The sequence below is a fragment of the Hordeum vulgare genome, chromosome 6H, assembly GCF_904849725.1.
Source record: "Hordeum vulgare subsp. vulgare chromosome 6H, MorexV3_pseudomolecules_assembly, whole genome shotgun sequence".
NCBI classification, from domain to species: Eukaryota; Viridiplantae; Streptophyta; class Magnoliopsida; order Poales; family Poaceae; genus Hordeum; species Hordeum vulgare.
In genome coordinates this window covers 37669905-37741993 of record NC_058523.1, presented here as the reverse complement: position 1 = coordinate 37741993, position 72089 = coordinate 37669905, and the positions used below count along the sequence as shown (strand labels likewise).

Genomic DNA, 72089 nt, shown 5'->3' with positions numbered 1-72089 from the left:
ACATTTTTAAATCTTGATTAATTTTGAATGCCTGACTTCTTTACTTTTATTTTCCAAAGTTGATTTTTGAATTCTTGTTTTCCTTGAATTTAGATATTCTTTGATTGAAAAAAAATTCAAATAGGTGAATATTTACAAATTTGCATGTAATATTTAAAATTCAAAAAATGTTAGAATACACTTTCTTTCTTGGTAAGAAATGGATGAGTTAACCTTTTGTTTCAGAAAATGAAGCAAATGGAAATTATGTCAGAGTTACATGTCTACCTAGTCTAGTTCCATGCATATTTTTGATACATAATTCATCTCACTCAGTTGCTAGTTCACCCTCGACACACAACTTACTCAACTCTTAACATTCATATCATTGCATATATATCCTCGACATGCAATGTCCATTCTCAACAGGAAACTTGCCCGACCCAGTTTTATGTCCATCATCGACACACAGCTTGCCCTGGCCCTTTCCTAATTCAGTCTCATGTCCACCATCAACAAACAACTTGCCCCGGCCCCCTCCAAATTGAGTTGCATGTCCACCATTGACATATAGCTTGCCCTGGCCACTCAACCCAGTTTCAAATCCATCATCGACTCGCAACTCAGACCATAGTTTGTTATCCTCCTAGCTGCAAGTCCATCCATCGACTCGCAACTAGGGTCCCGTAGTTTTGTTTATTTGTCCCAGTTGTAAGTCCACAAATGAATCACAACTCCGATTGTAGTTGTACGTACCCAGATGCAAGTTCACCTTCAAGTCACAATTGTGCTTGTAGTTGTCATAGTTGCAAGTCCACCCTCGAAGCACAATTGGAACTGTATTTTTTATCATCCTAGTTGACTCGTAAATGTGGTCCCATAGTATTTTCCTCGTTGCAAGTCCACCCTCAATACGCAACTAGGATTATAGTTACAGTTTCCCTGATTGCAAGTTCATCGTCGACTCGCAGCTAGGGCGTATAGTTGTAGTTGCCACAACTGTAACTCCACCCTCCAGTCGCAAGTGGGCATGTAGTTTGTTCTCATCCTAGTTGTAATCCCACCATCGACTCGCAGATGGGATCGTATTTGTTTGTAGCCTCAATTCCAAGTGCATGGTCAACTCCCAATTGGCCCCGTAGTTGTTTCGTCGTCCCATTTAAAACTCAACCCCCGGCTCCCAACTAGAGTCCCATAGTTGTTTGTTATCATAGTTGCAACTCCACCCTCGACTCACAACTGGGGTCCCATAGTGTTTGTCTCAGTGGCAAGTCACTCTCGATTCGCAACTGAGATTGTAGTTGTAGGTGCCCTAGTTTCGAGTCCATCCTCTACTCAGAGTGGAGCTTGTAGTTGTAGTTGCCCCAGTTGCAAGTTCACTCTTGACTCGCAACTAGGGCTTGTAGTTGTAGTTATCCATTTGCAAGTCCACCCTCGATTAGAAATTATGCACGTAGTTTTTTTCATCCTCGTTGCAATCCGACCAACGACTCGCAATTAGGCGTGTATCAGTTCTAACTCCATGTTCGACTCGTAATTGGCCCCGTATTTCTTTTGTCGTCCCATTTGACTCCACGCCCGACTCCTAACTAGGTCCCAATCATTGTTTGTTGTTATAGTTGCAAGTACACCCTCGACTCGCAACTAGAACAGTAGTTTAATCTCCTTGTGAGTCCACCCTTGATTCGCAACTGCGGTCCCATAGTGTTCATCCTAGTTGCAAGTCCATCCTCGACTCTTAACTGATATTGTAGTTTTAGGTGCCCCAATCGCAGGTCCATCCTCGAATCACAACTAGGCTTGTAGTTGTAGTTTTTCTCAGTTGCAATTTGACCCTCGACTCGTAATCGAGGCTTCTAGTTGTAGTTGACTTAGTTGTATGTCCATCATCGACTCGTAACCGGGCCCGTAGCGTCTTTTCATCCCAGTTACAGGCTCACCATCGAGTCACAACTAGGCTCTTATTTGTTGGTGCCTGACTTGCAAGTCCACGTTCGAATTTCAACATGCCCCATAGGTGTAAGTGTCCCAATTGTGTCTGACTCGCAACTCGTCGTGTAGTTGTTTTGTAGTCCCATTTTCAACTCAGCTCCAGACTCGGAACTGGGCCCCGTAGTTGTTTCTTGTCATGGTTGCAAGTCCACCCTCGACTCCCAACTGGAACCATAGTTTGTTCTCCTCCCAGTTGCATGTTCACCCCCGAATCACAACTAGGGTCCCACAATATTTTCTCAGATGCAAGTCCACCCTCGACTCCCAACTAGGATTGTAGTTGTAGGTGCCCGAGTTGCAAGTCCATCATTGACTCACAACTAGTCGTTTAGTTTTTGTTGCCACAGCTACAACTCCTCCCTTGACTCGCAACGGGGCCCGTAGTTTATTATTTCATCCTAGTTGTAATCCCACCATCAACTTGTAATTGGGCATGTTGTGTGCTTGTCGTCCCAGCTACAACTCCACCCTTGGCATGAAACCGGGGTCACATTTTTTTTGGGTTGCAAGCCCAAGATCGACTCACAACTCGACGTGTAATTGTTGCTGCCTTAGGTGTAATCCTACCCCTCGACTCATAACTAGCCCCTACCTTTGTTTCTTGCCCCTCGGTACGCAAATAGGGGGGGGGCATTTTTGTTCGAGTTGAAACTCCATTTCCAGCATGCAACTAGGGGGATAATTGTTTTTCTTGTCCTAGTTGCAGGTCCACAATCGACACACGACTAGGGCCCAACCCATTTTACCCGAGTTGCAAGTCGAACTACACCCATTAAGTGCAATTGGGAGCCGTCTTGTTTTGTCCCAGTTGTATGTCCACCCTCATAATGCAACTGAGGCTCGATCCATTTTTTTCCTAGTTGCGAACCCACCCCCGACATTTGTGTCAGTTGCAGGTCCACTATCAACATGCAAATAGGGGGCAATCATTTTCCCCCAAGTTGCAACTCCAACCCCCGACATGTAATTGGGGTGTCCACTTTTTTTCTTGTCCTAGTTGCAAGTCCACAAATACCAAACAATTAGGGACCCATTTTTGTCCTAATTGGAAGTTCAACTACACCCCTCACATGTACTTGGAGGTTGTATTTAAAAAATATCAATTGCAAGCACATCCTCGATACACAACTTATCGTGTGTTACATTCTTCTAAAAGTGTGTTATATCGACTAGGGGGTGAATAGGCGTTTCTTACAAATTCGTCAGTGAGGAATTTCTAAATGAAAAAATACAGGGAGCGGATAAATACTCAAGTGCATGCATAACATGGCAGTAGCAAATTCATCATGATGAAACAAAATATACACACAGCACAAGTAGTGCGTAGTCAGGATAAGCAGGTTTAAGACAAGGTGACTGAAGAATGTGGGTTGAGAAAATTGAGGAACTCTTCAGTTAAAGTCTTCAAACACTAATGATCAATTTCATCAACAAGTATACGAGGAATTGGAAGAGTTGAGGAAATAGAACTAGTTGCTCGGTGAAGACAATTATTTGGTCTAACAGTTCCAACGGTTGTGACAGTCGTACGTGTGGTTTGGAGCAGCTTAGTAGTTAAACTAAAGGACACACGGTCCCACTACACACAGTCCTACCGTATTCTCTTTGAGCTAGAGTCACACAAAATTCGCCCAATCACTCATCGTAAGTCTTCAAGGTAGACTTTCAAAACTTCACAAACTCGGTCACGTGGTGATCCATAATTTCCTCTTGGATGCTCTAGGCCATGACTCCCAACCTCTAGAAGATGTGCAGTCTACAAAGGTAAAAAGCGACGGTTCCACACATGTTTTGGGTTTTTCCTCACAACTGATTCTCTAAAAGTCGTTGGAGGAAAGGTTGCTCTAAATGACACTTATCTATCTATTTCGAAGCACCCAACAAGCTAGTGGTTGTGGGGGTGGCTATTTATAGTCATGGTACAACCCGACATGATAAGACATAAATGCCCCTAATGATACGACTCTTGTAAGGATAATATACATTGGACAACTAGCACTAAGCACAACAACGGTCAGAATTTCAAACTCTCAAATTCCTCAGGGTTATCATATTCCTCATGGTAGGCAATTCGCACTGACGAAATCCTAACTTCTTAGTCAGATCAATTTCCTCAAAAATCAAAAGAACTTCGTCTGTGTCACTGAAGAATTTGAATGAACTACAAGAGATTTTCAAAGGCTTCACTCAAAGGATTGGGTATGTATAGGTTTTGAAATGAGCATCTCATAAAAAAATTCCTTAGTATTACCTCAACCCCTTTAACACTATGGTGTTTCCTATGACTCAAAAAAGAGGAAAAGAAACTACAAAACAAAAGTCTTCACCATTCATTGTCCTCATATCAATATCTTCAAGGTAACACCATTTTTTTATTTTCAAAGGTTTCAAGAAAAGCATCAAAATATTCAGTTGAAGACATACATTTTTATGGGCTGACTTCCATCGGTTATACCAAACTCTTTGGGGACTTATAAGACCTGTGTACACTCATAAATACATTAGTCTCTTAACCTATATAAGTCTTCAATACATCAGAATCACTAACAGACACTAGATGCACTTACATCTTCGTGCAAACTTATTCTGGTTTGTTTCCTTGTCCCGCGTGTCGCACAGTTGTAAGTCTCATTCTAGCCGAGCTATCGGCCCACTCGATTCAGACCCATTTTCTTTAAGCCCATGTGTTTTTTCTCGGCCTCTATTTGTGTTTTGTTGGCCGTTTTTTCATGAGATTTTGTTTGTGCGTTTGTTGTTGGCCTGCTCATTTGTAAATGTGGAAGGGGCAAGCACTTTTGTTCTCTTTATTGGTTCGTAGTAGTAATCCTACGACTTAAACCGTTAGGCAAGATCAACAAGTAGACATGGGACACCTCGGGACAGGCTAGCTCAATGCAAGTGATTTCATTTTGTATCATTGGGAAAGCCTATTCCCTGTGTGCCAGGGGGGATCGCACACAATAGTGCATCCTACAGGCGATAAGGCACACAATAGTGTATCCTTAGTATTACCTGCGCAATACGGACCGCCCAATTCCGGGTTACCTTCCCACCGGTTTTTGGTATGGTCCTAGAACATTTTATCAAATATTTTTAATGATTTTTCTGACTTATTATTTTATTTTATATTTACATTTTTAGTTTCCTATTTTTTTTTTCAAATCCGTTAACTTCTCCGAACGTGTGAACCTTTTTCAAATCTGTGGACATTTTTGAAATCTGCAAACAATATTTTCAAAGTTGTGACCTATTTTGATGTTTTTTTAGGACTTAGGAATAAATTTTTCAATTCATGAACTTTTTTCCAAATATGTGAACATTTTTTTTAAATATGGGGACCGTTTTAAGTTTCAACAGTTCCTGAATTTTTTTTCTTGAATGTGTGAACAATTTTTGTAAAACACGGAACACTTCTAGAAATACGGGAATAATTCTCAAATCCATGAACATGTTTTGAGATAAGAGAACATTTTTTAGATTCACGGACAATCTTTAAATATACAAACATTTTCAAAATCATTGATATTTTTAAAAATATTCAACATATTCAGAATCATCTAAATCTCTGAATTCATAAATAAAAATATCAACTGGTTAACATTTTTAAATCCAGAAACAAATTTAACTTAGCGCACAATTTTTGAGTTCAAAAATTATTTTTGATAGGATGAACATTTTTCAAACCAATGAATGTTCTGAAATTTACAAGTATTTTTTGAATTCATTTCATTTTCAAAATTAGTGAAGATTTTTTGATCTTGTTAGTTTTGGAATTTGCAAGGGTTTTTTGAAAGCATGAATATTTTTCAAACCATGAACATATTTTGGAATTCCAGGACATTTCTTGGATTCAAAAAGTTTTGCAAATTCATGAACATTTATTGATAATCACGGTCAATTCTTGAAACCGTGTATATTTTTTGAATTCACGAACAGTTTTCAAATTCAGTTAGTTCATGCTTTCTTTAATAATCATATAAACTGCTAATTGGAAGGCACATAACTAGCTTTTTTCGTCCGAGGCAAGCACGTAACTTATTTGTGCGGTGGTACGTAACTAGCTAATCACAAGTTGTTTTAGTTCCGTGCTTTTTTGCCATGAGCCAGGAAATGCTTAAATAGCATGTCTCGCGATAGCTGGTACTCCCACCGTTCATGTGTATTGGGTATCTAAGAGAATCCAGAAATTCCAAAAATATAAGTCACTTGCGTATTTAAAAACGTGAGATTAATTTCCCTTCTTCTAAGCATAGGAATTAATTATCATGTAAGTAGCGCAAGCCAGCCATGTATTGCATGCATGCAATTTTTCTCCTTCATCTGATTTGGTACTCACCAAGAAAGTCTTGAAAAGGTGAACGTGGGAAGTGGGCTGGACATGAATGGATGTCGATGTTTGGAAGAAGGATTTAATACGGGATTTATTGTTGGGTTTTAGTGGGAGATAATTGCGTGGTGATTGGCTTCTTGAACTGTTGAATGTTTTTTCTTTCATGCAATCTCCTCGCACCTTGGTTGCGCTGCCCTTCCTTAGGTGCCCAATACACCTGGACGAAGAGAGTACAATAGTTCCTCCTCAAATCTCAGGCTCCCATATGGGTCAAGTGCACGACAAAGTGAGTGAGGTAGTTTTGTTCCACGCCACTAGTGGAGGGTATGTTGTGCCAACTTATAAGGTTGGTCTTTTCCCACACCATGAAAAGCATGAGGACATCGAAATAAATAAATTAAAAAGCTTGAGAAGAGGAAAATGCACACAAACTTTTTATACATGTGTTGTGTTTCGTGAACGGGCCAGGTTGGGCTAGCACTTATGCCACGTGTAAATGTTGCATTTTTATTGTCATGCAGGAAAGAAGTTCAAATGTTTTTACTAGTGGTAGATGAATCTAAACCAACTTGGACTATTCTATTCCTTCAAGTGGACCAGATTTGGTTTTCACCTCTTCTAGAAGAGAACGCTCCTGTTCTATGCGATTCGACACATGCATTTATGCGGAATACCCTATTTGTTGTTTGTTGCGTCAAACTGTTGGCGTTTCGCACAGACGAGCGACCGAGCGACGACCCAACGGGCCGGCCCGTTTAACCGTTCCAAAGCGTCCCGGTTTTGGAAACCTTCTAAAGGTTCTAGATATTTTTTTCTGGTTTTAGGAAACTTCTAAAAGGTTCCCTGGACCGTTTGTTTTACGTTTTTTTCTTTTTTCTTTCTTTAGTTACTTTTCCTTTTTGTTTCTGTTTCAAAAAATGGTCCGCATATTTCAAAAATGTTCTGGATTTCCAAAAATTATTATTCAAATATAAAAATATTTTTTATTTTTATAAAATGTCCTAATTCTAAATAGTCGCCATTTTTCAAAAACATTCATCACTTTAAAAAATGTTCGGTTTCTAAAGAAAATGTTCGGTATTTTCAAAAAAATGTTTGTTATTTTCAAAAGTGCTTGAAATATCAAAACTATTATAAGTTTTTAAACTAAATTCGTGTTTGAAAACATTTCTTAGATTTCGAAAAATGTTCTTGCTTTTAAAAAATGTTCCAAATTTCATAAAAATGTCATTTTTCAATATCGTTCATAAATTCAAAAAATGTTTTGGATTTCTAGAAAAATGTTCTGGGTTTTCAAAAATTGTTCTTCAAATTCGACAAATCTCTTTGTTTTTTAAAAAAATGTTCTAAATTTCAAATAGTTGCCATTCTTAAAAAACATTCATAAATTCAAATTTGTTCGGGATTTTCAGATAATATTCGGTATTTTAAAAAATGTATGGTATTTTAAGAAAATGATCGGTATTCTAAAAAAATCGAAATATCAAAAATTTGTTCCGTTTTTAGACTAAGTTCGTGTTCAAAAATTGTTCTTAAATTTCGAAAAATGTTCTTACTTCTAAAAAATATTCCAAATTTAAAAAAATTGTCATTTTTCAAACATCATTCATAAATTCAAAAAATATTCTGTTTTTTCAAAAAATGTTCTTCCAGTTCGATTTTTTTCTTCAAATTCAAAAAGAAAAGAAAAAATGATAGAAAAAGCGAACCAAGAAAAAGGAAATAAAGAGAAAAGGAACAGAATAAAAAATCAGACTTTCTTAAGACAAGAAAAACTGGGCTGGCCCAGTCAGGCAACCTCCTGTGCGTCCACTCGGCAGTTTGGCGCAACGAGCGGCGAGTAGGAGGTCCCCACCTATGCATCCACGTCTTGATTTTAAGGTGTGTTTGGTTGGTGTCCTGGGCTACCAGCCTGGAAAAATAAGCTGCCTGGTTTGAGGCTGGTGTGTTTAACAATTGTTGTGTGGTGAGGCAAGCCTGGACAAGGGCTGTTTGGTTTCTAGCTTGGCCTGGTAAAAGCATTAAGGAATTATATGCATTATACGTCCTTCGTAAACTAATATAAAAGCATTTAAATCATTATTTTAATAATTTAAACGTTTTTATATTAGTTTACAGAAGGAGTAATAAGCACAGAAAGATAGCTAGTCTTGAAAACCATCAGCTAATTAGTACTCTCTCCGTCTTAAACTACTTGTCATAAAAATACATTAAAATAAATGTATTTAAAACTAAAATACATCTACATGCACATATACTTGTGATAAGCAATTCCGAACGGAGGGCGTACCAGGCAATCAGCCAGGCGTCCCTTTTCAAGGCTAATTAAGTAGTCCCATCAACAGGCCAAGCTAGCACTCATTTTTTCTGGACAACAACCAAACGCTGTCCAGGCACACTTCAGGCAGGCTTCAGGCCAGGCATGGTTGACCGTGGACACGATCCAAACTGATTAGAGTTTTTCGCCACCTACACCTTTTCCATTCTGTTTCCGGGCATGCACCAAAAAGTGTAACAACAGGCCTCTGAAACCTGCTACTTGTGATCTTGTATGGGAGAGAGGCAATCATACTTTTGGGGAGTGGCTGCTCACGAATACTTCCCCAACGACGAGTATTTCTCTTACGTTAGCAACCTCCTCAGCTACATGGTTTCTGACGCTATTGCGAACGCATCTTCTTCTACCACACCATATATACTCTCAAGCCTTATGTTAGGATTATTTCTAGATTCCTCTTATTTGTACTTTTTTGAGAGTATGCCTATGCATACCATAGCTTTATAAAAGATTAACAAGAAAGCTACCACTCGATGTCAACAACGAGCGTAGCACAAATATCACACCCAAACACCACCGTAAAACAAGCTACACCGTAAAAGAGGCTATCCTAAGCTGATACACAGCACAACGTCTTGACCGACGACACGCAAATCCGAAGACTACCAACTTCCATAGAACTTCTCTCGTCGACGCACCATCCACCCTGAGCGCCTGAGAAAATTGACGGGTGAATGGAAGGAGACGATCAAATCCGGGAGGTCACCATCTTTGACACATCGACAACGGGCATACAATGGAGGATAAAAAAAGTACAACGACGAACACACCGAGGATAGAAATTAGGAGCCAACCGTGCCGCCAAACACAATGCTCCCAACAGAGGAGCAACGTATCATGCTGATGCAAACACCGAATCGAGGATACATCCACCAACTCCAAGAGAGTGAAGGAAATGACGAACACGCTCAACGACGCCTCCAAAGAGGGGAATGACATCCATAGGTGCCATCACCGCCGGCCTGACAGAAGCAGTGCAAGATTTTCATCCGCGCGTTGCCCACCTCCACACCTTCCTGGATTGGTTGCACTGTCCAAGAAGCCACACACCGTCGCCACTGCAGCACTTTCCAACACAACTGCAAAGACGAGGACCGACGACTGACCGCCCGACATGGAAACCACGGCCACACCACCGATTTCCAACCTGCAGGAGGAACCACGGCCAACCAGCCCCTCCGGCCAGGTCTAGGACTGCCCGCGATGGCCGTTGCCCACTCCAAGGGACGGCCCTGCGACAATCAGGCCCGCCTCTCCACGAAAAAAATCCCAAACCGACACCACCACGAAAGCACGGTCGCTCGCCACACCGCATATATAGGGGTGTGTGATCGTTCGCTGCTCGCAAGATTCCATGTTTACTGAGCCATCGCAACGCCGCCACTAGCCTGCCCGTGGGAACGTGCCGCCGCCTTCAACCAGCGTCGCCGCCACCAGAACGTGCCACATCTCCGCCGCCAGACCCCGACGGCCCGTCGCTGCACCACCAACCCAACTGTCATGCGCCTGCCACAAGCCCTCACCTTCGGCCAGGCAAGATCCCCGCCACAACGAGAAGCACCAAGCCGACATCGGCATGCGCACTCCACTGCGACTCGCCACCACCAGCCAAATGTTCTGCCCGCTCCGCCTCCAACCCGCCCACGCCACCAAGGCCCGCACGCAGGGCCGGTTGTTTTTATCTTATATATCAGATAGCATGTTTACTTTGATTACTACTGTATCTGGTCAAATAATCATGTCTACTTTGCTCATCATGCTTTATATAATGCTTCTTCGCCTCAAATTGAACTATTTAAATAATTACTCGTGTATTGAGCATACCCATATTTTCAAGATGTTGTTAACATACCATGCCTATTAGGTTGGGCGGGTCGGTTAAGATGTTCCTTCTTCAGTCATGATAAAATAATCAAGCACTTATTTTAACTATCATCTTGCTCACTAACTCTGGCATACGGTCAAGTCACATTGAACTCTTATCATTTTTGCACATGTCATGATACACTATCAAAAAGAACTTTCATCCCGTTTTATATATAAGGCAACGGTCAACAAGCATTGATACAAACACACACCACCATCGCATACAACACATACATCTAAGTCAAGACACAAAGTTACCGGGCACCGCTACAGCACCCCAACAACTATCAAACAAACTGCAAATGAGCAAAGAAGAAAACCTTGGAGCCGACGGAGACCACGGTGAGCGGCCCACTGAGGACAGTTGAGACAGACAATGCTGGAGCAAGGGCTCCAAAATGGTGCCTCTAATAAGCGCACAACCACGAATAGCCGCCACTGCCCGATCCCACAAATCAAGTTTTCACCCGAAGCATTACGAAAGGAGTGGGAACATCGCAATGGATCCTGCAGGGAGGAAACGACGTCAGCGGACACTGCCATCATTTGCTAGTACACGAACTAGGCAAGTTGAAAGGACGTGGATGTCGCCTAGAGGGGGGTGAATAGACGCTTTAAAATAATTACGTTTAGGCTTGAACAAATGCGGAATAAAGCTAGCGATTAATTTGTCAAGCACAAAACCTAAAACAACTAGGCTCACCTATGTGCATCAACAACTTATGCTAAGCAAGATAAACAACTAAGTGATAGCAAGATATATAACAAGAACAATATGACTATCACAAAGTAAAGTGCATAAGTAAAAGACTCGGGTAAGAGATAACCGAGGCACGCGAAGACGAGGATGTATCCCGAAGTTCACACCCTTGCGCATGCTAATCTCCGTTTGGAGCGGTGTGGGGGCACAATGCTCCCCAAGATGCCCCTAAGGCCATAGTAATCTCCGCACGCCCTCGCACAATGCAAGATGTCGTGATTTCACTTAGGGACCCTTGAGGGCGGTCACCGAACCCGTACAAACAAGGTTGGGGCAATCTCCATAACCTAATTGGAGGCTCCCAACGACACCACGTAGCTTCACCATAATGGAGTGTGGCTCCGTGATGACCTCAAATGCTCGGGGCAATCTCCACAACTTAATTGAAGACCCCGACGCTTGTCCGAAGCTTTACACCATAATGATTGAGCCTCGAGGCACTACCAAGCTTCTAGAAAGCCAAAGCATCCACGAAGAACAATTTCTAGGGTAGCAAGTACCTAAGGGTAACAAGCTTCTCAAACTTCACTTCCACGTATCACCTTGAAGAACTCAAACCGATGCAACTAATGCAATGGCAAGAACACACGAAGTGGTCAAGTCCCTCACACGAAAATCCCTCCACAACAACAAAAGCTATGGATGAATATGAGAGGAAGAACAAGGAGCTCACAAAGAACTCCAAGATCAAGATCCAAGGGGTTCCCCTCACATAGAGGAGAAAGTGATTGGTGGAGATGTGGATCTAGATATTTTCTCTCTTTTCCGTCAAGAACTAGCAAGAATCATTGGAGGGATTGAGAATTAGCAAGCTCTAAGAAGGTCAACAATGGGGGGCAAACACGAGCTCAACGGATGGGGAACCTTCGGGGAAGAAAAACCCCTTAAATAGGCCCCCACAAATCTAACTGTTACCGTCGTTTTTACACGGCAGCGGTCCAACCGATTGCCAGTGCGGTACGACCGCCCAGCTACCGCCCAACATCCGGACCACAACAGAAGGTTGGCCAGCGGTTCCACTCACCACGTCTGCTGGGCCCGGCTAAGTCCCAAGCGGTACAGCTGCAAGGAACACCGGTTGTACCGGCTATACTTAATATAGAGATACAAGAAGGCTACCACCGCCCAACCACCGCAACACAACAGAACCGTGGCCGGTTGTGGACCGGTGCTGGGCCGGTTCAACCGCCCAAGGTGTAGGCGGTACAACCGCTAGAAGAAAACAGAAAATACCAGAACTGTCATAACTTGTGCAAATGAGCTTCGAATTGAGCAAACTCAAGCTTGTTGGATTCAAAACAACAAGAGCTATCCAACAGCGACTCGAAATCTTAAGAAGGGTGTGACAACCCGATGCCGACGTTCCAGAAGATTCCCCTTCTATTCCATTTTCGTCGTGTGTCTATTTTTATTTGTCGCATCATTCGCATCATCTGCATTGCATCGGCATCTCCGTTCCCGCCAGTTTTCAAAACTTGCATCCGTTGTTAGTTGCCGGTTCACGTCGTTGTCCGTTCTGAGCCGACCGCACTCGCACGCGCCCGTGGCATTGTCAAACCTTGTTTTCAAAAGTGTGCGTAAAACTTTCTCTGATCGGGTTGAGATTTGACGTGCGGTCTTATTTTATATAGGTAGGCCACCTCTCAAGTTCCGTCGCGATCGGAGTCCGTCTGGTACCCGAACGGTCGACCGTAGCGGCACCGTATTCGGTCTATCGTCGGGCGTGTCCCGGTGTTTTAAATCGCGTTGCCGCGCCGCTCGTTTTCCCTCTCGTCTCCGGATAACCACTCTACACAGCCCACTAGTTCCACCTAGCCACTTCCTCCGTTCGTGGTCATCGGATCGCGATCGGACGGACGAGGTCCACCCCACCAGAGACCAACCCTATATAAGTAACACACCCCTAGAGAGAGCCCTCTCACTTCACTAGGGTTTCCCCTAGTCATTTTTGCAGCCACCCCCTCAAAACCTCCACCTGCTAAAAATCACCCTTCTAAATCTCGCAGCCCAAACCCTCTGGACAAATCTGGCCATTGGATTCACATCTAATGGCTCGGATTCGCCCAAAACCCCACCGACCGGACATGTCCGTGGTCAAATCAGACATGTCCAGGCGACCACAGCTTCTCCCGAACCCTCCCCGTGAGCCCGAGCCTCCCATGGCTAACCCATCGATCCGCGCGCCCTAGCCTCTCCTGCATGTGCCCAAGCCCCGACACGGCCGCCGCTGCTCGCCTCGGGCCGGAGCCTGCCCGGATCCCACGCCCCCAGCTTCTCCCCGTCGGATACCGGCCGGATAGCCATCTCAGCGCTGCCGGAGTTCGCGATCCCGACCTCGAGCTCTGCCGCCGTCGGAATCTCCCTCCCGCCGCCTCCACGGGCCAGATCCCGTCGGATCCCGCCGCCCCTCGGCTCCCTCGCGTCCCGGCCGAGCCTCGCCGGCCCTCTGAGCAGCGTTGCACCGCCATGGTCGCGACAGGAGGTCGAGGCTAGCTCGCTTCGCCCGCGTTGACCGGCTGCCTCGCCTGGTCGCGTGGGCCTCCTCCCCGGCCCAGGTGGCCACCGCAGCCAGCCCACTCCGCCGAGCCTCCCTCGGCCCAGCTGGCCACTGCGCCCTAGGCCTAGTTTCGGCCAGGCCGACAGCCTCCTCCACGAGCCGGGCCAAGGCCCAAGGTGAGACCTTCCGTGCCTTTTTTTTCCTTCGCCCCGTTGCAATTTAGTTAACCTGCATCGTGTTCTATAGCCCAATTAGTTAGATTCGGCCCAATAGAATTCTAGGATTTTATCCGAATTGATTTCTTTTCCAGGTTTTAGCTAAATTTTATAACGTTCGTAAGTTTTTATCTATAAGTCGGATCGAGGCGTGTTGTATATGATTTTGGTGTAGAATTTCGCGTAGAATCTGAATTTATAACTTGCATATTTGTTTGACGTAGTTTGAGCCGCCATATGCATAGATTTACGTGTTGTCCCAATAGAATATTGCCCGTGTTTAATTTTCGTGCGTGCCCGAATTGCTCGAATGCCGTAATAGAAATGTCCATGTTTTAGGAACACCTTTGCCACGTATTTTAGAGTAGTCGTTGGTATTTTTACGTATAGGGATTTGCCGCTAGTTTATTTTTCCGTGTATAGGTTTTTAACTTGCATTTACGTGTGGTATATTTTTGTTGTGCAACCCCACATGTTTTATATGTTTTCGGGGTAGAAAAATCCATATGATTTTTCTGTGCAATTAGTTTAAGCTTTTGAGCAAGTTAGTTCGCGCGATATTTTTCTATGTTGCCCTCTTGTCTTTTTCGTAGGATTTGTTCCGTGCTTCATTTGATTAAGTTCGCAACTAGAGAGTTTTTCTTTGATGTTTAGTCTAGCCCCTAGTATTTTTAGTTGCAATAGAAATGCATGTTTAGGTGTGGTTTGCTTGCTCTCAAGTTGCTAGAAATAGTGATGTTCTAGAGATGCTGAAATATTTTTAAGTCTGGGATCTGTAATATTTTGTTGATGTTTTTGTTTTGCTTCTATCTTGTGATATGTAGCTCTTTTGAGGTTGGTCCAATGGAGTTAGTTGTAGACCTTGTGATTCTCTAGCATGTTTTGAATTTTCATGCCTTTTGGAGTCCTGTAGCTATTGGTTTTGCTACTGTCAATATGCCTTCAGATCGAAAACTGCACTTTCATGAAGTGTAATTTTCACTAAGTCTGAAACTGTGTGTGAGAAGCCATTTTGTGACTTTTTTTTCTAGTGATCCATGATGCCATGCTAGTTGTTGTTAGTTGTTTGTTGTAGTGCTTCTTGCCCTTTATTGTCTCATGCCTTGGTTGATTTTATTGGAGTTGAGTAGCTCGTAGTTGTGGGGCGTAGAAAATGTTATGTGGTTGATTTTGGCAAATTGTAGTGATTTCTTGTTTTGCTCGTAGCTTTTGATCCGTAGCTCCGTTTTGGTCGTGTCCTATATGAAACTTGCTTAGAATCTCATGTAGTTTCATTTCCTCTTGCTGGTTGTATGTTTTGAAGTGCTCGTGACCGTCGTTGCATACATTTTGCATTCATGCCATCATATCTTGCGGTGTCCGTATCTTTTGATCCGTAGCTCCGTTGGAGATGTTCTCTATGTGTAAATTGCTTATCACGACGCGTAGAATCACGTGAACCTATTTGTTTTGCTGTTTGACAACTAATTAAATGTGTTAGTTCAGATCTGGACAGAATTGTAAATTAACATGTGAGGTCGTTTCGGAGATGCTATATGTCATTTCCGACCTCATTTAAAATGCCTAAATAGGTATTTTAATTGCGCTTCAGCTCTTGCCATGTTTAACAACATTTAATATTGCCGTGTATCTAATCGGGATAGAACTAAATAATTAACGTGGAGTTTTGTCAATATGCAACTCGTTGCATATTGAACTTCACTTAATGTGTAGTGTTTGATTGTGTGAATTGTTATGCCGTGACTTGCATGTATTCAGCTGCTCATGCATCATTGGTGTTGTGCATCGTGTGGTGAATTCCGTGTGTTGATTTGTCTTTCCGGTTTGCTTCTTCTCGTTAGAGTTCCGCAGCGTGCCGGATTGTGAGGACCCGTTCGACTACATCGGTTCGTCTGCTTCACGGAGGCATTCTTCTTCCAAGCGGGATCTCAGGCAAGATGACCATTTCCCCAGATATCATTACTATCGTTGACATGCTAGTTTTACCGTTTCTATCGATTATGTCTTGTTGCCTACCACATGTTAAATATCAGCCCCTCAACAATGCCATGAAAACCTTCAATCTGTTCACAACCTAGCAAACCACTGATTGGCTATGTTACCGCTTGCTTAACCCTGTGTAACGTTGCTAGTTGCAGGTGCAGTTGCTTCCATGTGTTAACATGGGTTCCTTGTTATATCACCCTATTAAATGCTAATTAATTTAATGCAACTATATACTTGGTAAAAGGTGGAAGGCTCGACCTTTCTAGCCTGGTGGTTTGTTCCACCTTTGTCCCCTTAGTTTCGGCTACCGGTGTTATGTTCCATAATTGAGCGCTCCTAACACGATCGGGGTTGTTATGGGGACCCCCTTGATAATTTGTCTTAGATTAAAGCTGGTATGGCAAGGCCCAACTTTGGTACTACATATGCCTAAACACCTAATAAAAATTGCATAGGGACTTTTCGGACCCCGAGGAAAATTTAATTAACCCCCGGGCCAGTGCTCCTCATGAGTGTTGGTCCCACCTGAGCGATGTCCGGCGCCCCCCTGGTCACCCAGAGGTTTAGCGATCCCGACATCTAGCTCATCCATCGTGTCCTGAGAACGAGATACGCGGCTCCTATCAGGGTCGTCGACACGTCGGGCGGCCTTGTTGGATTAGTTTTACCTTTGACGAGATATCTTGTGCATCGGGATTCCGGTGATGCTTTGGGTAAACTCAGAGTTGAGGTTTTCCACTAAGGAGTCCAACGAGATCGCGAGCTTCGTGATCGAGGATTTCTATGCGGCTTGTGGTAATTTGTGGTGGACTAGTTGGAGCACCCCTGCAGGGTTAAATCTTTCGGAAAGTCGTGCCTGCGGTTATGTGGCAACGTGGAAACTTTGTTTAACACTGGTTCTAGACAACTTGAAGTTAACTTAATTAAAATATGCCAACTGTGTGCGTAACCGTGACTGTCTCTTTCGTGAGTTCCTTCTTCGATCGAGGACATGGTGGGGTTATGTCTGACGTAGGTAGGTGTTCAGGATCATTCATTTGATCATCAGTAGTTGTGTCCGTTATACGTAGATTCCCCCTCTTATTTCTTGTACTCGTAAGTTTAGCCACAAAATATATGCTTAGCCGCTGCTGCAACCTCACCACTCAACCTTGCCTCACCTATTAAGCTTTGCTAGTCTTGATACCTTTGGAAATGAGATTGTCGAGTCCCCTGTGGCTCACAGATTACTACAACACCAGTTGCAGGTACAGGTAAAGGTTTCTTGACGCGAGCGCGTTGATTGTTCATTTGGAGTTGCTTCTTCTTCTTCTTCTTCATCTATCTAGGATGGGTTCCAGGCCGGCAGCCTGGGATAGCAAGGATGGACGTCGTTCTTCTTTTCTCGTTTGTTTTCGTCCATAGTCGGACCCTGCTCTTCTTCATGATGATTATGTAATGTACTGTTGTGACTCTGATGTAGCTTGTGGCGAGTGTAAGCCAATTCTATATATATATATATATATATATATATATATATATATATATATATATATATATATATATTCTTTTCAGTACATGTACTTATAACGATATCCATTCTTGCGACACGACGAGATGTGCTTCTATCCCTGACGAGGCTCTCGTGCCAAATTGAGGATAGGGTCGCATCTTGGGCGTGACAAAGGGGCAGTTATGAAAAATGCTAATGATATAGAGATGTGAAACCTCTATGAATGAAGAACCTACAAAAACTCCAACATCGAAAACATCATAGAAGATGCACATGAACTCCGTTGTCGATGAACTCAAGCTTGTCATAAAGGTGACCATAAGCTCTAAAACTCACAAAGAGAATCACCAAACAAGAACCATGAAAGATGATGCAATGATGCAAATGGTTTGAGCTCTCAACGAACAATACGATCAAGCTACTCACTTGAGAGCCCCCCTTGACAGTACGGCAATATATCCTAAAATAGAAAAACCTAGCAAGGGCAAACCTATACCTTGCACATAGTCCATCTGAGCTAAAATATGATGATCTTGACTTCCTCAAGATGGACCACCTTTCTTGATTGCGTTGGCTTGATGAAGACTAGTTGATTGCTCCCCCATACTCACTATGGGTGAGCCACTCTTTAGCACATCTTCACAAGTCCATTGTCACCACAATGGACGACAAGCTTCAAGCATGATATCTTTGTGATGCTCCACTTGAACTTGCACACCGCAATCTTGATGACGATCACCACTTGATGTCATCCTTCATGGGTTGAATGAGATCTTCCTCTTGAGGCAAACCCATAGAAACACACCTAACCCCACATAGAACTCTCACGAGGACCATGGGTTAGTACACAAAGCATAATGGACAATGCTTACCATACCATGGGATCACTTGATCCCTGTCGATACATCTTGTACGCTTTTGTGTGTTGATCAACTTGATTCACTCTTTGACTTAATCTTGATCAACCTTGTGTCTTTATGACCAATCTTTGGATAAAACCTTGAATGCCACATTGGTCATCATATAAACTCCTTGAAACCAACAAATGGACTTCAAGAAGTGCCTATGGACAAATCCTACAAAGATCATAACGCAACCATTAGTCCATAGGGATTGTCATCAATTACCAAAACCACATACGGAGAAATATGCTCTAACACAAGTGATATACCCCGTTGCTCACACCTCCCTCCACCCCACCCCCGCTCCACCAACCAGACACAACTGTGTCTCCCGAGCAGCCAAGGTTGCCCCCCCCCCGCGGCACCTGAGCCGCCCGATCTGCACACGACCATCACGCCTCCCACCGCGAGGACCACCACGCTGCAACCATACCACCCCGAGAACCACCAAATAATACGACTTTGACCAAATCAGCGACCTCAACCACCGCCAGAACTGCCAGCGACCACCCTGCCTCGAGCAACACCAGATCTGCGACCAAAGACCACCAGGTCCGAGAAAGGGGGGGAGCGGCTCACGACCATGACCGGCACCTCCTTCAGAGATGGGCGGCTCGACCGCGTTAGAGCACACGTTCCTCCTACCAGCCCCCCCACCGGAAACACCCCTGTTTCGCCCCATCATAGCCACTAGATCGGACCAACAGGAGGCCACCGACAGTCGGTCGTCACCAAAGAGGAGGGGGCAGAACAACCGCCATTGCAGCCAAGGATGGGCACACGGGAGGCCCTCCCACGCTTCTCACTGCCATCGAGACACCGGAAAAGGGATCGACCGGGTAAAGGTGGCACCCCCCCCCACACACACAACATACCTACAGAGCTTGAGGCGGATCTGGGCGTGACGTTGCAACCTGAAACAACCGCCATCACATGACCAAGCATGCACCACATCTATGTTGCCCGTCAAACCGTCACAGACCCGCTCCAGTGCGTCGCCACATTGTTGCGCCCGACACCAAGCGCCCATCCAGGCATGACTGGCCCAGTCCACGTCGATCCCCTACGCATGGAGAAGAAGAGACCCCGCCGCCACCAGTGGAGCTTCGTCTGCTCGCACCCTCTAACGACAGTGTGGGAGGAGGGAGGGAAGGAGGGGGGATCCTGGCGACGATTGTAGGGTTTTCCTCCCAGATGCTCGTGGGAGGAGGGAGAGGGAAGGGCGTCTAATCGTATTAGAAGTGATGTGCTTTACCAAAAGTGTACTCCCTCCGTTTCAAAATAAGTGATTCAAAAATGACTCAACTTTATACTAAAGTTAGTGCAAATTTGAGTCACTTATTCTGGAACGGAGGGAGTACTATATTTTTGGAAAACTCTGGTTTTAAGCCGGCTGATTACGCCTCGCGATCCGCCGCCTTCAGGGCCAAACACGTGTCCATGCCCTCCCGCACGTGCCAGCTCGCCCATGTGCCTACATGCCTACACCACTCATGCTGCTTTTTTGCTTGCGCATGTGCATTCTTGGGTCCGGCCGCATCGAGACGCGTCGGCTCTCCACGAGTCTAACTTCATGCATTCTTATTTTTCATTGAGTTGACTCATGCTTTTGAGATGGTTAGTGTTTGATCCAACAAGTCCGTCCTGCAAAGTGTTTTTTGATGTAACATAATTATTATACTAGCTTTTACTTGATTTTTTTTGTGACCAAATACTCCCTCCATTCCGAATTATTTGACTCAGATTTGTCTACATACAAATGCATTTAAATATGTTTTAGTGCACTAGTAGAAAACAGGGCTATCGTTCGGCCCTGGCCAGCCCATTAGTCTCGGTTCTTGAAGAACCGGGACCAATGGGGGTATTAGACCCGGTTCGTGAGCCCACGGGGCCGACCGGGGCCTCGTGGGCATTGGTCCCGGTTCGTGTAGAACCATTTGTCCCGGTTCGAGCCACGAACCGGGACCAATGGTCCTCGCTGCTGCCCACAACCATTGGTCCCGGTTCGTGGCACGAACCGGTACAAATAAGTTGCCTATATATACCCATCGCCGCGGCAGAGCACTCTATTTTTTTTGGCCGGCGAGGGGAGGGCATTTTGGTGCTCTAGCTCACCTCCTATGCACATGAGGTGTTCGATGAAATGCCCGAGCCACACTAGTTAAGCTTTCTCCTCTCGAAGCTCGACCTAGGAGCTTCATTTTTCCCAAGATTTGTCTAGATTTAGGGGTCCGTCACGCCCCGTCCCCGTTTTCACCGCCGTTGATCGCCAGCGCCGATCTCGTCGTCGGCACCACCGTGGTGAGCCTCTTGTTATTATCTTCTTTATGATACTTGTCTAATTTTCTTACTTTAGATAGATATTTGTCTGATTTTCTTAATTTTGACACACATAATTATATGTAATGCACGCAGATGAACCGACAATGGATGTATGGTGACAGACACACCTCCGAGTACATTAAGGGCGTGCATATTTTTCTCCAAGTGGCTGAGGCAAACAAGCAGAATGATTTTATGTGTTGTCCATGCAGTAAATGTGGGAATACGAAGTCTTACTCTGACCGGAAAATCCTTCACACCCACCTGCTTTACAAGGGTTTCATGCCACACTATAATGTTTGGACGAGGCACGGAGAAATAGGGGTTATGATGGAAGATGGCGAAGAAGAAGAGGACGATGACAACTATGTGCCCCCTGAATACGGTGATGCTGCAACGGGGGGAGCTGTTGAAAATCAAGAGGAACCAGACGATGTGCCCGATTATGCTGCAACGGGGGAAGCTGCTGAAGATCAAGAGAAACCAGACGATGTCCCCGATGATGATCTCCGTCGGGTCATTGTCGATGCAAGGACGCAATGCGAAAGTCAAAAGAAGCTGAAGTTCGATCGCATGTTAGAGGATCACAAAAAAAAGTTGTACCCCAATTGTGAAGATGGCAACACAAAGTTGGGTACCGTACTGGAATTGCTGCAGTGGAAGGCAGAGAATGCTGCGTCTGACAAAGGATTTGAGAAGCTACTGAAAATATTGAAGAAGAAGCTTCCAAAGGATAATGAATTGCCCGACAGTACGTACGCAACAAAGAAGGTCGTATGCCCTCTAGGATTGGAGGTGCAGAAGATACATGCATGCCCTAATGACTGCATCCTCTACCGCGGTGCGTACGGGGATTTGAACGCATGCCCGGTATGCGGTGCATTGCGGTATAAGATCAGACGAGATGACCCTGGTGATGTTGACGGCGAGCCCCGCAGGAAGAGAGTTCCTGCGAAGGTGATGTGGTATGCTCCTATAATACCACGGTTGAAACGACTGTTCAAAAACAAAGAGCATGCCAAGTTGATGCGATGGCACAGTGAGGACTGTAAGAAAGACGGGAAGTTGAGAGCACCCTCGCTGACGGGTCGTAGTGGAGAAAAATCGAGAGAGAGTACTGGGCTGAGTTTGCACGTGACCCAAGGAACGTATGGTTTGGTTTAAGCGTGGATGGCATTAATCCTTTCGGGGAGCAGAGCAGCAATCACAGCACCTGGCTCTTGACTCTATGTATGTATAACCTTCCTCCTTGGATGTGCATGAAGCGGAAGTTCATTATGATGCCAGTTCTCATCCAAGGCCCTAAGCAACCCGGCAACGACATTGATGTGTACCTAAGGCCATTAGTTGAAGAACTTTTACAGCTGTGGAATGGAAACGATGTACGTGCGTGGGATGAGCATAAACAGGAGGAATTTAACCTGCACGCGTTGCTGTTTGTAACCATCAACGATTGGCCCGCTCTCAGTAACCTTTCAGGACAGACAAACAAGGGATACCACGCATGCACGCACTGTTTAGCTGACACCGAAAGTATATACCTGGGAAGCTGCAGGAAGAATGTGTACCTGGGCCATCGTCGATTTCTTCCGACCAACCATCAATGTCGAAAGAAAGGCAAGCATTTCAAAGGCGAGGCAGATCACCGGAAGAAGCCCGCCATGCGTACCGGTGATCAAGTACTTGCTATGGTCAATGATTTACACGTAATCTTTGGAAAGGGTCCCGGCGGACTAGCTGTTCCGAGGGACGCTGGGGGACACGCACCCATGTGGAAGAACAAATCTATATTTTGGGACCTACCCTACTGGAAAGACCTAGAGGTCCGCTCTTCGATAGACGTGATGCACGTGACGAAGAACCTTTGCGTCAACCTTCTAGGCTTCTTGGGCGTGTATGGGAAGACAAAAGATACAGCTGAGGCACGGGAGGACCTACAACGTTTGCACGAAAAAGACAGCATGCCTCCAAAGTAGTATGAAGGTCCTGCCAGCTACGCTCTTACAAAAGAAGAGAAGGAAATCTTCTTTGAATGCCTGCTTAGTATGAAGGTCCCGACTGGCTTCTTGTCAAATATAAAGGGAATAATAAATATGGCAGAGAAAAAGTTTCAGAACCTAAAGTCTCATGACTTCCACGTGATTATGACGTAACTGCTTCCGGTTGCATTGAGGGGGCTTCTACCGAAAAACGTCTGATTAGCCATTGTGAAGCTATGTGCATTCCTCAATGCAATCTCTCAGAAGGTGATCGATCCAGAAATCATACCAAGGCTAAGGAGTGATGTGGTGCAATGTCTTGTCAGTTTCGAGCTGGTGTTCCCACCATCCTTCTTGAATATCATGTAGCACGTCCTAGTTTATCTAGTTGACGAGATTGTCATTCTGGGCCCCGTATTTCTATACAATATGTACCCCTTTGAGAGGTTCATAGGAGTCCTAAAGAAATATGTGTGTAACCGCTCTAGGCCAGAAGGAAGCATCTCCATGGGCCATCAAACATAGGATGTCATTGGATTTTGTGTTGACTTCATTCCTGACCTTAAGAAGATAGGTCTCCCTAAATCGCGGTATGAGGGGAGACTGACTGGAAAAGGCACGCTTGGAGGGGAGACAATAATATGCAGGGACGGATATTCTTGGTCTCAAGCACACTGCACAGTTCTACAGAACTCTACCTTCGTGACCCCTTATGTCGATGAACACAAGAACAGTCTGCGCTCCAAACACCTGGAGCAGTGCGACGACTGGATTACATGTGAACACATCAGGACTTTCAGCAGTTGGTTGGAAACACGTCTCAGAGATGAAAACACTGTTTGTGATGAGATGTACTCGTTGTCCAGGGGACCATCTTCGACTGTTACGATTTGGAAAGGATACGAGATAAATGGGAATACATTTTACACGATCGCCCAAGATCAAAAGAGCACCAACCAAAACAGCGGTGTCTGCTTTGATGCAGCCACCGAGAGGGGAAAGGACACATATTATGGTTACATAGTGGACATATAGGAACTTGACTACGGAGTAGATTTTAAGGTCCCTTTGTTTAAGTGCAAATGGGTTAATCTGTCAGGAGGCGGGGTACAGGTAGACCCATAGTACGGAATGACAACAGTGGATCTGAACAATTTTGGGTACACTGACGAACCGTTCGTCCTAGCCAATGATGTGGCACAGATTATCTATGTGAAGGACATGTCTACCAAACCGAGAAAAAGAAAAAATAAGGAAGCGAATACATCATACGATGAGCCAAAGCGCCACATAGTTCTTTCAGGAAAAAGGGACATCGTGGGAGTGGAGGGCAAGACAGACATGTCCGAAGATTATGAAAAGTTTCATAAAATTCCTCCCTTCAAAGTCAAGACTGACCCAAGCATCCTGATAAATGATGAAGATTATCCATGGTTACGGCGCAATAAGGAAAGGACAAGAGAAGAAAAAGTGAAGACTTTCTCCACAACTATTATGATGATACCTTGCCAACTTTCAACCTTTTTGTAGTTCATTTAAAATGCATGTTGTAACAGACAAGTTTCCGCATGAAATCTTGATACTTCGAAAGAGATTGTCCGTTTTGTACACGAAGTGCATCCAGTTTTTGTCGTAACCCTCTCAACTTTCTTGCATATGCTATGTGGATGAAATGATGATACCATGCCAAAATAAAAGAGAGGCGCAATGCTCACCTGCACGTTGCTTAGCTTCAGGCCAACGTGCAGGTGAGCACTGCGCTTCTCCCTTCATCGTCTCTACACTCAGGGCTTATAAACCGCTGCGAGTGCCTCTCGCTTGGCGAGGTGGGACTAAAAAACAGCTGCAGAAAGAATCAACTAAAAAACTCTTTTACCGGTTCATGCCACGAACCGGTAATAAAAGGTGCTCGTGGGGCCCCAACCTTAAAACTTGTATCAAATAAAATGCCTTTATAACAGCCTTAGAACTGGTACTAAAGGAATCAACTAAAAAGCTTTTATAAACCTCTAGTATTATTGAAACTAAAATTATATAGAATTTTGTTACAAACTTTAATAGCAAAAAGAATTATCATAGAAGAAAATAAATAAGTAATTAGAATTTTCTTCAAAACATTAAAAGAAAAAAGAATTATCATAAAAGAAAATAAATAAGTAATTAGAATTTTGTTACAAACTTTAATAGCAAAAAGAATTATCGTAAAACAAAATAAATAACTAATTAGAAACAAAAAAGAAAGCAAAAAAACTGGGAAAAAATTAAAATAAAGGAATCAACTAAAAAGCTTTTATAAACCTCTAGTATTATTGAAACTAAAATTATATAGAATTTTGTTACAAACTTTACTAGCAAAAAGAATTATCATAAAAGAAAATAAATAAGTAATTAGAATTTTGTTCAAAACATTAAAAGTAAAAAGAATTATCATAAAAGAAAATAAATAAGTAATTAGAATTTTGTTACAAACTTTAATAGCAAAAAAGAATTATCGTAAAAGAAAATAAATAAGTAATTAGAAACAAAAAAGAAAGCAAAAAACAGGAAAAAAAAGTGCCACCTACAGGGCCACCACGGCCTGCATACGACTAGAAACCCATTACTAGGGCCAGGATGCAGGCCCGTAGTAGGCCCAATAGGCCCACAAGCACAGAGAGTGATTTTAGGTCCGTAAGCCTGCAGTAGAGAGGAGCTCGAAGTGGCTGATTCGGCAGGGCTTATAAACCACTCCGAGCCCCTCTCGGCTAGCGAGGTGGGAGTAAACATAGCACCGCACCACGCAAGGCCTTTGGTCCCGGTTGGTGGCACTAACCGGGACCAAAGGCCTCTGCTTCCCGCCCTTCGGGCTGCTGAAAAGACACCTTTAGTCCCGGTTTGTGCCACCAACCGGTACCAATGCCTCTGCTTCCCGCCCGTTGGGCTGCTGAAAAGAGACCTTTGGTCCCGGTTGGTGCCACCAACCGGGACTAAAGGTGGGGCTATATAAGCGGCAATTTAGAAATTTTGATCTCTCCCTCATCTCTCCATTTGATCCCGACGCCGATGCCGCCGCTGCCCCCGACGCTGCCAGGCTGCCGGAGTCACTGCCACCCCCGAAGCCGTCATCGTCGTCGCCGCCACCTATGTCGGTCGCGTGCGCCTCCTCCATCTGCCCGCCGACGAGCAACCCGGCCCTCCTCTGCTTCCCACGGTGAGATCCGCCGCTCCACTCCTCCCTCTCCTCCTCTAGCTCCGGCCTCCTCCCGTCGGCAGGCGCCCTCCTCTCCCCACGCCGCGGTCAGGCGCCCCCATCCTCTCCCCTCGCCGGCAGGGCCGGTCCTATGATTTCGGGGGGCCGGGGCGAAACTAACTTGTGTTCTTAGGATTATATGTGTGTAGCTATTATTGGTTCTAGTAGTACTTGCTCACTTCAAGAAATTGTATCCTGGGAGCAGTCTGCATATGGACGTTGCTCCTTGAAAAATTTGCATTTTTGTGTTCTAGGAAAGGATATATAGTACCTGTCAGGCATGATACTTGATATTTTACTAGTACTATATATTCATTTTTGTGTTCTATGCATTTCTTTTAGACACGTTAATAATTAGCTGGCTCCTTGTTTCAAAATAATATGATACAATGTCACTACTAGAAGGTGAAGCACTTGTGATGCCAATGCAATCAAACTGGACATATATTCAAAAAAAAAACCATTGCATATTGACCAACTATTATGAGGTGTATCCAACGCTTCTAAAAATATAAGTTCGACTATTAAATGTAAAATATGCTGACTTTTTTAGATTTAAAGGGGGGACTATGCTATAAATTTAGAACATTTAGGTATAATGACGTTGTAAAACAGTTCATGAGACATTTTTGCATAACACCATAAAAATATGAGAGTGTGTAAGCAAGTTCATGGCTAAATACGAACAAAGATGAAATATTTTTAATTTTGTAATTTGACTAAATCCAAAATTGCCAATGGGCACAAAACATGTTCTTTATTGGAAAATAATTTATATTCTCATATGGTGCTTTCCTTGTTCTTAATTAGTACACAAAAGAAAATTATAGAGCAATCAAATCATTATTGTCCTTCCATTGTTTTAGACTACTTTTATATGCTACGCCGAAGAGAATAAGCGCTGAAAGCATGCTTGCGTTGAACTAGTTTATTTTACTATATATAGAAATAGTTTATTTTTAGCAAGAAAATTAATAGAACTAGTTTATTTTTTTAGTTCATTTTACGATGCCTATCCCGCATACTCGTCGTCAACTCGGCAGAGGACACCTGCTTGATCAGAGGGGCCATGTTCGGGACTGGGCTCCGCCCGGCTGGTATTGGGAGGTGCTACCTTCCGGGGGGCGTAGGTTGGTGAGGATTCGGCCCGTTGTTGACCCGATCTTTGTTTGGTGGCGGTCGCGTGGGCCAATGACAGTGTCGAGGCTTCCGGACACCACGGAGGTCGTACGTCACCGTGTCAGTGAGGAGGACGAGCACGTCCGTCGCTACATGGTTGCTTTGGAGGGCAGGTTCGACAATACCTGACAGGTTCTTCAGGGATCTCACTGGAGCTATGATCCTGTGATGGTTCCTTCTCTTTGGGTGTCCACCGCCCGCGACGATACCCGTCGGACGCTACGGTTCTAGCTGTATTAGTGATCTATATGTATGACAAGAGATGATGTAGTTTTGCTTATAATTGAATGCATGCTAATTTGAATACTACTTTATTTTACGATTTGGTTTTGCTTATTGAATGCTCAAATTGGAAAAGTACTCCTACTTTGAATGCTAAAATTGGAGAGCACTATGCAGAAATCTAGGAGCCCCCTCCATCATCCATGTCGTCGTCCCCGTCACCGACCCCCCTCCGACCTCGAGTCGGGGTCTACATTGTATTTAATTAGGTCCTACCTAATACTGATGATCATGTTGCTGTAAATGTTGTATGACAATGTTGTAAAGGGTAGTAATTGGTCTCTTCAGCTGCTTTTCAGAGATGGAGTTCTTCACGATTATACTTGAGAAATCCTCCAGCAGGCAGGTGCTGCCGGACAATTTTGTGAAGATGTTGGACGACCATCAGCCACAGAACATGAAGCTGAGGCAGGCCGGCAACGGGCTTCGCAAGCTGTGGGACGTGGAGGTGGTGTTCGACACCGATGGAAGCATGTACCTAGATCGTGGCTGAAAGCAGTTCGCCCGTGCCTACGACCTGCGGCACGGGTACTTCCTTGTCTTCAGGTACGACGGCAACGCCACGTTCGCCGTGAAGGTGTTCGACACGACTATGTGTCGGAGGCGCTACCAGGACGACGACGATGCCAGTATGCTCTATCTCTTCTTCCTCTCCATTAGGCTATGTCTCACACCTATTTTAAAAAAACTTTTTTGCATTTGGCAAGGCAATGGGAGCAGGAGCAGCGAGTACTGACAATGTTGTAAAGGGTAGTAATTGGTCTCTTCTGCTGCTTTTCAGAGATGGAGTTCTTCACGGTTATACTTGAGAAATCCTCCAGCAGGCAGGTGCTGCCGGACAATTTTGTGAAGATGTTGGACAGTCATCGGCCACAGAACATGAAGCTGAGGCAGGCCGGCAACGGGCTTCGCAAGCTGTGGGGCGTGGAGGTGGCGTTCGACACCGATGGAAGCATGTACCTAGATCATGGCTGGAAGCAGTTCGTCCGTGCCTACGACCTGCGGCACGGGTACTTCCTTGTCTTCAGGTACGGCGACAACGCCACGTTCGCTGTGAAGGTGTTTGACACGACTATATGTCGGAGGCGCTACCAGGACGACGACGATGCAAGTACGCTCTGTCTCTTCTTCCTATCCATTAGGCTAATGTCTCACACCCATTTTTAAAAAAACTTTTTTGCATTTGGCAAGGCAATAGGAGCAGGAGCAGCAAGTACTGCGACAGGTGCTATGTCTACGGCAGCAGCGACTCTGGCTATAGCAAAAGTAGCAGCGACTCTGGCTACAGCAAAAGTAGCAGCGACGATGGCCTCGCGATGGTGATCCCACAGCTGGGCGACAGGGTCATGCCAATTCTGGTAGAGGAGTACATCCCACATCCTGGCCTGGGGCTTCACCGCTCTAAGCGCATCAGTTTGATGAAGGAGAAGGTGAAGAAGCAGGAGTAAAGATCTTAAGAACCTGATGGAGCTGTAATCTTTATAGTGTAAACCTTTTAAGTACGATAGTGTTGAACTGCTACTGCACTTTTAAGTATGATGGTGATGTGCCTGATGAAATTTTGTGCATGCTCATGGATGCTCATTGATGAAAGATAAAATTATTTATTTTTGTGCTTGCTCATGGATGCTCCTTGGTTGGTGTATATAACAACCTAAATTAACCCCTAAACCAGCCCCTTTCAAAAAAAACTCAGCTTCAGCTAGGTGCTGACGCGTGGATGCCTTTTGGTCCCGGTTGGTGTCACCAACCGGGACTAAAGGCCCCCCTGCCTGGCCTGGCCGCAGCGGCCACGTGGAGGCCCATCTGTCCCGGTTGGTGTAAGAACCGGGACTAAAGGCCGAGGACATTAGTAACGACCTTTTAGTCCCGGTTCCAAAACCGGGACAGAAGGCCCTTACGAACCGGGACAAAAGGCCATTTTTCTACTAGTGGTGTTACATACGTTCGTATCTAGATATGTTTTTAGTTAACTTATCTGGCACACAGGTTGTAGAATATTTGTTGCATAGGAAGCCGGTAGCGCGTACACTACAAGGGACAGGTGGCGCATTGCCACATGATGTTATAATACCGGTCGGCTGTAAAGTCAGGTGTGTGATGCTCCGAGGCCGGTCTGCCCTACTGCAAACTGTACAAACAATGTGGCAAGTTGGGTCATTGATATTATTTTTGGCAACATCAACATTGTGATCGTCGCAGTATGTACCATGATGCAGTCGCAACATCTAACAAGCTGCATACGTCGCCACACAACACCGTCCATGTTGTAGTTGCAACACCGCCGATGTTGTTGTCGCAACATCGTCCATGTAGCAGTCGCAACATCGCCAACATTACCACTGTTGCAACATGTTTCATATTGTAGTCGCGGCGTATCCCCAAGTTGTAAAACCTTTAAGCGCAACATGGGCATGTTGCAAACCCCCCGAATGTAATATGGCTCATGTTCCAAAACACTTGTGGTGCAAACCTCTAGCCACAACATGACCCATGTTGCGAATCTAATCATCGACAGAGCACATCATGATTCATGTTACAAATCTCTCAGCGTAACATGGCCCCATGTTTTTTTGACTTCGTTGGATCGGATAACTATCACAAAGCATTGTCCTTTGTTTTACACGAGTCATGATGCAGCGACACAGATTATAGATTGTGCCACACTATGCGTCAGCCGATGGATCTTTTTAAAAGATCGGCCGCTTCGACAGTCGTCAAATGTACAACCATCTAGCATGCAATTCCGTTTTCATTATTGCAGACAAGTGTAGTGTTGCAGAATACTTCGCAACAAAGTTTATGTTGCCGAAATCTTTTTCAACATAGGTGATGTTGATATTAGTTTTCTTCACTATTTTTGCAATATGATTGTTGTCGGAGGGAAAAATTGCAACACAAACAATATTGCAGAAAATATTTATAGTTTTTGTTTTGTCTTCATCTTTTTGCAACATGCATATTGTTGGGGAACGTAATTTTGCAACGCACATGATGTGACAAAAAAGATATACGCAATGGACAAACGTACTCACGTTACATAGAGGAGGCGATGGATCGCTCGCGTATGATCTGTCTGCTGAAGCATTTCCCGTTATAGATAGCTTGATACTTGCTTCCTTCGTTTTAAAGTAAATGACTCAACTTTGTGTTAATTTTGTACTAAAATTAGTATGAAGTTTAGTCGTTTATTTTGAGAAGACGAAGGCAGTATTATCTTGAAGTAGCTAGACAGCTTGCTGCGCCCATACACCTGCTAAAGCCAAGCAAAGTAGGTATACTAGTTTCTATAAAATGCTACCTGTTATTGTATAACAACATCCTAGGCTCCTAGCCTTATTTATAAAAAATCATGGCTTTTTCTAGGAAAAGAAAGAAATAACGCCATGGCAAAAATCAGGCCGACGGGCCTATGTATTTGGGAAACGTTTGTGACCGACCCGCCGGTCGAGCCGTTCGGCCGGTGTCGCGCGACCCGTGCGCGCAGCTTATTACGCATCTAATTTTTTTCGCCTAAATTTGCTGGAACTAGCGTTCAAATTTGCTACAAACGCTTTTTATTTTTTATTTTTGTCCACTAAAAAAACTGCATATACGTTTGGTTGCAACTCCAGTTCATCAGACTTTTCGCTACAACCGGTGTTCTTGATTTTTGCTACAACCGTGTTAATTTTTGCTACAACCGGTATCATTTTTTGCTGCAATCCTTCTGTAAAAAGTTGCATACACGTTTGTGATAGTTGCAACCCAAGTTCATCGGATTGTTTTTGCTACAACCAATATTTTTGTTTTGTTACCACGCATCATCAGCGTCGTTTTTTTCCTATGATCACGTTGATATTTTTCTGCTATAACCATATTTCTGTTGCAACCATGACGAAAATTTGCTGCATCGTGGCTGAAATTTACTGCATTAAAGAATATTGCTGCATGGATAGATCTAACGATGCAGCCCACGTAGACGGATTGGGCAGCCCGTGCGTGACCTGTCGAAAATTTTCGTGATGTGAACACTGAGGCCATCGTCGACAACACAAATGTGATGCCATGTAAAAATATATTGTGTTCAGAGCATGTGTTATTTCCTCTTCTGTTGCAACGCACGGGCTCTTTTGCTAGTAAAAACGAAGGGAATATATACAATCCAAACACCGCTTTCAAGCTACTGCGTGATTAGTACCTGTAAAAATTGCCCTGACATTCTAATCCAGCCTATGAATTCATCGCGTATACGGCACGAGCACCGGCCAATCGACTACCTCCAGGAAACAAACACAGAGCTTCACCTGCCTTGCCTCTCTCTCCAGACTAATCTATACCGCCTTTGGTAAATGTTTTGTCCGCCCTAGTTCTCCACAAAATATTAAATTGTTCGCCCTACACCTACATCTCGTTATCAAATATTCCCTGCCAGCCAGGCTCAAATTGCCGGAACGAACCGACGGTTCACGTTCGCAGATGGCAAGACGTGACGATGCCATCGATTCTCAAGGTGGCGAGGGCTTTGGCGGCACAACATGCCAAGACGTCTTTCTGCGCGGCCGGTGCATGCCAAAACTGCCAACTCCTCTCCTCCGATCGTCACAGACCTAAAATAATACTCTCGCTTCTCCTGTTCCTTTCGTCCGCATAAACCCCTCCTCTCGCCTCCGATTCGACCTTTCATTCATCCATTATTGTTGTTGTTATAATTTGTACTATTATATTTCGTTCCAGATGATGATGTCTGAAGAATCATCGTATGTAGAGATCATCAGCTAACTTAATCCAACACTGATAATTAAAAAACGGTGGGGGTAACACTTTGGCGGCTGCTAATCAGATTGTGGAGCAGGATAGTAGGGAGGACCACGCGATGCGAGTGACGGCTGCTTATATTCCAGGGGGGCAAAAGCAAACAGTGCCAGCAAACAAAACATCAACTTCTCATCTTCTTTTATCTCCAGAGTGTTAGGCGTCTAGCATGTACGATGCTGACTCGGATCTGATGGAGCCACTGGGGCACCGGGGGTGGCGGCTGGGGGCTCTGATGATAAGCTTCTCTGCAGACATCCATGTCATCACCATTCGGCTCCAAACCCATCGATTTCTCTCCTCCTTTCTTTCTTTCTTCCTTTCGGCGCCGCCGTGTGTTAGGATAATAGTCCATGAATTCCCTGAACATCACCTGCCTCAGGTTTCTATAAGAACAGCTTGGTTGATTTCTTAAGGCGCCGTGGACGATGACGGGTCGGATGGGGGCGGCCAGGTCGGTGGGTTTCTTTTCTGCAAGAGGAATTTGGATGGCGTGGTGTGGGAGGGGGTCCAGCATGGCGCCATTGGATTGGCCAACTTGGCCTTCTCCTCCTCCAAAGCAGCCGATCATGTGGAATTCGTTCGCTGTGGATCGCTGTCATCAGCACCCACTTGACCGGATTCAGTATTCAGGGCTGTGCATGCACCTCACATTCCTCCATCCTTTGCCCCTTGGCCCCCCTCCTGGTTCCGCAGTCTTCAGACACAAGTAATTTAGCAGGCGCAGAGACTTCCAGGCTCCGGATCATAACAAAGCAATGATCTGAACAGTAAAGAGACTTTGATAACTAGTATTCTTGTCAAATCGGAATAATTCATTTCGTTTGAGATTCAACCAGCTGCAGAAAACAGATGCAGGAAGAAGAACGACGCCTGAGCCAACATAACTTTTTCTGGAAAGTGTTTACCTTGAAAGTTGAAACACATCAAACATACCGACGTTCCATTAGGGAAGTTACTTTCATTCTGTCCCGCTCTCCGCGCGATCCGATTCAGCGGAGCTTTCGATGGCCTGCGGAAAAAAATTGGGCAAATCCGTCGTCGGCTTGAATTCCCAGTGCATGGTGAGGTAAGCTCGACACAACCTTTCGGGGCCGCCTTTAGCCATTTGCATCCAAAGCTGAATGTGACAAATGATCCAATGTCTGCCTAACCCGGTAGGAAGATAATTTGCACCTGAAGGGACATCACAAAGGCAATCATGTAGTACTAATGTTTATGTAATACCAAGCAACCAAAAAGAAAGGCAGATAATAGTATTCTTACACCGAAAACGGGACGATTCTCATTTTGAGCCGCGCTCTACGGGAGCAAAAAAAGAATTGAGGGATAGGATCCAAGAACGATAATCTTCGATCAATTATGGATCCAATAATTTCCAAGGGAAAAGGTTCTGGGGGTCCCGGCCATGCAAGACTGTAAACGCACTGGTCCAGCTACCACTACCATGTGCCTCAAGCACCAGTTGGCATTTTGGCACCTAATGCTGAGCCTCCATGTTCACTGATCTGCCATTTCAGGGATAATCTCTCCCGCTTAATCAAGGCGTGTGGCTGATTAAGCGAGTACCAACTCACTGTCAAGAGAACTGTCAGTCTGCCGCTGCTTTCCTAACCGCTGCTCAGCAATAGAAAACACATCAGACAGAGGAAAGGTCGGTATAAAGACCACCAGCTTTTCAAGCACCCACAAGACTTTTATGTTAAGAGGCCTCTCTCTGCCCCCTACCTCCCTCCCATTCTTTCTTTGTTTCTTTTTCTTTTTTCTCTTTCTTTCCTTCTTCCCATCCTGATCTGGAGCAATGGCGACCGAAGACGAAGCACGAGAGGCGGCAGATGGGGAGGTACGCAATGGCTCCTTGTAGTCTCTTGAGGGTTTTTTTCGCAACACTCGCTTCCTTCTGTTTCCATGCATGCATAATACTCTGAAAATGTAAAGCAACACAGAAAGCTTCGGTGCTGCCGAATCAGCTGCACAGTGAGGAGCCTATCTGTAACAGTTCAGTAGACTTTGCCCAGTTTCCAAGAGATATCATCATTGCATCGTACTTCTGGTTCCGCGATCTCTTTATTTTGTTAATCTCCCTCTAGCATCTAGGGATGGTTCTTCATGCAGTCGGTTCTGTATGTTGAAATGACACTGATCACATTTTTGTGTTCCTAAACAAAAGAATCAGAGTCGAAGCATGCAACAAGTGAACACAACTACTTACATGAGTGATCAGGTTCCAGTTAGATTTATAGCAAACTTTCTTAAGCTTCCAGAAATGGTTGTTTTCCAGATATAATTGTACAAAAAATAGCATGTATTATCGTCTCTTTAGAAGGATCATGTTTCAGGGAACTTGGTGGGCAGAACAAATCAACATATAGAAGTCTATCATAAACTCTGCTCTGTTCTCTTGATTACTGGCAAAAGAATTCACTAGCAGTACCCTCTTGACAATTCATTCCTGGACTTGATATGAAGTTAACTGGCATGCAGATTCAATCGATATTAAGAAAATACTGTTAGCGAAAACTCAACAAGCACTAGATATTGTCTTCTACGGTTCTAGCTATCTAGAGGAAACAGTTTGTTTAGGAATACAGTATAGATGGTGGGGGACTGAGGGTCAACACTTATAAGAACTGTTCAGCCTAAAAGTTACACTGAGTGTGAATTGTCAACTGTGATGTGTTAAGACAAAGGCATAAAGTAAGCAAAGGTTACTTACAGCATGCAGAAGCATGTAATTGCAGCACTATTCTACTAGAGATAGAATTACATATGTAACAATTAGCCAAGGCTCCTTGAACCACGAGCTTGTCCAGTTAGGATGTCCAACATGCCAGGTTCTGGATGAAAAACCTAAGTTAAATATTCAGCTGCTTGCGCCAGCTGTGTCAGCATGTGGTACTGCTTTATTGTTTAACAAGTTATTCCTGCTATTTTGTTGACCAGTTTCTGAAATACTCTTACATGCACTGAACCTGCATGTGCCATTCAGTGTCACATGCTAGTGAGACATAATTAGCCAGCCAGAAACCATTGCTGTCATGCAGGAAATTATAATTGTAGTATTGTAGTGCTACAGTACCCTGATACTGTTGGATGTCCTTTTGTATGAATTATAATTGAAAGAGCACAATTTTAAAGTATACTAAATCTAAGAATGCAGAGTTTCGTATTCTTTTTCTCATCGTTTTCCTTTTTGTAATTATGCCAACCCAGAGTGGTATTCGGTGTACTTTGATTTAAATGTTCGATTTACCTGTTTGTTTCCCAGGAAGTTCAAGTGGAAAACGGGCATCTAAGAACAACCCATTTGCAAATGAACCTAGACAGCAAGCTTTCACCTCATGGGGAGATGAAGGGCGAGGCAACAGCCAGTGCAATGGATTTAACTGAAGGAATGAAGGTTTCAGAGGATCAAATTTTAGAAAGAGCACCCTCTGCAATCGAAATTCCTCAAGAAGATACTCCAAATGGTACACATTCTTCTCTGAATGACCAGATGAAAGAAGGGAAGATCTCGAATGAGAAGCCACAAGAAAATGGTCAGAAAGGTAATGAGCAGGTAGAAGCTTCACCAGATGGAATAAGCACCGAGCAGAGCAGCGCAAGTAATGGCAAAGAGGCAATTGACTCTTTAGGCCATGTTGAGAACACTGCAGAAGATACCAGCGGCCTTCTAAAACATGACAATGAAGAGCCAAAGGAACATTGTCAAGATGTAGAAGGTGATGCAATGGAGGACAAAATGGTGCACGAGGACAGACTGCAGCCTGACAATGATGTTGAGCCAACAATTGATGCTCAACAAGGCCACAATCTTGAACCAGCAGAAGTAACTGAGGACACACAACCTGCAACCATGCCATCTATTCCTGGTGAAGAGGTTGTAGCTGAAGCACCTGCTGGAGCCCAAACTTCTCAGGAGGCTAATGTGGATGAACCTGATGCCCTTCCGGATACTAGTGATGGAAACACAAAAACAGTTGAACCAGCCAAAGTGGATAAAGAGAACTGTCCAGAAGATGAAGATATTGAGGTTGTCAAACTAGAAGATCAGCCGAGTGCTAAAACTGATGATGTGGATGCAGACTTGGTGCAGGAAGAGGTGCCTAAAAGCAAGAAAACAGATGTACCCGAAGATATGCCTAAAACTGAGCAAGCTGATGAGTCAACAAATGGTGATCAAGAAGTGCTGGATCAAGAATCACCAAAAGAAACCAGTGACCCTCTGCATGAAAAAACTGAAGAAACTTCTCATGAGAGCAATGTGTCCACATCTGAGGAGATAACTCCAGAACACGATGCAATGACAAGGGAGCCAGCTCTCGATGTTGAAGAAGTGCAAGAGCAGGGACTAGCAGAAGAAACTGCAGATGCCAAAGAAGTTGATACTGAGAAAACAGTTCAACAAAGTGGTATTGCTTTTGAGGAGGCAACTCCAGAAGATAATGCAACAATCACTGAACCAAGTTCTGAGATCCAACATTTAAATAATGTGGAACCAGAGGAAATAAAGAGTCTTGAAGATGCCAAAGCTGAAGAAACCTCCGATCAAAGCAATGTGACAATTGCTGAAGATGGAACCCAAGATAAGGAAGCAACAGAAGATATACAACCAGTGCAAGGGTTGGAAGAGGAAGAACCTAAGAACACTGGAACTGTAGAAATAGATGAAGCTTCCAATCAACCACATGCTGATGTCATCAATAACTGTGCTGAAGAAGACGATGTACTAGCATGTCAGCCCCAGGTGATAGAATTAAAAGAGGTGAAGGACACTGGAGCCATTGAAACTCAGGAAATCACTCAACAAAGTCATGCTGCTGCTTCAGAAGAACTAGTAACAGAAGATAATTCTATGGCAATTGAACCATTGAATGATGATATCCAGCAAACCCTGGAACAAGGATCGGCTGAAGTTAAGCACGCAGAAGTTTCTGAGACTCAAGAAATCTGCCATGGAAGAACTATTTCTGCTCCTGAGGAGGACTCTGTAGAAGATGATGTAACAGCAGAAGGACCAACCTGTGATGCCAAAGAGGTAGAAAATGTAGCATCAGTAGAAGAAATCAAGGACAACACAGCTCAGAATATCATCGAAACCTCTAGTGTGGCAACTGTTGAAGAAGCAGATCAAGAAAACAATGTGCTGCCAACTGAGGATGTGTCTGAACAGCAAATGCGGGGGCTTGAAACAGAAGAAATACAGAACACTGAACCTGTTGATACTGAAGAAGCTTCTGATCAATGGCATCCTGCTCTCTTGAATGACCCAGCTCAAGGAGATAGTATACCAGGTGATGTGCCAAAGACTGGATCAACAGCAGACGTGAAGGAAACTGAAGCACTCCCCCAGGAAAGTAATGTTTCCATTTGTGAGGAGCCAGCTTCAGAAGAAAATATAACAGCAAATGAAGTAACTTGTGATGATCAAGAAGGGAATTTGGAACAAGCAGAAGCTGTTGAGAGTAACAAAGATACCAGAATAAAAGAAATCTCTGACCAAAGCAATGAGGTTTTTGCCAGGGAGGCAGCTCAAGGAACCAGTGACCTTGCAAGAGAGCCAGCTGCTGATATGCAATCAGTGCAGGAGCTACAGTCAGAAAAGAAGAATGCCGAGCTTACTGAAGTGAGTGAAGCATGTGGTCAAATGGATGCTGCTGTCATTGAGAACCCAACTCATGAAGATAACCTAACCACAAGTGAGTCGCTTGTGATGGAATCAGCAGAAGTGAGCAGCAATGAAGCCACTGAAGGTCAAGAAATGACTCAAAGTGATACTACTCAGTCGGAAGATCACAAAACAGAAGAAAATATCGCAGTGAATGAACCACAGATCCTGGAACCAGAACCTGCTGAAGAAATGAGAGATAGTGAAGCCACTGAACCTCGAGCTATCTCGCAAGAAAGCATGTCTGTTCCAGAAGAATATGTAACAGCAAAAGAAGCAGCTTCTGATATTAAAGAAGTACACGCCGAAGAGCTGATAGAGAAACCTGATGATGTGAAAGCTGAAGAAATATCCAACCAAAGCAGTGGGGCCATTGTTGGAGAAACGGCTCAAGAACACAAGTTATTATCAAGTGACCCAACTAATGATGTACAAGCAAAGGAGCTCGAATCACAAAAAATTGGTAATAGTGAGGATGTTCAAACTGAAGAAGCTTCCCATCAAACACATGCTGAAGAAAATTTGACAGAAAATGAGCCACAAATAGCAACAGAAGATAACACAGCAATCCTGACAGATGTTAGCATTCAGCAGCTTCAAGAGCAAGAACCGGTTGAATTCAGGGACACTGAAGCTACTGAACCTCAAGGGATCTCCCCATCTCACACTGCCTTTAGTTCTGAGCAGTCCACACTAGAAGATAACGAGATGACAGAACCAAGTCCTGCCACTCAAGCAGAGAATTTAGAATCAGCAATAGTGACGGAGGAAAGTAAAGAAGTGAAAAGCACTGATGCAATTGCTGAGGAGGAAACTCCCAAAGAACACGTACAGGAATCTGAGGCACATGTTGATATACCACTAGTGGAGAATACTGAGCCTGTTGACGTGCATGAAAATGTAACGACAAATGATCTGCCAGCAGAAGAGGTGAAGGAGAATGAAGCCATCGAGGTTGCAGAAATCTACTATGAGAGCCCTGTTGCAAATATTGGTGATCTCACTGAAGATGCCAAAAGCAACGTTGCCCTTGAAGATGAGGCAGCTCCTGATGAAGATGCAAAAGCAACAGAGGCAACTGCTGCTATACCACAACCACAAGAGCCAGAATTAGAAGAGAACAAGAATAGTGAACCCGTTGAAGTGGAAGATAATATAACAGCAAGGGACCTGCCAGCAGAAGAGATCAAGGATACTGAAGCCATGGAAACTGAGATGATCCCTCATGAGAGTACTGGTGGAAACATCAGCGAGCTCATCAATGATGTGAAAAGCAATATTGCTCTTGCAGATGAGGCAGCTCCTGATGAACATGCAAAAGCAACAGAAGCAACTGGTGCTATACCACAACCGCAAGAGCCAAACCTAGAAGAGATCAAGAATAGTGAACCTGCTGAAGTGGAAGGGAACACATCAGCAAGTGATCTGCCAGCGAAAAATGTGAAGGATACTGACACCGTGGAAACAGAAGCAATCAACGACAGCACTGATGCAAACAACAGTGAGCTCACTGAAGATGTGCAAAGCAATGTTTCTCTTACAGACGAGGCAGCTCATGATGAACATGTAACAGTAGCTGAGAGAACAGTTGATGTACCACAAGCACAAGAGCCGAAACTAGAAGAGGTCAAGAATACTGAACCTGTTGAGGTGGAAGAAACTAGATCAGCAAGCGACCTGCCTGCAGAAGAGATGGGGGAAACTGAAGCAAACAATGAGAGCAGTGACGCAAACATTAGCGATCTCATTGAAGATGTGCAAAACAATGTTGCCCTTACAGAGGAGGTAGCTCCTGAAGAGCATGTAATGGCACCTGAGGCAACAGTTGATATACCAGAAGCACAAGAGCCAGAACTAGAAGAGACCAAGAATACTGAACCTGCTGAAGTGGCAGAAAACATATCAGCAAATGATCTGCCAGCAGAAGAGGTGAAGGATACTGAAGCCATGGAGACTGAAACAATCAACGAGAGCACTAACACAAACAACAGTGAGCTCACTGAAGATGTGAAAAACATTGTTGCTCTTGCAGACGAAGCAGCTCCTGAAGAACATGTAACAGTAGCTGATGATACAGTTGATATACCACATGCACAAGAGCCAGAAGTAGAAGAGATCAAGAATACTGAACCTGTTGAGGTGGAAGAAAACATATCAGCGAGTGACCTGCCGGCAGAAGAGGTGAACGGCAATGAAGCCAAGGAAACTGAAGCAACCAATGGGAGCACTGATGCAAACTTCAGTGAGATCGCTGAGGATGTGGAAAGTAACGTTGCTCTTGCAGACGAGGCTGCTCCTGAAGAACATGTAATAGCAACTGAGGCAACAGTTGATATAGCACAAGCACAAGAGCCGGAACTAGAAGAGATCAAGAATATTGAACCTGTTGAAGTGAAAGAAAACATATCAGCTAGTGACATGCCGGCAGAAGAGATGAAGGACACTGAAGCCAAGGAAACTGAAGCATTCAACGAGAGCATTGATGCAAACATCAGTAAGCTTACTGAGGATGTGAAAAGCAATCTCGTGTGTGCAGACGAGGCAGCTCCTGAAGAACATGTAATAGCAACTGCCGCAACAGTTGATATACCACGAACACAAGAGCCAGAACTAGAAGAGACCAAGAACACTGAACCTGCTGAAGTGGAAGCATATGTATCAGAAAATGATCTGCCAGCAGAAGAGGTGAAAGATAGTGAAGCCGTGGAGACTGAAGCAATCAACGAGAGCACTGATGCAAACAACAATGAGCTTACTGAAGATGTGAAAAGCAATGTTGCTCTTGCAGACGAGGCAGCTCCTGAAGAACATGTAACGGTAGCTGATAATACAGTCGATATACCACAAGCACAAGAGCCAGAAGTAGAAGAGATCCAGAATACTAGACCTGTTAAGGTGGAAGAAAACATACCAGCAAGTGACCTGCCAGCAGAAAAGGTGAAGGACACTGAAGCAATCAATGAGAGCACTGATGCAAGCATTAGTGAGCTCACTGAGGATATGAAAAGCAATGTTACTCCTGCAGAAGAGGCAGCTCCTGAAGAACATGTAATAGCAGCTGAGGCAACGGTTGATATACCACAAGCACAAGCGCCGGAACTAAAGGATCTTGAGAATGTTGAACCTGTTGAGGTGGAGGAGAACAGATCAGCAGGTAACTTGCCAGCAGAAGAGGTGAAGGAAACTGAAGCAATCAACGAGAGCATTGATGCAAACATCAGCGAGCTCATTGAGGATGTGACAAGCAGTGTCAATCCTGCAGACGAGGCAGCTCATGAAGAGCATATAATAGCAACTGAGGGAACAGTTAATATTCCACGAGCACAAGAACCAGAACTAGAAGAGATCGAGAATACTGAACCTGTTGAGGTGGAAGAAAACACATCAGCGAGTGACATACCGGCAGAAGAGGTGAAGGACACTGAAGCAATCAATGAGAGCACTGATGCAAACATCAGTGAGCTTACTGAAGATATGAAATGCAACATTGCTCTTACAGATGAGGCAGCTCATAAAGAACATGTAACAGTAGCTGAGACAACAGTCGATATACCACATGCACAAGAGCCAGAGCTAGAAGAGATCAAGAATACTGAAGCAGGTGACCTGCCAGAAGAAGAGGTGAAGGAAACTGAAGCAATCAGCAAAAGGACTGATGCAAACATCAGTGAGCTCAATGAGGATGTGAAAAGCAACGTTGTGCCTGCAGACGAGGAACCTCATGCAGAGCATGTAACAGTAGCTGAGACAACATTTGATATACCACAGGCACAGGAGCCGGAACTAGAAGAGATCAAGAGTGTTGAACCAGTTGAGGTGGAAGAAAATAGATCAGCAAGTGGCCTGCAAGCAGAAGTGGTGAAGGAAACTGAAGCAATCAACAAGAGCCCTGATGCAAACATCAGCGAACTCACTGAGGATGTGACAAGCAATGTTGCTCCTGCAGATGAGGCTGCTCCTGAAGAGCATGTAATAGCAACTGAGGCACCAGTTGATATCCCACGAGCACAAGAGCTAGACCTAGAAGAAATCAAGAATACTGAACCTATTGAAGTGGAAGAAAACATATCAGCAAATGAGCTGTCGGCAGAAGAGGTGAAGGAGACTGAAGCCAAGAAAACTGAAGCAATCAACGAGATCGCTGATGTAAACATCAGTGAGCTCACCGAGGATGTAAGAGGCAATGTTGCTCATGCAGATGAGGCAGCTCCTGAAGAACATGTAATGGCAGCTGAGGCAACAGATGATATACCAGAAGCACAAGTGTCAGAACTACAAGAGCTCGAGAATGCTGAACCTGTTGAGATGGAAGAAAACAAATCAGCACCTGACCTACCAGCAGAAGAAGTGAAGGGCACTGGAACCATGGAAATTGAAGCAGTCAAGAAGAGCACTGATGCAAACATCAGCGAGCTCACTGAAGATGTTGGTCTTGCGGACAAGATAGCTCCTGATGTACAAGTCGATATACCAACAACACAGGAAACAGCACTAGAAGAGATCAAGAATACTGAACCTGTTGAAGCGGAAGATAGTATATCAGCGGTTAATGTCCCAGCAGAAGAGATAAATGACACTGAAGACATGCAGACTGGAGAAATCCCTCGTGAGAGTACAGATGATGATTTGACAGCAAGTGCACCACTTCTTGATATTCAGCAAGTCCCGGAACAAGAAGCGCTTGAAGAGAAGACGTGCACTGACACCACAGAAAACCAAGGGGAACCCCAACAAAGCATTGATCCTACTTCTGCTGAGCTTACTCCAACAGAAGAAGAAACAACGGTAGTGGAGCATACTCAAGATACACATGTACAGAACGCCAGCAGTGAACCAGGAAGTGACCCAAATTTGCTTGTCCAATCAGCACATCAATCAGAATTGGCTGAAGACAGCAAGGGTCAACTAGTAAAGGCAGAAGAAACAGGCCAAAGTAATGGTGCCACCCTTGGAGAACCAACTGCAGAAGATAATGCTGCAAATGAAATCAACCAGCTTGCTGATTCTAAACAAGAGCATGAAGGTGAAGAAAACAAATGTATTGATGCAACTGAAGGTGAAGAAGCCTCCCATCCATGCCAAGATCCTGGGTTAGAGGAGCCAGTTTCAGAAAGTGATATAGCAACAGTTGAGCTAACTTCTGATATTCAGCAAGTAAATGGCATGGATGAATTGGAACAAATGACGGCCACTGAAGGCATCAATGATGAAGAAATTTCCACTCAAAAAACAGAAGTTGCTACTTTGGAGGATCCATCTCCAACAGATCATGGAACCGAGCCAGAACAAAATCCTGTGGAGTTAGACAAAGAAAACTTGGGTAATAAAATTAGCAACACAATCTTGGCAGATGAAAACATCAAAGAGGAAGTACAAGAGCCAATAGAACAAAAGGTACGTGCCCTTAACCGATAGTTCCTTTCATCTATCTGAGACATTTAGCACTTATATCACTTGGATATATGTTAGACTATTAAGAGATGTAGGTAATACTAAACTTATTCAGAACTCCAAAATATATTGTAACTGATGTTTGGATGATTTTAAAAAATGTAAGTAGGTCGTTTTGGTTGAACTGTATAAATAACCTCGATACATCTAATTCCGCTGCAACATTGTATCTAGCAAGAGACACAGAAGCACTATCATCCATCATACAAAGAAGCACTATCTAGCAAGAGACACATATAATTAGCGGCTTGTAGGTTGACTGCTATCATTGTCTGACAATGATGGTGTATACAAAAAATTATAAAGATTTAACCAAGTGATGTACAACTGATTTCTGCCTGAAGTTGTGCAGTGCAAACTAGATTGAAGATTTGTACTTTAAAAGCATTCCATTTCAGTTGCATAATTCTGCAATCTGTAACAGCAGCAAAAAATTGCCACTACTCGTCTGAATTTGAGCATACTCACAGGAGAACTCACTGATACATTTGATACAGGACGAATCATCTGACTTGGGTGAAAAAACTGCTTTTACAACTCAGAAAGATGAGAGCGCTACTGAGGAGGATGTTGTACAAATATCTGGTGAAGATACAGCAGGGACTTCAAACAATATTGAGCAAATCAAAGAACAGCCAAAATCTGTAACTGAACACGATGCAATAAAAAGTGGTGACCATACCAATGATCAAGATGACGAGCAACTTCACAATGTGAAGCTTCAAATGCAAGTTTGTGAGCGGTCAGTGGATGTTTTAACCACTGAGCAGCCAGATGAGCACGTACAAAAGGTTAACTTGGATCAGCAGCAGAAAGAAGATGAGGCGATTGAAAAGCAAAAGGAAGAAATACAGACAGATGAGCAGAAACATGATGACAGTAGGGCTGATTTCACCACAGAAACAATATTGGAGCCCCAGAGCAATGAAAATGACACAACAAAAGGGAAAGACGATGCTGATGTGTTTGAGGTGAAGATTTCTAAAACTCGATACATTTTGTAATTTATCTTCAAACTTTTCTCATGCAGCTCCTCTTTAATGATTGTCCAGGCTGAACAAACAGAGACAGTGGCTACTGAAATGCTCAAGAATGAACAAACCCTACATATACCCCAACAATCCATTCCAAGCGTTACAGATGCGAAGGTTGAGAATTCCATGGTTGAGAACTCCACGGAAATAGAAGAAACAACTGAACAAGAAGATGCACCCAACAACACTGGCACTTTACATAATGATGCTGATGCTGAAAAATGTAAGGAAGATGAGAAGGAGAATACAGAAATGGATGCAGCAGCAGCAAAAATTTCTACTGACAAACATGATGGAACAACTGATGAAACTATAAATGAAGAGGTCAGTCCAAAATTCTGACTAACGCAGTATGATAAATTTAGGCATGATGTTGTTTCATTAAAAACTTCTATACTGGACCTCATAAGTTCAAACTTAAAACTTTTAGGTCTCTAAAGTATGTTCTAAGAATCACTAATTTTCCATGTTAGTATATAGAAAAATGTTAAATTTTAAAGGGCAATATTTTTCAAATACATGTAACTGATATCACCCTGAGCGCGATGTAACATTGATTAGCAAGCTATTTTTTCAAGAATTATCATCTCCATCTCGTGACAATATATTAAACACTAATACCTACTACTCCCAGTACACTTCATATATGAATGGCTCGCTATTAAGCAGAAGCATCATTAAGATCGAAATAAAAGAATGACTCATACGGGGTTCACAATGGCGTACACCAACATATGTTAAAATTTTACAGTGCAGAGCTAAAAAACACGGTACTGATGATTGGTGGAAACTTCTCGACAGTAATGCTAAACGTACTATGTTTTTACTCATCTTGTAGGTTAAAAATGATTTGGGATCACCCATCGAGAAGGATCTTCAGAAAACATCTGACCTAGCTCCTTCAAATGAAGAAATGCAAGAGAATGTAAGAATTATTGACGTGATTACTGCTCGTGATTTCATATAGTTTGAAATGATAATAAGCCTTTTCCATCTTTAAGGTAACTATATCAAAGATGAAACATTTGGACTCCTTTAAAGAGAATCCCCCATTTTTAACGGCAGATAAGATTAAAATTAAAGAAAAACGAAGTAAGATTGCAATAACAAAACAAATTGTACAGGCAATATAGAATATCAATAAAATGAAGAGACATGAGCTTGAGATTTGCAGCCAGTAGAAAAAACCCTTCTACACAGTATCTCCGTCTGTCATTTCAGTGGTACAGAGTAGCTTGTTTCTTCACCTGCTGTGCAAGAAACAAAGATACCAGTCACTCTCAATATTTAATGATATCATAATGATCAGCAAAATGAACAATTAACTGATGTGCAGGATCCTACAGCTGTTCCTCAGAATATTGAGTCCAGAGTGCACTCAGAAGAGGAAGAATGCATAAACAAGCCCAATGATGGTATGCAGGTCCCTCAAGCATTAGAAGAAGAGATCGTTGATGAGGTGGAAAAGAAGGAAGAAATACAAAATGAAGACACCGATGTTAATCATGACAAAACTGAGACCAAACCTGTAGATGAAGAGGCGTCTGGACTGCATTCCAGTAACAGCACAGATACTAAAATGGATGATACCATGAGCCCAAGTGCAGAAATGATACATGGAAGGATCGATAAACAGCCCACAGAAATTGAAGAGGTGGAGGAAAACAAGGGATTCAGTTCCATTTCAGAATATGTGGTGGAAAATCCTAAACAGAATGATGTTGAGCAGGACTTGAGCACTCATCCAAAGGTCAGTACTGATACTCTTAAAAAGTTTGTGCGACCAAATTTTCTGGTCAAAACTTCTTTTAATAAATTTTTAAGGCTGTTACTTTATAGTAAGAGAAATAAACGGAAAAAATTCTGTCATTCAGGTTGTAGATGACAAGTTGGCAACAAAGCAGAATGGTGGAGAAGTTGAAACTGACTCGAATGAGGAAATAGCGACTGGCTATACAGCATCCACTGAATCAATCAAACTCGGTGAAGCTATCTATGATAAGGTCAGTGGACAAATTCTTTAGCTAATATTAATGCAGGTTTAAGTTTGTTCTTTTAAAGCTAATTTCACTTTTCCAATCTAGGCTAGTAGAGCTGATGGGGCACTATCTGATGAAAATCTCGAGACCATCGAGGAGAACGGAAGGAATCTTGAGGCTTCACCTGCAGTTACAGCAACAGGAGAAAGTATAAACGAAGACAATGAACATCATAAGTTTGATCTTCGTGCACACTCCGCCGTGGACAGAAATGAAACTGAACAGGCATCTGAGTTAGAGGTGACAGAAAGAGAGTTGTTTCTAGAGAAGCCACTCCCCACCGAATCAGAAGAGCAAGAAGAGAATCAAATAACCAAAGAACAAGGTGAAGAGAACATACAAGAGCAAGAAACTGGTGACACGGAGAAAGAAGAAAACGAAGCTGAACAAAGTGATTTGCCTGTCTCCCATTTTCTGATGAACCTGATAATGGGAAAAGAGAGCAATGAGCCAGATGGAAATTCAGAATTTGAAGCTGAAAAGAAGCAAGAAGAAACCACAAAAGATGACAGTTCTTTGATCACCTCGGAGCAGGAAGAAAGCTTGGTGCCAATTCCTACAGAAAATATGGTGGAAAAGGAACTCATTTCTGAAAAAGGAAAACATAATTTAGAAGGCTCTGAAGAAACACATGATATCAAGCTGGAAAAGGATGAGGAACTCAATAGGAACACTCATGATTTGGAAGCACCAGTATGCCAAAACAGTGTCCAAGGTGAAACTTCCAGTGAACTGGTGGTACCTGGTGGATCTGGCCTGATTACAGAAATGGAAACAAGAGATATCAAGCTGGGTGAAAAGGCAACCAATTCTGTTTGTCAGGAACATATGGAAGCGACAACACAGATTGAGGAAGGAAGCTTGAAGAGCAACCTTGATGACATAACAAGCCCAAAGGTTTCTCAAGAGGAGGCATTAGAGGAAGGAAGAACAGACCTTCACCACAAGCATTTACCTGAAAATAGAAGTTCTGATGCAGTATCCGGGCAAACACTCTTGTCGACAGAACCAAATATGGGTGATGAAAAGGATTTTCCTAATAACACTGATGATCTTCAAAGTCCTCTGAGCACAAAAAGAGAAGAGTCCAATGAATCTTCCATCATTGAGGGCGAAAGTACTGTAGAGGCAGAACTGGAGAATGGAGTAGACAAGGAAGAAGAGAATCAGCAGATAACTACCACAGGTGGAGCTACAGAAGAACAGATAGAAAATATGCATGATATCTCGCACAAAGGTGCAGAAGCAATATCTGATGAGCAGAAAGGTGAAATTACTGAACCAGTTATGGGCAATGAGATAAATTTGGTTCAGGAAAAGGAGATTTCTGCAGTCTCAGAGTGCAAGGATGAAAAACAAAGCTATAAGTTCTCAAACAGTGACCTAGACAACTCTGAGAAAGCTTTGGAAATTCAGTTAGATGGTTCCAGCTTACATATAGACCAAGATAAGCAAGATGAATCTGCAGGCGACCAAATTGTGATGGAGAAGAACAACCTGCTAGATAAGTCAGGAGAATCTAATTTGCAGATGGAGCAGGAAACGGAAGTTGCACAAAAATCTCCTAAAGAATCTGATGAAGGTGATCAGAATTATTTGGCCATAAGAGAGCCTGTGATCAAAGAAGTGAATGTAAACGAAACTGTTGATAGCCATGTGCAAACAGTGAACGCACAATCAAATGAAGAGCAAGAAACATTTAATTCACAGGTTCAGAAACGTGATCTCGATGTGGCTTCACCAGAAGAAGCTCCTGAGGTTGAAGAAAATTTTGTGCAGTCAAAGCCAGAATTCAGCATAATTGAAGAACAAAGTCCAAAGAAAGATGAATCAAATATGGCAGGAGAGAAAACTTCTGATGAGAAGACAAAGGATGTACAGGAAGCTAAGAGTTTCACTGATGAAGCGAAAGCCAAAATTGAAGAACAAGGAGCAGTACAAAAGGCATCACACAATCAGAAACATAATCTCGATGTGATTTCACCAACAGAAGCTCCTGAGAGTGAAGAAAATTCTGTGGATATAAAAGAGCCAGAGTTCAGCACAGATGAAGAACAAAGTCCAAAGAAAGATGTATCAAACATTGCAGAAGAGAAGAGTTATGACAAAAAGACAAATGGTGACGAGGAAGCTAAGAATTTCGCTGATGACACACCAATGAAAATTGAAGAACGGGAGGCAGGGCAGAAGTCATCGCCTAAAAAGCATAATATCTTATCTGGTGTCGGATCAAAGGTAAAGCACCAACTAGCAAAAGTGAAGAAAGCTATCATAGGCAAGCCTGGACACACAAAATCTGAATTACCAAAAGCTTGATACTGCATTCACCTTAGAGTGTGTATATTTTTGTTGCTATTTGTACATTTGTATGCTATTTACTTGAGGTGTAGTATAGTGTGTTGGTACTAGTAAACATCAAGGTTTCGCTATCGCCATTGCATTGAAATGTTGTGTGACTGAAGAACGATTTGTAAATACAGATAGTGTGTAAATCAAGGTTTGATAATTGTTTGAGTTTGGGGCATAACTGAGTGCAATATGAGAAAGTCAGGTTGTTTGTTCTTTCTTTACTAACATATGTTTACTTTTCATGGTCACACGCAACATACTTTTGTCTTTTCCTCCTAAAACTATGTGAGATTACTTTGTGTCTTCTGTGGTTCTGATCAGTATGAGCTCAAAATGATTGAAAGGAATTACTAGAAGGAACATGCGATGCCAAGCCCATGGTCAAAAAAAATCAAAAAGGGGAGATTGAAAATAGTTATGGACTTTATGGGCAAACCTTATATGATGCGCTGGTGAAAATCTTTGCAGGACGAACAATTGCATTAAACCTGTCCTCTTTGTAGTGCTCCACCATATGTCCCCCGTGACCCCGTCCTTTGTAAGAAACAGCTTGTGCAGACTGCAGTGTGAGCTTAACATGAAGTATTCCACTCATGCGATGCTCCGTGCCCGAACAAGCCAGCAACGCTCAGTGGGTTCGGTAGAGAGGACATGGGCATTCAACGGAGGAGGACCAGCGTCGAGCAGGTTGTGGGCGTGGCGTGGAGGCAACAAACAGCCCCTGGAATGCGTGAGCGCGCTGGCCGCTGCCATCATCTGCTCTTCACCCGGTGCTCGCCGGCATGTGGCGCGATGGCCAGAGCTCTCTGCGTGATGCCAGAGGCACCTTTGGCATCCCCCGGGCCGGAAATCGCCATGGCGATCGATAAGCGACTTGGGGTCAGCACAGCGCCATGGACAGAACCATCCCGTCGCGCGCTGTGCCCGAACCCCCCCCCCCCCCCCCATCCGTGCGCGGTGCTCGGTCCCCCGCCGCGGCGACGGGGTTCCTGCGCGGGCGCGAAGGAGCCGGGCATGGGCGCGCGCGCGGGGGAGGTGGACGAGCCGCGAGCGTCGAACAGGTGGTGGGCACGCCGTGGAGGCCGCGCCAACTGCTGCGCTGGCTGCCGCCGAGCCTTCGCGGCGTCCTCCTCTCCCGGCCTCCGCGGAGGCGGCGGCGGGAATGGCGAGACACGGCGGCGCGGGCGCGCGAAGAAATAGTACTACTTGGGAGTCGGACTCAGGGCGGTGCACGAATGTACAGTGCTTCATTTGCGTTCCTATGGGAACAGTACGATGTTGATTCTAATAATCATGTTTGAGCATTGAAACAACTCAGCGTCTGTAGTCCAACGGTTAGGATAATTGCCTTCCAAGCAATAGACCCGGGTTCGACTCCCGGCAGACGCATACTTTTTTCCCATTCATGGTGCGGCCAAAACCCTCTCTCTTTAGAGCCCAGCAGACGCATACTTTTTTCCCATTCATGGTCTTTTTTCCTATTCATGGTGCGGCCAAAACCCTCTCTCTTTAGAGCATCTCGAACAGCAGCGCAAAACAAGCGTCGGCGGGATGCTCCAGCAGACACGTAAAAATCGCGCGCGCGCTAAAATAAGTTGGACGCGTTGTTCATAGCCTCATCCCGCGCTGTTAATTTGAAGCCCACACTTCCGCGCGCGGCAGACTCGAGCGCGCGCGCGAACTTTCTCTCTTTCTTCCTCCTTCGCACCGCGCGCGCCGGCGCCAGCGCCCCTGCCACCATGGATGCGCAGACCGGCACCCCGCTGTAGAGCCGCGAGCCCCCCCCCCCCTCCCGCCGCTGCCGCCGCCGAAAACCCTAGCGCGACGAGCATTGGCGCCGCCACCGCCGGAGCTCCGCCGACCGTCGGCCTCGCGCGCAGCCTCTTCTTGCCGCCGCGGATGACCACGCCGACGGGTGGCGTCGCGCCGGCGCCGTCCCGTGCCGCCGCGGTGGGGTCGAAGAAAGGAAAAACATCCGGCAAGAAGAAGGCGGCGGACGGTTCCGGGAGCTCGAAGACGAAGAAGAAGCTTGCAGGGCGGCGGACCGGCGCGGCGTCTACCGAAGCACCAGCGAGCTCACTCGTTGAGCCGGCGGCCGACGCGCACCACGTGTTCGACGAAATGCCTCCAAGGTGAAAAAATTCCAACTTTTATTTTCTCGTTATTTTTTCAATGCATCATCATATAGGTAGCTTATATTTGCATTGTTCAGAAACTTCGTAGTCTCAACTATGATGCATACATGTCAACTATACCGACACCCTCCGACGCTATGGCCGCCATGGGAGGCATGAGTTTTGCTTCTCTCATGGAAGGCATGGGTGCACCTCCGGCCGTCATGGGAGGCATGGATGCACCTCCGGCCGCCGTTGAAGATCTTGCCAACACCGTCGGAGCTTCACATAATGCGGTGCATGATGAGGTTAGGGAGGAAGATTCATCTACGGAGGCGGAAGAATCGTCTTCGGAAGATGAGGACGAAGACGAGGAAGATGATGAATGATGTGTATTTCATTTATATGTCTTGAACTTGTTTGCATTTTGAACTTGGTTGGATGAACTTGTGGGCATGAACTTTTATGCATCTCAACTTGTTTGTGTCAAATTCACATGTTCTCATTTTTGCGCGCGCGCAGCGCTGCTACTGGAGCCAGCGCTGCGCGACGCGCCAAACCAGCCGAAGCGCGTGCGACAAATAAATTTTTTGGACGCGGCGCGAAGCGCGGTTGTTGGAGATGCTCTTAGGGCCTGTTTGGTTTCAATAAATCAGGTGACTTACAACCAGTGACTTATAAGTCACGCCTGTTTGGTTGTCATTTGACTTATAAGTTAGGTTGGCCTCAAGTTGCCGCGCCCAGGGCACCCACGCGCGGAGAGAAGCCTCCAGTCGTCGGAGCACTAAACGGAGCAGCACCCGCACGAATCGATGGGGAGTAGTTGCCGACCTGGGAGCCGTCACCAAAGAAGTCGTCTTCCTCGTCGGCGCCTTGGGAATCTTCGAAAAGGTTGAGCTGCAACCTCGAGTTCCTACCGGTCATGGTGGAGACCCGGCGGCAAGCGGAGGAGGCGAGCGGATCCGGGCGGCGGCGTACTGGATCTCGAAGGCGGCGTGCTGGATCGGAAGGATTGCGGCCGGGGCGAGCTCGCGATGGAGGGCAGCGGCGGCGAGGGTTGGGGTGCGCGGTGGGATCGAGCTCGGGATGGGTCACGGGTAGGCGTCTAGTGTGGACCTGAAGCCGAAAAGGTGGTGGGACCCACGTAAAAGTGGGTGACTTATAAGTTTTAAGTTGGGGTGGAGCAACTTATGACTTATAAGTTGGGGTGACCTATAAGTTGGGTCTGTTTGACAAAATAAGTCACTTTTTGCACATTTCAACTTATAAGTTGGTGACTTATTTGGAATCAAACAGACCCTTATCATGCATGTATATAATGATGTCATTGGACTTGCTTTAATTGTTCGAAATTTAAAAAGTTTTATCTCTGAAACCATTAATTCAATCGATGATCCGTTTTCGTCGTTGACTTAGTTTTGACTAAATCTTTAAAACTAGATCTCATGTCGACATGTTTTGACAACTTTTTTTGCTCGTATTTATCATATTTGTTGCACTTACTTGTCATATTAATAAGTACTTACTTGTCTGATAAAAAATAACTTAATCGTTAAATTTTTGAAAATTACGTATAAATATGACATCTCGATGTAATCAAAATGACAAGCACAAACAATTTTCTTTAGGCGATTACACACAAAAATATGACAACTCATATTTAAAACCGGTGACCATAAAAAAATCTTTTTTGACCATCATTAAACTAGCATCTTGACAAGTAAGTTTTTGTAAAATTGGCAACTATGCAATTTCAAACTACTACTAGTAGTACTAGTACTAACGATGCATTTAGCTAGTGAATAAGGTCTGCCAACACATGTTTTGTGTGTGATACTTTTTCTATGAATTTTCTGTGTGACGCTTTGCATGCAATGCATATTTTGGGATGCCATCTGCATATCCTTCTAGCTCACGCTGCTGTGTGCTGAAATATGGATAAATACAACACATGGTTCACATCGAAAAAAATGACAATTAAGTTATTTTTTAGGGCAAGTAAGTGGCTAACAATACGACAAGTAAGTCTAAAAATGTGGTAATTATCAAAGCTGGCCAGGAAGCACGCCAGCCCGGCATGACACAGGCTAATCGGGTCGTGCCAGGCACGCAGCCCGCCTCGGGCCGTGCCTGGGCATGAGGGCTGGGCACGCGGGCCGGCACAGTATGGCCCGTTTACCATATTTATTATTTATTTTTATATAGATAAGATAAAAAACAACCTAATAGGCCAAAATCGGCCCAAAACACAAACCAGTATGTTAAAGTCGGCCCAAAAAACATCTGAACAGGCTAAAATCAGCCCAAATAACACCCTAAAATAAATAAATAAACTAGCAGGCTAGCAGGCCTGGCGTGCCCACGGGCCGGCCCGTATAGCCTTTGTGTCGTGCCTGGGCCGGGAGGCTGCGCACGTGGGTCGGCACAGCACGGGCCGACTAATATTTGTGCCCGGGCGGGCCGTGTCGTGCCAGGCCCGTTTATGGCGGGTCGTGCCGGGCCGGCCCGTTTGGCCAGGACTGGCAATTATGAATGGAAAAAAAAGTTCTCGAAACATGTCGACATGGGGTCTAGTTTTAAAGATCTTGCCGCGATAAAGCCAATGGTGAAAATGGATCGTCAATTAAATTAACGATTTTAGAGATAAAACTTTTTAAATTTCAAGGCAATAGAGAGAATCTTGATGATGTCATTGCATGCATGTATGGTAGGGAGAAGAAAATAGCCGCCACATGAAAGGACTCACATGCGAAGTCGTTGTGTAGTTAAGTCCTTTTCTTATGGCATCTCCAAAGCCGCGTATTAAATGTCCACACCGTGTTGTCTAGATACTTTGTGCTTTTCAAGGCCGTCCATCAAACATTTGTGTATGGGTTTGTACGTCCGAATTCCGGAAAGGCTTCTTTGATTCAAAGGAATTTCATAGTAAAATCCTTAAAAATTATTTCCATATTGGGTCCTTTGATTAATTGGATTGAATCATATAGGAAAAAAAATTGGAATCTTTTGTACTGTATTTCATGAAAAATCTAACGTTTACTCTTACCTCTTTTTATAATTTCTTTATTTTTTCAGTGACATTAAACACTCCTTGCTAATCCTATAAAATTTAAATGGACATGCCACTTTAACCCGTGAATCACAGAGGCCCTAAATTTGGAGGGGGTTTACCCACAACTCTAATGCAGCTGGCCCACACAAAAGCGAGGTGGATACCGTGCATTTCACTGCCGCAAACAAAGGACGAAGGAGGATGCTTTGGCGGCCGCGAGTCACCAAGTTCTTCGTCCGGTAAAGCATGTGATCTGGCGGTGTCGGTCGTGCAGTCGGTCCGTAGCAACGACGACTACCGTCATCATGTGTCCTACTCCTACATCATTGACCTCAACGGGAAGTACAACTTCATGAAGTCGCAACCGTCGGTGCTTGTGCGTTCGCGGATGTCGGCTTCGATGTTCGCCGGTGCTTTGTCTCTTTTTCCCAGAAGGTTTCAGTCGAGCGTGACAGTGGATGAGGAGCAGGCGTTGATGAACGTGGTCCACGCCAATGCCAACTACGAAGACATGCAAATGGATGACACCTACTCCCTCCGTATCTCATTGTATATTGTACTTCCCCGTTCCTAAATATAAATCCTTTAAAAGGTTTCACTAAAAGACTAACAGATAAATATAGACCTATTTTAGAGTATAGATTCACTCATTTTGTTTCGTATATAATCTCCAAAATCTCTAAAAAGATTTACAGTTAGGAACAAAGGGAGTATATGAGTTGCATGTATATAGCGGTGCATGAGCCACATGGTAGCAGCGGTGCATGAGCACCATCTTAAGATGCACTATGCATGCAACTCATATACAATAAATATTCTACAACTATGCAATAGTCGAATAAAAAATATATGTATTTAGTGTAATTTATGTAATGTTAATCTAAATACTAATGTTTCATACTATCATATCATTGAAATAATTTCAACCAATCTCCGAGTAATGCACAGAGTATCATCTCTATTTTGAATTAAATAGTCAAGCCATTATAAAATTACACTAACAAAAACAAAACATAACACATCCATCCTTAACAGTTGAAATTATTTCAATGTCGCATACTATCATATCATTGAAATAAGTTCAACCAATCTCCGAGTAATGCACGGAGTATCATCTCTATTTTGAATTAAATAGTCAAGCCATTATAAAAATACACTAACAAAAACAAATCATAACACATCCATCCTTCACAGTTGATGCAAGTATTCAGCATTTCACACAGCCACATCTCAAGAACATAGTTTGCATATGTTTATACAGATCATCGTCTCCTCTCACGACATGATGATCAAGACTATATTAACCAAGTATTCCTCACCGGTAATAAAATCCTCAACAAACTGTGATTCCTTTCAGTTAATTAAACTTAATTTATTGACAAGGCCTGGTAAGAGAGCATTCGCGCAAGTCGCGACTCTGTTTCAACTAAGCAAACTGAAAGACAATCTCTTTGTTTGCCACTGCAATACTTTCTCATCGCTTGCTTGCGTCAACGACATGTGGGGCCTGGCCCCACCTTCTCAGTGACACGACAATGAGGAGCAGTTACAAAATTTCCCAGTGGCGTGTAAGGCGATTTCCGGTTGAGAAAGGCAGAGTATATTTCGAGACCAAAATTGTACAGTCAGCACATGGGCCTGACTACCTAGGACACCTTGTGCGAGATTTTTATGTAGTTCATGAGCCTTCTCAGAGCATTACCGCTGTCGATGGCTTCCCTTGCCCTGTCAAGCGCGGAGTTGATATCCTGAGCTCCACTGCAGCCTAACAAGTGGTCAGCCATAGCGGCGTTAAGAACTATTCGGTCATAAGCGGGCCCTTTGTCTCCACCCAGTGCTGACAAACCCAGCTCCAAGTTTTTCAGTACCTGGTTCAGTTTGGCAACACAGCAAGTTAAAAATAACAACTATGCATAGAGAAAACACATGGCTTTAACAAGTTGAATGGACAACAGGTGTTCTTGGTTGGAACGCGGTGGTAAAAATATGAAATGGAGATAGCGGCGACCACAGCCAGGGAAAAAGACTTACTGATTTATCAGTTCTTGGAGTTCCAGTGGATTTGAAACCAAGTTCCTGAGCATTCACAGCAACTCTGAAGCTTTCTCTAGAAATGCCTGTAAGATGAATGAGACAAGCTCAGACCGGAATCATATCATAACCAAGTTCTCGGGGATTCACAAATCAGAGCAGGCTATCCCAATTGAAAATTGTAGTATTCTTTGTGCTTATCAAGGCATAAAGATGCATCTTCCTCTATATGAATGAGCTACCAAGTAACCAAGGTATAACACAAAATCGAATGTGAGAAAATTCAAGATATTCGGAAATTTCCCTCCACCTAAGTGGTAAAGAATAAAAAATGCCCTGACATCTCCAGCATACATGATAGTGACCACTGTGAATATTAATAAGTAATAAAATGGGTGACAGGTTTCATGTTTCTACCGTCAGTTTCGGAGAAATTTGCGCTGCTTGGTGTCCGGAACCCTGAGCAGTGGTTCACTGGAATGCCTTTGGAAGCATGAGCCGATCTTTCCTTGGTTGTCAAAGAAAGTGCACCTTCCTCACCCTAAGTGGACACCATAAATTTGTCTTAGCAGGAGTAAAAAAACAATAAAGTGAGAAAGGAATGGTATTTAACAATCAGATATGCATTCAGATAAGAATAGAGGGAGAGGACTGTATTGGATCCAAAAATCCAGAGAAGATTCTATCCATGGGAAATGCCACTCAAAATGATAGTGATGCAACCAGGCCAAGTTTTCCACAAGTGAGTTATTATTAAGAAAATGTACAACAACAACAACAACAACAACACAGCCTTTAGTCCCAAACAAGTTGGGGTAGGCTATTAAGAAAATGTACATAAATAATAATAAGTTTTGGTTATGTAGGGGAAAAGAATAACAGTAACATTAAGTTCAAGCCGTCACATGGCATGAGAGAAAGGAGAAAATACTTACCTTCACAACTAATCCAGCATGAACAGTTCTCCTTCTCATAAGCATAAGCAATGGATCTTCGTAGCCCACATGATAAAATCCAGCAACCATTGATTCCCTTCCCCGCGCCTGGTGAAAAATAAATAAAGACATAAACCAGTAGCATTAAGTGAAGCAGCATTTGCAACTTCTACAACAGAAAAGATATGTAGATGATCAAATAACAAAAAGATATTCTGATACTTCTTATAAAATAGGTGACACATATAAGATATGTCTAATACCTTCAATGACGTGGAATTGGATAATTAAAAAGAAATAACTCCAGCCAGCTTTACTTGCTGTAGGCAAAACAATATTTTAACAATTTGTGCAAATATCATCCCAGGAAACACTTTGTAAACAAAAGCTTTTGAACTGGCAGTCAACTAACTATCAAAGGGAAACACTAGGTTGCACTACATTTTTGTATAGATAGTTTACTGAAGGTCTGGCAGCTGTCAAATTGTAAGAAATATCTGTGCATCTATTTTAGCATGGGACTGATAAGCATAAATGATTACCGAATGTAAATATAGCATACCAATACATAGAGTAGAACAATTACTATGTCAAGAATTGCTCTCATGCTACCAGTTCTTAACTTCTTACAATAACACAAAATGGAAAGAGTTGCTCACTCTCACAAACTGTTGAACTTTCTCAGAGGTAGCCAAGGGTGGCCTTTTCTTAATATGCTCCCTGAGCCCAATAATCGAATGTCTACAGTACATGTTTTAATACAGGATTAGAGGTCAAATAAAAGAGATGATTTCACAGCTGAAAGTATATAAGGTTCTTGCTATTTCTAATATGCAAAGCCAGTTTCCATCCAAAATAGAAAATCTGCAGGAGTGTTTAATAAACAGTGCCTTGAGCCATTGGTACATACTCCCTCCATCCCACAATATAAGAGCATTTTGCAAGCGCTCTTATATTGTGGGGCGGAGGGAGTAGCTACCAGGAAAATGTCGACTTACAATGGTGGGCAAGCTTCTTGGAGATTCAGATATGCAAAACCAGTATCCTTATCCTGAAAGCAACCACACAGTTCATGTGTCAGATGCAGCAGAAGTAAAAGAAAAAAAGAATGCCAGCAAAGTGTGCAGAACTGCACACACACCTCCAATAGTGTTTTGGCCTGTGTAGGAGACAAATGCGTGTTTGCACCCATGAATTTAAGCATCTGCCCTTCTGTAATGCCACCCTGAAAACCTTGATTTTAGTAACACATAGGGTTTTCGTATATTATATAACAGATAAAGCCTGTCATCAAACCACAAGATCGACACTACTAAGAATACTGTTATGTACGATGACCATTGCAGCATATGCTTCACACCGACCTTAGGTGGCATCCATTCAACACCATGGAGGAGGCAAGCCTCACCATAGCAGGCTCTAACCGCTGCAACGAACAGGGTACTCCTAAAAAAGCGTGTATTCCCATCATAGGGCTCACCATAGTGTGTCAAGGAATTAACATCAGCAATTGGGGGAGGACCTGACAAAAAGTAGTGTTAATGAAGTTGTTGGGTTTTTTCTACACAGTTTAAGGAAAACAAGCCCACAGAGTGCTACCTAGTTCATCATCAAAGGCTAGACAATATCCTTTTAGCTCACGATCGGTTTCCCTATTCATACGCTGTCCAATTAAAAATGCTGCAAGCAGTGCTTCATTAACTGATGGCGAACTTGCACCCATCGACCCAACTGGTAGAACATCCTTTAGTACACACTGAACTTCCTCGTAACCTAAATGGCCACCAGCAAGCACTTCCCTCAAAGCACCAACAAGTCTCATCTCTGCAGTTCCTTGACCAATATACCGAGGTCCTGTTAAACCATTTGCTCCCATGATCGTTCCTTCAGGGTCTGCTATAAACTTCACCTCGGGAGGAAGAACATGCACAAGGCGAGGCCAGAATAGGCTCATGGCACGTCGCTCACCCTCACTCCATTGGGTGGCCTCCGGAAAACAATTAGCTCTTATTGTCATGCCAGCAAAGAATGCACCCAGCTGTGCACTGGACACCGGCTCGTCTTTGAGTTCCCCCGTCGCTACACATGAGTTCACACAGAAGATTTAGCATGAATTTTGATGGAAGGCGATGAAAATAAACAGATTCCAAAGCATGCCTATCACTACCAGTGCCTTTCAAAGAAAACCTTACTAGCAAATTATAACCAATAGCAATTGAGTAAATGCAATGATCTGACTTCAACTCTACAGTGTGTCTAAAACAACAGATAGCAGGCATCAGACTTGCAGCAAACATCTAAATTCCAGTGACTCAGAAGTCGCAATCAAACACCATAGATGCCAATGAAAGCAGCACTTGTAAGCAAAATTAGCCAATTTACATTCTACAGGCAGCAGCGCGCATGAGTGACTTGTGAAGCTACCTCATCAAAAGTACATCATCCACATGTGAAAATCCACCAACACTGCTCGCTAGCGGCGCAAATTGTTGCCAGAAACGCAGAGTCGAAGCTAGCGATCACCGAAAACGAAGCCTCCGAAGAGTAGGGGGAGGCTCACCGGAGCGGAGGATGGTGTCGAGGACACGCATGGCCTGCTCCTCCCCGAGCGGCCGCGTCTGCTCGGGCCCCGTGCACACCCGCCCCTGCGCCTCCAGCACCGTGCCGTTGGGCCGGGGCAGCCCCGCCGGCCGGTACGACTCCGACAACGCCGGGTTCCGCCGCGCAGCCTCCTGAAGCACCGCCGTCCCCGCCTCCTCCATCCACGCCCCCGCCGCCGCAACGCCGCCGCGACGGCATCTCCCGTCGCGGGGCCAGGCCACGGCGCCGGGACGCCTCGGCGCGGCAGGGGAGACCCGGCCGACCAGGCTCCCGCTCGTGGTCGCGGTAGGGAGCGGCCTGAGAAGTAGAGAGTTCATGGCGACGCTAGCCAGAGTCAACGCCGCCGAGCGCGAGGAGGGAGACGACGGCGGAGACGACACCACTTTAGCCGGAAGAACCGAGGAAGCATCCAGCTAGCGGGTTGGATCGAGCCCAATGGCCATATGTACGGTGGGCCGGGTTCCGGTCTACAAGGCCCGCGTTTCTGACATCGATTTCACCGGGAAAAAAAATACTACGTGTTTGGTTTTGCCTCAAAAGAGAAATCAAATATTATTTTTGGGTCCTGATAAGGCCTATATGTGCGGGTGTTAAGGGTGTTGCCCACACGTCTCGTGTGGTGTGTAAGGAAAATAGCCCATACGTCTGCGTGTGGACAAAACAGCTAAAGCCCACACGTCATGTCTCCTGCCTCGCGACCCACACATCCGATTTGCCACCTTGCGGTCTCGCGTGCCCCCCGTGACAGTTTCACTGTGTTGCCATGTAACACTGGAAAGACATGACAACTGACATGCATGCGGGCACAACCAGTTTTACTCAGTTGCCATGTAACATTGGAAAGACATGACAACTGACAAGCATGCGAGCACGACCGGTACCATTCAGTTGTCATGTAACATTGAGAAGACATGACAACTGACAGGCATACGAGTACGACTGTGGGGACCCCGACTAGCAAGTCGAGTTCGCCGTGTCCAGTGACCCCAAGGATCAATGTTTACTGAACACAGATACTGAATAATAGAGTCTTACATCCAAGTACCGAAATTATTACATCAAACGACCAGAAGGTCGGGTTCAAGAGCGAGGCCTAAGGCCAAATTAAACAGATACATCGAGTAGCGGAAACTCGTAAGGGCTAAGCGGTGCCCATGCCATCAAGCCTACACCGACATGCATTCTGACTTGGAAGCGTCCTAGGTCGCAGGTTCGTCTCCGACGGCGTACTCATCGCCAAACTCCGGTCCTTCCATGTCTGGTCAATAATATAACCAGTGGCAAGCCAATGAGTACTTTGAATGTACTCGCAAACAGCCCATGATATGAACATTTATAGTGAAAAATAACAGTAACATGCATCTTTAGTGGAATGCAATTTGGTGGAATGATCAGGTTTATGCAACAGGTTAAATAATTACTCTTGAAGAACAGGTTACAGATATCATCATATCTGCTGAGGGTTGAACCATCCGGGTTCATCCTATATGCCAAGTCATCGGACTTGTCATAACCTCAATGTATCAACCGAGGGCTAAACCATCCGGGTTTACCCTATATGTCAAGTCACCGAACTTGGTCATATATTGTCATGATTATAACATCACCTGTTTAACACCACACACACACTTGGTTTATGCGGAAACGCTGGACGCAGTTTAAGCAGCACCACCCAACTGTCCTTGACCGTGGACACGGCTATTCGAATAGTTTGACACTCTGCAGAGGTAGTACGCTGGACCCACGAGAAACGGAAAACTTCCGTGTCATCCACGACTCGCGGTATATCACATATACCCGAGGTAAGTACCCGATCATCATCTTTCCCCTGACGATACTAGCTAGACAAAGAGGTCCACTCGATTGGTACCCAGCCCACATGTTGTACGTCTTATGAGCACCGACTCTGGACTGTATCAACCATGCAGGGACCAACGGTGTGCCTGGAACTCATAGTAATGGCATAGTCGTCCTACCTGGCATGACCCCATCACGAGAGTGACACCGATCACTCCCGCCACTAGTAATGTGGCTCTTTGCTAGTACCGACCAGAGTAATCAACAAATCCCCGTCCCATAAAGGGGTATCATGGTCGTACTGGTAAGGTTGGGACGGTCGACACATCATAAATCTAATCCCATTTCCGAAACCATACTCACACAAAAACACCGGTGCATCACTTCACCAAAAGTGACCACCAACTCATCGTCACCCTCGGGCATTAGTGGCACCCGATGTGGTTTTCATAAACTCTTTATTTAACTCATCATCGTGCTTGTGATAACATGCTCTATCTTTACTTGTCAACATGGTAAATACATGACCCTCACGGGGTAGGGTCAAGCTCAATGCAATGATCTTATAATTTTACTAATCAACATGACAGTAGCATGATCCTCATAGACAGTAGGGTCAGCTCATCATGTTTGTGCTCCGAGGAGCCATGTGAATAACATTACCAACATGCAAGGGCTTTGAAGAAGCCTCCGGTGTCATCACCACAATGATGAACCGGCACTGTGATCACATGCAACGGGAAAAGTATTTGCTATTCTAGCATGCTTCATTTCATATGCTCAAGTCATGGTCAAAGGCTGCTTGCCTTGGTCAGCTAGGTATCCGGGGTCTTCGAGGTCTTCCGCTCCGGATCCTCCGTCACTCGGTAACTCTACCGTCGAGAAAGGAATAAATATATAATAGCTCTCACTAAAACAGATCACAAAGTGCTTTTTAAAATGTTGCAAAGTTTGAATAAATCCAGTTTATCATTTTGGAAAATGTTTCCTATAGTTTTTATTAGCTAAGCATATTTATTTAAAAGCAAACAGAAGCAAATAAGTGCTTTTAATATCATTTTATTATACCAAAATAGTTTCTGTTTTTGATAAATGTCAAACACTACAGAATCAAATACTACACATTTTTAGAAAATTACAGGTGCAAGAATCATATTTTTCTACTGGCTAAATATTTTTATAAAAATCATTTAAGTTACTGGATTAAAATACAAGGAAAAGGCCAGGGGAACAGATCCAGCCGGCCCAGCCAGCAGGCCTGGCCACCAGGCGCGCGCGGGCCAGGTTCAAACCTGACCTGCGGGCCCTTGAGGTCAGCGTCAGCGGCTGCGCGCGCTGGCTGTCCCAGGACACCGACAGGTGGGCTCCACCTGTCGGTGTCCTTCTCCTACCTCCAGCCAGAGAGGTGGAGACAGACGCCGGCGAGGCTGCCGTTGTCCTCAGGCCAATCTAGGAGCGGGAACGGGTCCCTCGTGCCTCCGCCTACCTGCTCGTGGTCGGGACGTCACCGGAGGTGGTCTGGGTCGCCGGCGACGAGGTGACCGTGGCGGAAGGGTTTCGGGTTGGTGTTGAACTAGTGGCTAGGGGCACGGATTCGCTCGGGAAAGTTGGGGGAAACGTTCGTGGTGTCAAGGGGAGTGTAATGGGAGGTCGGGCAGCGCAGGAGCCGACGTGTAGCCGGAGATCGACCGGAGCTCCGAGGAGGAGGGGCCTCGGTCGATCTCGAGCACCGGGCCTCTGCGAGCTCGATTGGGTGGCTAGGGGGTGTCTACTGGTTGTGCTGAAGCTGCTTGGAGGGTGTTGGGTTGCCGGGGGGACCTATTTATAGGCCAGCGACGGTGACCCAACTCGGGCGCGCCGGTGACTCACCGTGGCGCGCGTGCGAGCATAGTGAGGTGCTGGCCGCGAAACCACGGGTTCGGGACGTGGTTTAGGACCTCCTGGTGCATCGGCCGCAGAGAGAAAGCGAGTGGGGTCGAGCCACAGCGACCGTGCATGCTCGGTCGCCTTGGGCGCACACGGGCATGCATCGCTTGAGCTCTTGCGCGAGGGGAGAGGGTCCTTGGGGGTAGCTTTGCACTGAATAGATGTCGGGGGAGTGTTTGGACATAACTGGGGAGGTTGGGACCGGCCGGGACGTCGTCCCCTTGCGGGAGGCTCTCTGCAGCACGCCCAAAGCACAGTTTTGGCATGCCACGACATGCTGGCGCGCTCTGGGGCACTTGGGACGTGTCCTCCATGTCCTGAGTGTTGCTGGGAGTGTGCCTAGCCGTTGTGGTTTAGTGGGAGCTCGAGCTGGTCAAGGGAGCAAGGAACACTGGTGTTGCTAGTACTGTCCTGCGGCTCAAATTGGAGTTCTTGTCACTTGTGCTTGAAGTTGGGGAGGGGCTGATTGACTGGGTGCTCAAGGTGTTCTGGGGCTCTAACCCACCAAGTTTGGGGCCTTTCCATTGGGTAAAACAGTGGCTAGGAGGGTTTTTACCTTCCTGTCAGTAGGTGTTCGACAGTGACTTGGGGTGCTTCCACTCCACCACTGGAAATGAAACTTAAAAGGTTTGGTCTTGGGGTAAAAACATGGGGTTTCACCAAATTTGAGCTCCATTGAACCAGTTTGGCTTTGTAAACTTGAAAATGCCTCAAAATGACCAGTACTGTCCTCTACAAAGGAAGTGTGGACAAACAGAGTCTCACAAATCCCATCTTTGGTGTGGAGTCCTCATTTGGGGTGTCAAACACCTCTCCAAAGTTTCAGCTCCATTGGAGAAACTTTGCAATGTAGAGTTGTTCCAACTCTACTCTGGACACAGAGGGTTTTGGGCTCATTAGGTGCACTTTCCCACCTTGGATCAAGGTGAGATTTTAGGTTAGCACCTAATATGGCTTGGGAGGGCTCCTGTAATTTTATGGGAATTTACTAAGATAATTTCCTTTGGAAACATCTCAAAAAGCTAAAACAGACAGAAATGGTTTTCAGGGTTTTACTCAAATAATATTAATATAAAATAGGGTTGAAAATCTTATATATGGAAAATATATGTCCTTCTGAGCTTCCATGAATTTACTCAGAATTTTCTAAGGTAGGAAAGCAATTTTCCTTGTGGGAATATCATTACTGGCCTTAGAAACAGACATAGATATAAAATAGGAAAATAATATTTTAAATCACCAATTAATGTTTTTAATGAATGAAAATAATATTTGGATCAGACCACCAACTTTGGTTAGAAGTGCCACTTGGCTTCCTGAGCTAGTAGTGTATCCCAACATGGTGAAGGTGATCTTGATATAAAGGAAAAAGGGTTTTTGAAGAGAGCAAAATAATAAGTTTTCATGGGTTTGAGTCATCAAACAAGCAAGCATTCACTCATACAAGGGTTCACATTGCACTCACAACATTATTTGAAAAAGTTTTAACAAGCTCTGATTTTTGCAACATAAAATACTTGTGGTGAAAAACAGGGTGTGACAGACCTATCCCTCTTACAAGAATCTCGTCCTCGAGATTCCTAAGCTAAGCGTTAAATAGCTCGGGAAATTCTGATCGGAGATAGTCTTCACGTTCCCATGTGGCTTCTGCTTCGGTATGGTTACTCCACTGAACCTTGAAAAACTTGATGGTGCGGCTTCTGGTGCAACGCTCGGCTTCATCCAAAATGCGGATCGGTCTCTCGCGGTAGGTAAGATCCGGTTGAAGGTCAATAGCTTGATGATCAATGTCTTTGTAAAGATCGGGACGGTTTGGCACTTGCAAACACTTCCGGAGCTATGACACGTGGAACACGTTGTGCATACCCGAAAGCTCAGGAGGTAGCTCCAACTGATAAGCTACTTCCCCGCGCCTTGCCGTGATCTTGAAGGGTCCAATGAACCTTGGAGCTAGCTTCCCCTTGACGTGGAAACGCTTGGTCCCCTTGAGAGGCGTGACTTGCAAGTACACCTGGTCTCCGGGAACAAACTCTACGTTTCCGCGGCGAGGGTCCTCATAGCTCTTCTACCTTGACTTAGCTGCCTCCAAGTTTTCTCGGACAAGCTGAACCTTGTCCCCTGCTTCCTGCAGTGCTTCTGGTCCGAAAACTAGTCTTTCACCGGTTTCGGACCAATTGAGCGGGGTGCGACACTTCCGCCCATATAACGCTTCAAATGGGGCCATCTGAAGACTGGACTGGTAGCCGTTGTTGTAAGAAAACTCAGCAAATGGCAGGCAATCTTCCCACTTGGCACCATGAGCCAAAACACAGGCGTGGAGCATGTCCTCAAGTATCTGGTTTACCCTCTCGGTTTGTCCGCCCGTCTGCGGGTGGAAAGCCGTACTAAAGGAGAGTTTGGTCTCGAGAGCTTCTTGAAACTTCTTCCAGAATCTTGAGGTGAATTGCGTGCCGCGGTCGGACACGGTCTCCTTGGGAACTCCATGGAGACTCGCCACTCGATGAATGTATAGACTGGCCAGCTGGCTGCCATCGTAGGTGGTGTTAACGGGGATGAAATGGGCCACCTTGGTCAAATGATCGACTATGACCCAAATGGAGTTATGACCCTTATTCGACCGGGGCAACCCGGTGATGAAGTCCATGCCGACTTTATCCCACTTCCATTTCGGCACTTGAAGAGGTTGCAGCAATCCAGCAGGTCGCTGGTGTTCAGCCTTGACTCGCTGGCATACATCGCATTTAGCGACATAGGAGCCAATTTCTCTCTTCATGCCATGCCACCAGAATCGTTCTCGGATGCCTTGGTACATCTTGGTACCACCTGGATGGATAGAGTACGGTGTGTCATGAGCCTCTTGCAGGATCAAGTCCTTAAGTTCCGCCTTGTTAGGTACGCACAAGCGCTTCCCGTACCACAATACTCCTTGCTCATCAATCGAGAATCCTGGGGCTTTGCCTTCTCGCACCTTCCTCTTGAGGCCTTCGATACTCTTGTGCCCCTTCTGGGCTTCCTTGATGTCGTCTGCCAGAGTAGGCTTGACCTCGAGGTTGGCCAGGTACCCTGGTTCGACTATCTCAAGCCCGAAGTCCTCCATCTCTTCATACAAGACGGGTAACCTTTCCTTGAGCGTGACGTTCAAGGAGCCTGCCTTCCGGCTTAAGGCATCGGCTACCACGTTCGCCTTGCCAGTATGATACTGAATGCTGAGGTCGTAATCCTTGATTAACTCAAGCCATCTCCGCTGCCTCATATTCAGCTCCCTCTGAGTGAAGATATATTTCAGACTTTTGTGGTCTGTATATATCTCACATCGCTTCCCCAGAAGGTAATGTCGCCACATCTTCAGAGCATGCACTACAGCTGCTAGCTCGAGATCATGGGTGGCGTAGTTCTCCTCATGCGGTCGCAGTTGCCATGACAAGTACGCCATGACCCGGCCATCTTGCATCAGGACTCCACCGAGCCCGGTTCCAGAGGCATCACAATATATCACGAATTCCTTGTTGATGTCTGGGGTAGCCAATACCGGGGCGGTAGTTAGCCTCTTCTTCAACTCCTGGAAGCTTGCTTCACACGCCGGTGTCCACTCGAACTTCCGGCCTTTCTTCAAGAGCCGAGTCATAGGTCGAGCGATGCTGGAGAATCCTTTGACAAACTTGCGGTAGTATCCCGCGAGCCCGAGGAAACTCCTGACATCCTTCACGTCCTTTGGTGATTCCCAGTTGGTCACTGTAGTAATCTTGGACTGATCTACGGCCAAACCGCGTGCCGTGAGGGTATGACCCAGAAATCCAACTTCGTTCAGCCAGAACTAACACTTGCTGAATTTGGCATAAAGTTGGTGCTCTCGAAGCTTTCCCAGAACTAGCCTCAAGTGTTGCTCATGCTCCTCTTCGGACTTGGAGAAGATTAATATGTCATCGATGAACACGACGACAAACTTGTCCAAATATTCCATGAAGACCTTGTTCATGAGGTACATGAAGTAGGCTGGGGCATTTGTCAAACCGAAGGGCATGACCGTGCATTCATATAGACCGTACCGGGTCACGAATGCAGTCTTGGATATATCTTCATGTCGGATCTTCAACTGGTAGTATCCCGATCGAAGATCGATCTTGGAAAATACCCCGACCCCGTTTTACTGGTCAAACAGGTCTTCGATCTTGGGGAGCGGGTACTTGTTCTTAATTGTGACTTCATTAAGAGAACGGTAGTCGACGCAGAGTCGAATGGTACCATCCTTCTTTGAAACAAATAGAACAGGTGATCCCCAAGGTGATGCACTCGGACGGATGAACCCTTTCCTGAGTTGCTCATCGAGCTGCTTCTTCAGCTCTGCCAACTCTTCGGAACCCATCCTGTAAGGCTTTTTATATATAGGCCTTGATCCGGGCATGAGCTCAATGATGAACTCGATGTCTCAGTCAGGAGGCATTCCGGGTAGCTCGTCAGGAAAGACGCCCGGGTATTCACAGACTATAGGCACTTGATCAAGCTCTACCTCGGATAGACTGTTGACTCGAGGCACTTGAGCCGATACTGGCTCAGAGACAAACTTGATCTTGACCCCTTGGTTGCTTGTCATGGTAATGGCCCTGTTGGCACAGTCCAAAAGACTCTGGTGCTTGGCCAACCAATCCATGTCGAGGATTACTTCTACACCTTGCGATTTAAGCACAATGAGGTCTGCCAAGAAACTCGTCCCATTGATAACTATCTCGACCCTTCTACACCCTAGGTTGGTCCGCAATACTGCTCCCGGGGTTTGAATTGCCATCTGCCCACGGAGTAGAGTGGGTTTTAAACCACACTTCTCCGCAAACCCTTGAGTAACAAAAGAATGCGAGGCACCACAATCAAACAACACTGTTGCTGGAGTTGAGTTGACGAGGAACGTACCCAGAATGCAGTCCGGGTCTTCCTGCGCCTCTTCTGCAGTGATGTGATTGATCCGGCCCATGCCATTGAACTGCTGGTTGCGGGGGGCCTGGTTCCTTCCTGGTGCACCTTGATCGGGGTTGGGTGCATTGGGACGCGGTGCGTCGGGCTTCTTGTTGGGACACTGCCTGGAATAGTGCCTAGTCTGACCACACCCAAAGCAGGTGACTTGCCCCGGAGGGTTGGTCTTGACTCCACCGTTGTTCGGCGGGTTGACTGCTGGCTTGGCTTGCTGTTGAGGCTGATAATTCTGATGGAACACCGGATACTTGTACTGCTGCTGCTGAAAGTTGGGTCTTGCAGGTGCTGACTGCCATGGTCTTGGTCTTGCGTTACTGGGTCCTCCACTGCCTATCAGTTTACACTTGCGGGTGTCGTCCATCGCACGACGCTTGTCTTCCAGCATAAGCGCCTTGTTAACCAGCTCACTGAAAGTCTGGCAGTCGCAAACCACCAGCTGGTATTGCAGGGACTGCTGTAACCCTTCCATGAAGCGTTCCACCTTAGCGGCCTCAGTGTTAACATCTTCGGGCACATACCTCTACAAGAGGTTAAACTTCTGCAGGTACTCCTTAACAGTTCCACTGCCCTGCCTCAAGGCTCGGAATTCCTGCTCTTAATGGTCATCAGTCCAGGTGGAATGTGAGCCACGCGAAATCCTTCCTTGAACATCGCCCAAGTGATGACTTGCCCTATCCGCATGATCTGGAATCCATCCCACCATGCTCTGGCGGTGCCTCCGAGACAGTGAGAAGCATAAAGGACCTTCTCATGATCGTCAGTGCACTTGACCAGCGCAAGGAGGTCTTCGATGGTGCGAATCTAGTCATCGGCGTCGAGTGGTTCAGTCGACTCCGTGAATATGGGAGGCGTAGTACGCATGAACTCAGATAGAGTAGAGCGACCACCGCCATTCCCATTCCGCGGCGGGTTGTCCACCAGGACTTGAGTCAGCTGCTGAATAGCGGCATTGCTGGCTTGACGCTCCTCCCGAAGAGCTTGAAGAAACTGAGCCATCATCAAGTTCTCAGGAGGAGGTGGTGGCGGAAGGTCTCTAGGCTGCTCGTGGTGACCTCCAGCGTGAGCTTCTCCTTCGGTTCCCTGCGGCGTCCCTAAGGAGCCGGCGCCGGGGTTGCCGAAGGTGCTGTTGCGGGTTGCGTTCACCATCCTGTCATAGAAATAGACAGGTCAAAATGCCACCTTGCTCGGGAATACAAGGATTCGCTCCTAGTAAGAGGGGGTCCAATACGTGCATGTGCCAAGTTTTCAAAACCAAAGTTTTTGACAAACTGGAAATTGCATTCATAAAAACTAGGTGATGTAGTCACTTATAGGCTGCCTAAGGCAATATGTGACTTACATCACGCACACATACGCAAATTAGAAACGGATACATGGATACCCTATGCTCGGGGTACTCCTAATTGCCTACGCTAAATCCTACGCGGCGGACTGCTCAGTCTCAAAGGCGGACTCAACAGGATCCTCATCTTCATCAACATCTTCTTCCTTTATAGGAGTGGAAGAAAGAATCCGCACATCACGGTGTCTCTTAGGCGAGGCGGCGAAGATCTCAGTGTACTCTTCCGGTGTCAGGCGGCGACTCCGAAGAGGGACTGCCTGGATGGGTAACACACCGCCCCTAGTGACAACAGTTGTCCTCCCTTCAGGTGCGCCTGACTTCTTTAGTTTGCGGTTCTGCATCTTCTCAGCGTGGAGCAGGCCCTTGACTAGGTGCAGCTCTTGGCGAAGCTTGACTGATTCCTTAACCAGGAAGTGCGTCAGGGTGTCCGATGAGAGACTGAAGTAGGTGTGAAACCTTAATGGCATCCCATCCTCCGTGGCTGGGGTGAGTGTCCAACTCCCATCCATTCCTTCCTTAATGAAAGGTAGGTGACGAGTGACAGGCTCATTAGCCATTTCAGGGAGGATGCTGCGGAGTTGCACGAGCGCCTCTCGTGCAGCCGTCTCCACTGCCAATATCAGCTCTCCCATCTGTGGTCCTTCGAAGAACCAACTAGACGGGGAGTCATTAGCCTTCACTATCACGTCCACGTGATATTCCTTAGTGTCGGCGTTGACCCAATGCTCGTGGTAGAGGAAGATGGGCGTGCGACGTACGTGGCACTTCTCGAGACAATCCACCAGAAGGAGTGGAAAGCCGGTCTCCAGAAGCGTCTCAGGTACGGCAGCCATCTACAAGGCACAGGAGAGAAGTCAGAAGGTTGTATGTGCAAAGTCTTGTGCAAGGCTGGCGTTCTAACGTTCTCGGCTAACGTCCATGCTATCTAAGGCTTCCTATAGTCAGGATGGCTCTGATACCAGTTCTTTGGGGACCCCGACTAGCAAGTCGAGTTCGCCGTGCCCAGTGACCCCAAGGATCAATGTTCACTGAACACAGATACTGAATAATAGAGTCTTACATCCAAGTACCGAAATTATTACATCAAACGACCAGAAGGTCGGGTTCAAGAGCGAGGCCTAAGGCCAAATTAAACAGATACATCGAGTAGCGGAAACTCGTAAGGTCTAAGCGGTGCCCATGCCATCAAGCCTACACCGACAGGCATTCTGACTTGGAAGCGTCCTAGATCGCAGGTTCGTCTCCGACGGCGTACTCATCGCCAAACTCCGGTCCTTCCATGTCTGGTCAATAATATAACCAGTGGCAAGCCAATGAGTACTTTGAATGTACTCGCAAACAGCCCATGATATGAACATTTATAGTGAAAAATAACAGTAACATGCATCTTTAGTGGAATGCAATTTGGTGGAATGATCAGGTTTATGCAACAGGTCAAAGAATTACTCTTGAAGAACAGGTTACATATATCATCATATCTGCTAAGGGTTGAACCATACGGGTTCACCCTATATGTCAAGTCATCGGACTTGTCATAACCTCAATGTATCAACTGAGGGCTAAACCATCCGGGTTTACCCTATATGTCAAGTCACCGAACTTGGTCATATATTGTCATGATTATAACATCACCTTTTTAACACCACAAACACACACACACTTGGTTTACGCGGAAACGCTGGACGTAGTTTAAGCAGCACCACCCAACAGTCCTTGAACGTGGACACGGCTATTCGAATAGTTTGACACTCTGCAGAGGTAGTACGCTGGACCCACGAGAAACCGGAAACTTCCGTGTCATCCACGACTCGCGGTATATCACATATACCCGAGGTAAGTACCCGATCATCATCTTTCCCCTGACGATACTAGACAAAGAGATCCACTTGATTGGTACCCAGCCCACATGTTGTACGTCTTACGAGCACCGACTCTGGACTGTATCAACCATGCAGGGACCAACGGTGTGCCTGGAACTCATAATAATGGCATAGTCGTCCTACCTGGCATGACCCCATCACGAGAGTGACACCGATCACTCCCGCCACTAGTAATGTGGCTCTTTGCTAGTATCGACCAGAGTAATCAACAAAGCCCCGTCCCATAAAGGGGTATCGTGGTCGTACTGGTAAGGTTGGGACGGTCGACACATCATAAATCTAATCCCATTTCCGAAACCATACTCACACAAAAACACCGGTGCATCACTTCACCAAAAGTGATCACCAACTCATCGTCACCCTCGGGCATTAGTGGCACCCGACGGGGTTTTCATAAACTCTTTATTTAACTCATCATCATGCTTGTGATAACATGCTCTATCTTTACTTGTCAAGATGGTAAATACATGACCCTCACGGGGTAGGGTCAAGCTCAATGCAATGATCTTATAATTTTACTAATCAACATGACAGTAGCATGATCCTCATAGACAGTAGGGTCAGCTCATCATGTTTGTGCTCCGAGGAGCCATGTGAATAACATTACCAACATGCAAGGGCTTTGAAGAAGCCTCCGGTGTCATCACCACAATGATGAACCGGCACTGTGATCACATGCAACGGGAAAAGTACTTGCTATTCTAGCATGCTTCATTTCATATGCTCAAGTCATGGTCAAAGGCTGCTTGCCTTGGTCAGCTAG

At 45.1% G+C, this 72089-nt stretch overlaps 2 protein-coding genes, 2 long non-coding RNA genes and 1 other non-coding gene across 6 annotated transcripts; 2 read left to right on the top strand and 3 right to left on the bottom strand.

The window, feature by feature from the left end:
- Positions 1–32906: 32906 nt before the first annotated feature.
- On the bottom strand, positions 32907–33697 carry LOC123401019. The gene is made up of 2 exons (XR_006611008.1): positions 33409–33697; positions 32907–33318 (listed from the first exon to the last, which is right to left on the bottom strand). It is a non-coding gene; the product is annotated as an uncharacterized LOC123401019 (long non-coding RNA).
- Positions 33698–33846: 149 nt separating this feature from the next.
- Positions 33847–48858, top strand: LOC123401017 (titin). Of its 2 annotated transcripts, XM_045094733.1 has the most exons (8): positions 33847–33985; positions 35411–43204; positions 43759–44232; positions 44314–44619; positions 45134–45220; positions 45632–46045; positions 46170–46298; positions 46380–48858. In XM_045094733.1, exons 1-8 carry the CDS (start codon positions 33944–33946, stop codon positions 48648–48650), a joined length of 11517 nt encoding a protein of 3838 aa, XP_044950668.1. In that variant the 5' UTR covers positions 33847–33943; the 3' UTR covers positions 48651–48858. The 2 variants fall into 2 exon arrangements, with proteins under 2 accessions (XP_044950668.1, XP_044950669.1); XM_045094734.1 differs by lacking the exon at positions 45134–45220.
- LOC123401018 lies at positions 45250–49612 on the bottom strand. The gene is made up of 2 exons (XR_006611007.1): positions 49120–49612; positions 45250–45545 (listed from the first exon to the last, which is right to left on the bottom strand). It is a non-coding gene; the product is annotated as an uncharacterized LOC123401018 (long non-coding RNA).
- Positions 49613–50000: 388 nt separating this feature from the next.
- Positions 50001–50072, top strand: TRNAG-UCC. The gene has a single exon. It is a non-coding gene; the product is annotated as a tRNA-Gly (tRNA).
- Positions 50073–55036: 4964 nt separating this feature from the next.
- LOC123402269 (anthranilate phosphoribosyltransferase) lies at positions 55037–59829 on the bottom strand. The gene is made up of 10 exons (XM_045096170.1): positions 59376–59829; positions 58415–58894; positions 58180–58337; positions 57957–58040; positions 57814–57866; positions 57475–57556; positions 56816–56923; positions 56298–56421; positions 55881–55966; positions 55037–55717 (listed from the first exon to the last, which is right to left on the bottom strand). The coding sequence occupies exons 1-10, from the start codon at positions 59731–59733 to the stop codon at positions 55496–55498; spliced, it is 1755 nt and encodes a 584-aa protein (XP_044952105.1). The 5' UTR covers positions 59734–59829; the 3' UTR covers positions 55037–55495.
- Between the last annotated feature and the right edge of the window lie 12260 nt (positions 59830–72089).

What these genes read in the sequence shown, in the direction of transcription:
- LOC123401017 (XM_045094733.1), top strand. Translation starts at nt 33,944, where the DNA reads ATGGCGACCGAAGACGAAGCACGAGAGGCGGCAGATGGGGAG. An exon ending in ACGATGCTGATGTGTTTGAG is followed by an intron (nt 44,233 to 44,313) that starts GTGAAGATTTCT and finishes ATGATTGTCCAG; the next exon opens with GCTGAACAAACAGAGACAGT. An exon ending in GTGAAGCTATCTATGATAAG is followed by an intron (nt 46,299 to 46,379) that starts GTCAGTGGACAA and finishes TTTCCAATCTAG; the next exon opens with GCTAGTAGAGCTGATGGGGC.
- LOC123402269 (XM_045096170.1), bottom strand. Translation starts at nt 59,733, where the DNA reads ATGAACTCTCTACTTCTCAGGCCGCTCCCTACCGCGACCACGAGCGGG. An exon ending in TTGAATGGATGCCACCTAAG is followed by an intron (nt 58,041 to 58,179) that starts GTCGGTGTGAAG and finishes CAAGGTTTTCAG; the next exon opens with GGTGGCATTACAGAAGGGCA. An exon ending in AAGTTCAACAGTTTGTGAGA is followed by an intron (nt 56,924 to 57,474) that starts GTGAGCAACTCT and finishes ATTTTTCACCAG; the next exon opens with GCGCGGGGAAGGGAATCAAT.